General features: G+C 41.9%; 3 protein-coding genes across 4 annotated transcripts; all 3 read left to right on the forward strand.

Moving 5' to 3' along the window:
• Positions 1–1050: 1050 nt before the first annotated feature.
• On the forward strand, positions 1051–39832 carry LOC310938582 (histone deacetylase 4-like; the record flags this gene model as incomplete). The annotated part of the gene is made up of 25 exons (XM_083903105.1): positions 1051–1165; positions 10804–11123; positions 14708–14858; positions 17511–17634; positions 19221–19339; positions 25848–25976; positions 26097–26206; positions 27080–27214; positions 27347–27539; positions 29734–29957; positions 32487–32699; positions 33366–33561; positions 34095–34228; positions 34313–34415; positions 34804–34850; positions 34936–35043; positions 35754–35809; positions 36027–36114; positions 36210–36329; positions 36585–36682; positions 37367–37485; positions 38272–38405; positions 38560–38644; positions 38736–38880; positions 39742–39832. The coding sequence occupies 25 exons, from the start codon at positions 1051–1053 to the stop codon at positions 39779–39781; spliced, it is 3306 nt and encodes a 1101-aa protein (XP_083759231.1). The 3' UTR covers positions 39782–39832.
• Positions 39833–44133: 4301 nt separating this feature from the next.
• On the forward strand, positions 44134–50408 carry LOC310938644 (ribose-phosphate pyrophosphokinase 2). 2 transcript variants are annotated; one of them, XM_083903189.1, is made up of 7 exons: positions 44134–44412; positions 46702–46891; positions 47708–47806; positions 48090–48214; positions 48825–48998; positions 49092–49251; positions 49348–50408. In XM_083903189.1, the coding sequence occupies exons 1-7, from the start codon at positions 44291–44293 to the stop codon at positions 49438–49440; spliced, it is 963 nt and encodes a 320-aa protein (XP_083759315.1). In that variant the 5' UTR covers positions 44134–44290; the 3' UTR covers positions 49441–50408. The 2 variants fall into 2 exon arrangements, with proteins under 2 accessions (XP_083759315.1, XP_083759316.1); XM_083903190.1 differs by having other exon boundaries at positions 46702–46885.
• Positions 50409–51297: 889 nt separating this feature from the next.
• On the forward strand, positions 51298–53430 carry LOC310938217 (thymosin beta-12). The gene is made up of 3 exons (XM_083902694.1): positions 51298–51361; positions 52362–52474; positions 52603–53430. Exons 2-3 carry the CDS (start codon positions 52375–52377, stop codon positions 52626–52628), a joined length of 126 nt encoding a protein of 41 aa, XP_083758820.1. The 5' UTR covers positions 51298–51361; positions 52362–52374; the 3' UTR covers positions 52629–53430.
• The last annotated feature ends 867 nt before the right edge of the window (positions 53431–54297 follow it).

Here is a 54297-nt window from a genome sequence, read left to right on the forward strand (position 1 = left end):
ATTTTCTGCCTCTTTGTTCTATGTAACAAAGAAATAATTTAAAAAACTGCATCCAAAATAAGATGTGTTTCCCACCAGTTTTCTGACATTTATGGACCAAATCATTCATAGATTAATAGAGAAAATAATGGCCAGATGGACAGATTATGTAAATAGTCGTCAGCCCTAGTGTATAGTCACAGATTGGCGTGTCATTTTTTTCCCTCCCTTCTCCATTTTTGCACAGTTTCGTTGTTTTCCCCCTCCATCTTTTCATTGCCTCCTCCCCTTCTTACCTCTGCCCCCCACCCCCCAGTACACCCTCCTCCTCCTCCCACTCCTCCACCACCCTTTTCTGTCACTCTGCTTTTTATAGCCATGTCTTCCCAGGGCTCTGCAGCTACAAAAGCCTTTTCATGTTGCCACTATAATTACAGCCTACACACTTGTGCGCATGCACTTGCAAAAACACAGAGAAGTGCATCCACGCGCGCACACACACGGGGAGCGCAGCGGCAGCAGCAGCAGCAGCTGTGCGTCTGTGTTCTCTGCATGCGTGTGCGTGCTCCGCATGTGCCGCTATATACAAAAGGGTGAGCTATTTTTACCTCGCTCCCTCCCTCTCCCTCCTCCTCCTCCTCTCTACTACCCCATCCCACACCACCACCCGCCCACCTCCTCATCCCTCTCTGCCGCTGCTGCCAGCCACATTTGCTATGCTGAGCACAGGCGGTATCAGTCGAGCCCCAGCGTCCCTCCTTCTCTCCGCACACCGAACTCGCAGGAGCCGATGAAGGCTGCGCCTTTGGTCCCCCCCTCCTCTTCCTCCTCCTCCTCCGATTCCAGCCTTGCTCTCAGATCACCTCTGCAGCCAGAGCATCTCTGCAGACTCGCTAAGGCTCGCTTGCGCTCTGGTCATGGACCGGGCAGTCGCTCAGGTGGTAGTAGCAGCAGCGGTGGCGGCGTGGCATGTGCTCGCGGCTGTGTAGATGACCCTAAAGCCCGCTGCTCTCTCTGGACTGTGGTGTTAGCCGCCCGATCAGCTGGCTTTGTCGCTGGAAGCTTGTCTCAATGTTGCGGACCATATTTGAAGCGGAGTGTTCTCTCTCTCCCACAGAGGGGATCCTGGGGAAGGAGCAGTCGCTGGAGGTTCTGAAGACATCAGTGCTCAACCACATCCCAACAGGTTGGTCTCTCCCTCCCGCTCTCTCTCTCTCTCTCTCTCTCTCTCTCTCTCTCTCTCTGTATGTTTTTTTCTACAAAGCAAAGCCCGTGTTTGTGCCTCTACGTGATTTCACTGTCAACTGCATCACCATGTGACTTGTGCATGCGCTGGTGTCCTGCTCGGTGTGATTGTTTTCATATTTGAGGTGACCTCGCGTTTGCAGCAGTGGCAACTCTACACCTCAAAGATATGGCTCATGTGTTTTGACTGTTCCATGCTTACTCCTGTACTCACTGTGCCATTTTGTTGAATGGGAATCCAGCTCCCTGAATGCAGCAATGTTTGTGAAGTAGTAAGTTTGCTGGACACAGCATTACATCATTGGATATCGATATATATATCACAATATAAATCAAAAGGCTGGGCGATATCTCGATATCATTTTTAGGCTATATCCCGATATATGAGATATACAGTGTGGGTAAATAAAGCCGTGCATAAGTTGTTTCTCTGGCCTCATAAAAAAGTTTTCTTTTTGAGATGTTGAGATGCGCTCTCAAGACACTCTAAAATAAAAAAATATCTACTGTTTATGATCTGTATTACTTATTTATTTGGCTTTTTAATCTCAACTTCGGCTATAATAGCACAAATAATTATTGACTTAAAATTAAACGAGTGTTATTGACTCTTTTGAAGATAATTTTTGTATGTAATAAATAATATAGTATTTAGTGTATTGTACAGTGCAGCGGGAGAAAGATGGAGATGAGGTAATCTGAAAGAGAAGAGTGTGGAAAAGAATAATATATATGCATAATGCATAATCTATAATGGGATATTTAAACAGTTCTGTGCAATTTATTTTCCAGCTCAGAGAACAATTTGGCCCCCCCGCCCAAAAAAAATTATTAAAATAGTAAAAAAAAATGTGATTCATAATTTACTCCCCGTGCAGCGTCTTACATATGAATGATTTCACAGAGCAGCAGGAGAGGAGGAAGGTGCTCCGAGCAGCCTGTTGCTGTAGAGCTACTCTGACTGTTTATCTGCACAACTAGGCTTTATCTTGACTTTCTCTCTTGACTCTTTACACGTTCTCTCCTGTTGTTGTTGTTGTTGTTGTTGTTGTTGTGTTATTGTCGTCGCTGGGGTTATTTTTTTTCCCGGCGTTCCTCCGGCTACAGCTGATAAAATATTGAAATCCGCCGAAGCAAACTTCATCAGATATTCTCGAAGTCTGTCGTCTTGGACACGGACCGAGCCGCTTTGGTTCTGCAGAATTCAACAGAGAGAGGCACGTCCCCTCCCTCTACTGCAGCCTCTGAATATTTAGCGAAATGACCCATGTCTGACCCGTGTTGGTCGCATTCAAAGCAGCAAAGCAGTGGTCACACTGCACCTGCAGGTCCCAGAGTTTGTATGCCTTGAACTTTTTTTTGTTGTGTGTCATTTTGCCCTTATGACAAGTTTACAAAAGCTAAAACAAAAACAGACACATAATCGATCAGCCTTTTGTTCTGTTTATCGACAAGTAATTCACTCTGATTACAGCGAATGACCTGTGTTTCCCTTGTCTTATATAACTGGATATTATGTCAAGTCAGACACATCAAACAACGTTTTAACCCTTTATTATCTAAGCCTCAAAATGTCCATCTCTCCAGAATAAATTTCAATATCTGGCATTTATTTACAATTTACCGAATGTCAAAATAGTGTATTAACAATTTAAAATAAGAAAAACCACTGTAGTTATACATAAACAATAGATTTTGTGTGTAAAATATGAACAGTATGAAACATTTCAAATAACACTATGTACAGGCATTTTCACTACTCTCTCCTCTCTGGTGACAAAGCCGCTGATTCACTGGCTTCCTGAAACAGTGCTAGTGAAATTACCGTAATAACCACACGTTGGCTTTGACGTGTTACTCAGCTTTCAGAAACCGTTGAATCGTCATGTTATTACGGTGGTGTGAATTAACTGTTCTTCGCTGAGCCTATCAAGAACAGTTAGTTGCAACCTTAAAGCAGAACTTTGTCAGTCTGTTGTTTTTTTTTGCCTTTTTTTTTTTTTTTTACAAAGGAGCTCCCCCTACAGTTTTGTTTTACATCCATCCATTCTACCGCTTTATCCTTTCCTGGCCATGTGCATTTGTTTGTAACGGAGCAGGTGAACAAAGCAGCTTTGTTTATTTTTTATTTATCTATACTTTTGTATTAAGTAGTCTGTTTTTAAGCCAGAAATAAAAGAAAAACTGAGTTTTGTTGCTGAACCGACATTTATTTGCAAGTATTTGGTTGAACGTACAAGAGTAAAGGCAACTTAGAAGATTAGCTTTGTTCCAAATAACAAAGTGAAACTCTTGTTTAGTTGAAATGCTGATCATTCATGACATTTAATTGAAATTTCACCACTCATTTTTTCATATTCAAATTAATTAAATAACAAGGACATGTTTTTACAGTACATTTTCAGTGAGTTTTCATCTGTAAATGTTTTTCATTTCTGCCTCTAGGGGTCTCTCTCTCTCTCTCTCTCTCTCTCTCAATCAAAACACAACACCATGTTTATAGTTGGTGGAGAAATGTAGGCTGTAGAATGAGTTCTGCTCAGCTTCTGATTATGTGACAACTTTTTTTTTTTTTTTTTTAAGTTTCATATGCCTCACAATGACCAACAAATGGGACACGCCTCGTACCAGTTTCAGAGTAATAGCATTCATAACATTAGCGCTCCCTGAATCCATTCGTCTTTTCAATTAAGGCTTTTCTTTTGAAACTCTTGCAGGACGAGCTGTGTCCGTGGATTTCCACTTGATCCCCATTCCACTGAAAACCTACTCCAGTCTTTCCTTGTAACCCTACCACTTAAATTCAACCAAATAATAAAAAAGGATTTTACTATTGTCATACTATGTCTAGTATAATGCACAGAGCGCCATCTGCTGGTACTTTCTTCTGATCAACAACCATAAAATATATATATATATATATATATCTTTAATTAAATTTCAGGGCCATTATCTGCATTATTCTCCTCAAAGCATTCAGCCCTAATTTAACCATTAGTGCTCAGTTGCACCCATGGTAAATTGCTGTGGGTCCTTATATGGAGGCTGGGGCTGTGTGTTTATAGGTCACATATTCAGGCTTTAAAAAGTTTTTTTCCCATCTTCTCATGTGTTGTTGAGTCAGTTAGGATTCATTTTATATGGCATTTATAGTAGTGATATAAAGTAGCAATAATTGTGCAGAAGTCTTTTGCTCAGGTGTCTTTATATAGTTGGTGAAAATGTAAATATATATATATATATATATATATATATATATATATATATGTATATGTATATGTATATGTATATATATATATAAGTATTTAAGATACTCTATATTGCACATATTTCTAAAGCTGCTGTATATACTGTACATTTTAATACAGTTAAGGACTAAATTAGCCAAAATGCTCTGTGTTCTAAGGGTTAAACTCATTTTTATTAATGCATTTTAACAGTTCCATAGATGGACGTGATGTCTCTCTGACCTGCATTCACACACACACCGCTTGCGTGACGTCACTGAAACGGCGACATGTCCCGGCTCGCTTTTTTCTCTCTTTTCTTCTTTCGTTTTGTCCCTCTCCTTATCCAGTCGGCATTCCGGCTCTTACGACAGGTCACGGTGCCATTTTGTTATCGAGATTCTAACGAAGGAAAGATCATTAGTGAGGGCTCTGATCTCTCAAGGGAGGCAAGAGGTCCACTTCAGAGTAAGAGAAAGTAAGGTCGGGGCTTGGTGCTCATCCATCAACAGATGGTGCTACTTGTTGTCTCTCATCTTGCCTGCTTTGTCATCTTTGTGTGTGTGTTTTTTTTTGGTTTGTTTTTGAAACGCACATCTCACACAGGCTGCGCTAAACGACTCAACAGCGCAACATTTCTTAAGCCTAACGAGTGTGAAGCTCAGGCAGTCAGACCGTGGGATATACTCTCAGCAAAGCCAGTCTCAAATCAGAGACGCCAGCCCTCTGCATTGTCTGGTATAAATAGATCTGCAATTGGATCCAGAAGAGTTGTGGAGTGTGCCCGAGGGGTTGTAAACAGATTGTGATTTGTTGCGGGGAGATGGGAAAGGTGGGAGGGAATGAGGATGGACACACAGAAAGGCCGGAGGATGGAGGGTAGAGAGTGAGAGAGGAGAAGGCTGCTGCTGGAAGAAATTGAAAAATTGTTCTTAAGACAACTGTTAATTGTTGTAACTGTTAAAATCATGAACTAAAGAAACAAGGAAGAGGCCTCTTCCAGTTTTGATTTTAAACTTGCGAGTCCCCGACGTGCCTTCTCCTCTGAGGTCTTTGTTTTGGCTTTCTCCAACTGTCTACATATTGTCCTCTATCTATGCCGCATCAGTAAACTGTGGGAGGTGTTTGACGTCACCGCTTGTACACAGAGATGTGTTGATATCAAAGTTTATCTTAGTCGAGCAGCAGCCAAGTCAGTCTGAGTGGAAGTGTGTAAGCTTCTTACATGCAGCGACATGGTCAGCGACGTCTTGACCTGTTGCACCACAGTGATTATTCACATTATAATAAAGTGCAAATCTTAATTATTTTACTCTATCTTAAATACATTTAAGTTAAAATTCTGTTAAACACAGCTTTTGCTGTTGCTAAAATTATTATTTAGACATTTAGTTCAGCTGAGTTATTCTTTAATATATATTAAAGAATACTTTATTCTCTTGAAATTCTGCCTTCTCATAATATTACGACTTTATGACAACTTTATTCTTGTAAATTTACGCCTTTATTCTCATAACATAAAGAATTTATTCTCATAATGTAACTACTTTATTATTGTAAAATTGCGACTTTATTTTCATAAAATTATGACTTTATTCTTGTAAAATTACGACTTTATTCTCATAAAAAAGAATTAATTATCGTAAAATTGCGAGTTTATTCTTGTAAAATTACAAATTTTTTCTTGTAAAATTGTGACTTTATTCTCTTAAAATTATGACTTTATTCTCATATTATTGCAACTTTATTCTCATAATATTCTGACTTTATTCTCGTAAAATCCCGACTTTATTCTTGTAAAATTACGACTTTATTCTCATAATAGTACAACTCTATTCTTGTAAAATGTCTACTTTATTCTTGTAATATTATGACTTGTGTGGTTAATATTTAGTTTATCCACAGATGTGATTGAAAGTACAAAATAAAAGACCATTAGTGTTCAATAACTGGTGACACATTTTTATTTTGAATTTGCTAAATACATGGGCATCAATTATCTGTCATTGGCCTTGTTTTGAAAAAATCTGCATCTGCCATAGTAAAAAAAAAAAAAAAAAGGGTTTATGTGAAGTCGTGGTGGTGGGGGGGGGAGATGCTGGCAGATTCCAGCCCAGGAGCTGGTATTAAACCGCATGAGAAAGGGAAACAGAGGGAAAGAGAGAGAGAGAGAGAGAGAGAAGAAGAGAGAGATGGTTATTGTACTGTAGGTGGAAGTGGGCGGGAGGGGAGGAGGAGGAGACATTTGAAACACTACAAACTAGCATGCGGGGTTTTCCCTGGCCTTAGACGCAAGGGAAGCAGGTCGAGCGAGGGAAAAGGAGCAGTAGAGAGAGCGAGAGAGTGTGTGAGAGACGGAGAGAGAGAGAGAGAGAGAGAGTTGGTTCCTGGAAAAGCAGAGGGCTGCAGAATAAACAGACTGCATGCCTGAGACGGCCCTGTGATGTCACCACTGGGCAAACCGGGGACGAGGGGAGGAGAGAGAGAGGAGTAAAGAGAGAGGGAGAGAGACGCCCATCAGGTTAAAACAGCAGAGGGGATGAGGAGATGAGCTGAAAGTCACAGAGGTGGAGGAGAAGTCGGATGAGGAGGCAAGGGAGCGTATACTGTTGTCCACTGTAACAGACTGAAGGAAGGAAGGAGGGAGGAGGAGGTGCAGTGATAAGGAGGAGAGGAGGCTACTGTAAAGGACACTGATGGGTAACAACAGCACCATTTCCCTACTCTGTCTTTTTCTCTGTCCCTCTTTTGTGTGCTGAGCAATTAATGTGACAGAAATGCTGTGTGTGTGTGTGTGTGTGTGTGTGTGTGTGTGTGTGTGTGTGTGTGTGTGTGTGTGTGTGTGAGGTGTGTTTGTATTATCTTTGTTTTTGCTTGCATTCATGTGCATCACTATCATCACTTCGTCAACATCCACAGAGGAACATTGTGTACAAGAGAGAGAGCGTGCATGCACACGTTGCCGCGTACGGGGGTTTATGGATCTGCTATTAGCCAAGAACGTAGCTGCAATGCTTTGAGAAGTGTGTTTTTTATTTTCCACTCATCACATGATGATGTCCATGTCTCTGCCATGTCCCGTCTGGCTTGCTCTGGTGCTGAAAATATGACGTTTTCTTGCGCCGTGTTTACGTTTTTGTTTTTTTTGTCTGACCTTGAGGACTTAATATGCGGCCCCTGTTGCGTTCAGCCCCGCAATAAACGGGCTGATATTGTCTCAGGGTCTTAAAACTGGGAAGGGGGTCGTTACAGGGAGAGAGAAAAATCTGGTAAAATCACGACACAACGACCTAAAATGTCGCTTTATTAACGTTATTTTTTATTATAATTTTCCCGCCACATAAAATCAATCCACGAATCCAACTTTATTTACGTAGCTCTGTCTCTCAGACAAAGCAATGCACTCATTGTGCTTCACAGTATGAAAACATCATCGAGGGGAAAAACAAACCAGCGCTAAAGAAAGAAAGGGACGTGAGGAAAACGCCATCATGGAACACGCAAACTGATACTGAAATCGGTGAAAATCGTGTTGTCGTTTAAAAGAGATTAAAAAGGTGGAAAGCATGAATTTGTGTTGCATCCTAAAATGAAATAAAATGGACCAGATGAATAATAATAAAGGTCAAGTAAAAGCCATGTTTCATGTACTGTAGGTCTTTGGACATTCTAGGCTGCACTACAGGTTTTCATGAAGACCATAATTTTTTTAGTTCTCACTTGAACTTGAACCTGAAACGCAAATTAAAATAACTTTAAAGTTGATTGTAAAAGGAACAGAAAATTATTTAAAAAATAAAAAAGTAGATTCTCACAAGTTGATTCTGCTTCCTTGAGTTAAGATTCGATTAAAAATTATAATTTTTTTTATTCAAAATTGACTCACTACATAGAGCTGCTGTCCAATCCAGTCCAATATTACATGTAAAGCACCTCAAAACAACCACAATGGACCAAAAGTGCTGTCCAGAATTATAAAGAAAAGACATTAATGCTCACACAAGGCAATAACATCTTAAATATATAAAATAAAACTAGAAAAGCACTCGGAGAGCGCAGACCTCCACCAAGGCAGCTCAGTGCCTACAAATTACACCCTGCCGGCGCGCAGCATGTTTGCAAATTTCATCTAAATCCATCCGTGACTTTTTGAGTTATGTTGCTAACAGACAGACAGACAAACAAACAAACTCCGGCAAAAACATATACCTCCTGGCGGAGGTCAGAGTCGGTAGAAAAAAGGTGAAAGAAAAAGCGCCTTGTAGCGGTGGGGGAAATGTCAACCCTCACAAACTGCAGGTCAGAAAACGACATTGTTATTTTTTCACTTTTGCTTACAACCGTGTTGACTCCAGTCCTGACTCATTCTGTTGTTGTCAGCTCGCACACATGTCAGCCCGTCCCCGAGGACCTGTTGCAAATTGTTGTGCTTTTCTCCAATGGCAGAGGGGATGAGAATAGCCCGCGGGGGTGTGTCTCACCTGCTGCAAGGGGGGGGGGGGGGGAGACTAACAAACGAGGAAGTGTAGACTCTAATGAGAGCGTATGGCTTTCCTACTCTGCTGCTGCTGCTGCTGCTGCTGCTGCTGCTGCTGTGATTGACACAAAGGAGAAGAAAGATGCTTACGTCTGGTGTCGGTTTTAAAACGGGGGTCTCAAACTCAAATGACCTGGCGGCCACTGAGCATCTAGGCTGGTCAGGTGGGGAAAAAAGGCCAACTATGGGGAAAAAGCTCCTGAGAACACATGACTATGTCAAAACATACAGTTTATACAGAGGCTATCAGAATAATGCGAGTGTAGACGTAGTGGAGCTGGGACTTGAACCCACAACCTTCCATTTGAATGGAACTGACCTCACTGTCATTCCCAATATGAGCTTAAAACTATATATCACGATTTTTCCCATCAAGCATACAGCAATGTCAATTTTCTGACAATGATATGTCACAGAATTTCAAAATAAAAGCATTTGTTGATGTTGATGCATAGTTTATTATTATAACAATAACAATAACAATAATACTGCTATACACCTCTGGTTTAAAAGGCTCGTGTATGGATGTTGAGTGGCTTTATGAAAGCGATGCATCGCAGATGAGATATGAAGAGAGACAGATGCAGGACACTCTGTCTTCATCAGAAACATCCGAGAGGAAGTGAAAACAAAAGCAACAGACTAACTAATAATGATGCTTCGAGGAGGAGAGATACGTCTTTTGCTCCTCAAATCAATTTGTCACCGGGGGCTGGAGTGGCCGTTTGTCAAGTCAAGTGTATTTATGAGTGTGTGTGTGTGTTTTAAAGGTGTTTTCACACCTCCAGTTTATGTGAAGTTGTTCAACTGTGACAGAATAATCAGGAGAAATCTCTCGGGGATTTTAGGCAAATCATGATGGAAGCAGGTTTATGGCTCTGCAGCTCCTGCTATCGAGTGCACCGGTGATTACGTGCCTCTTTATTTTATTAACTGCGAGTGCGAGGCAAGCATCGCTGTAAACATGCAGGTAAATAATCAGCCAATCAGCTCCTGTTTATTCAGATTTAACGGGGAGGAAGCGGCGTGATTGGAAGGCTTCCTGTCCAGTGATTTGTGGGTGGCTTGCACCTTCGCCGAGGAGACTCAATGCAATCTTTGTCCGCTGTCGCTGACCTTCATGTGCACAGTGCAGCATCAGCTGCATTTAGCATGAAAACACTGCACCAATGTCATCAGAGTCATCTTCATGTTTTTCACATTGGGGCTGGACCATATAGAATCACAATATACCTTTTTGTATCATTCATTTTCACTGTATTTAACGATGTAAGTCTGTAAGACAAGGGTTGCAACAGTCCTGGGAATTTTCAAGGTTGGAAACTTTCCATAGCAATTTATTACATTTTTGAAATTAAAGGTTGTTCAATAATTTATTGTAGCTGGGGCTGCAAAGGGGCAGAACATTTCTACTAAATGTCCAGAAATTTTCCATGGGAACGTTAGTTTGAGAATTGTGGATTATTCCCAAATGGAAACTTTCCATGGGGAATTTATGAGAATTAAACATCAGAAGCTGTCTGGAAGTGGAGATGGTGACATTACATCTAAGAAACAATTCAATATTTATAACTATGCATCCATCCATGTATCTAAAAAAACAACAACAAAATTTCCACTCCATTTCAAACAATATACACAGTCATTAATAAACGCAATATACAATCAGAAACTATGGTGAATAATATTGATAGGTCATAATAACTTTTTGTAAAGTATCCTCTTTTCTGAATTACTTGCTCTTATGTGAAGAGGATCATGTCCTTAACATGAAAAGGACAGAAGCCCATTCCTCTCGTCTCTCCCTCTCTGCAGTGGACATCAACTCGGCGCTTCCCCTGCGTCTCCCACCGGCTGCTATCCCCATGGACCTGCGTGTGGACCATCAACAGCAGCAGCAGCAGCAGGTGACCCAGCTGTCCCCGCCCGGTCAGCAGGCGCCCGGCTCCCTCGGAGGCACGGGTCAGGGCGGCGGCAGTGGCGCAGCCACGGTGCGTGAGCAGCAGCTACAGCAGGAGCTGCTGAGCCTGAAGCAGAAGCAGCAGATCCAGCGGCAGCTCCTCATCGCCGAGTTCCAGCGGCAGCACGAGCAGCTGTCCCGCCAGCATGAGGTCCAGCTCCAGGAACACATTAAGGTATGTGTCGCATATGGTTGTGAAAATGTTGGGTTGTTATTTTAAAGCTGAACTTTGCAAGTTTTATTCTCTCTATGGAGCTCCCCTCACAGAGTTCATCCATGCATCTGTCCATTGTTTACTGCTAATTCTCGCTGTCGTAAGTTTACACTCCCTCCCTTCATCTCTCCTGGCCATGTGCGTTTGTTTTCAACAAGCTGTGGAGCCTTGGCCAAGCTGGTCGGGATCGTTTTCGCAAGTTTATTGCGTTTTCTCTGCTTCTTTTTTTGCTGGTTCTGCCATGATGAACGTCTAAAATAACGCAAACGTTGATGTTATAGCTAGTACCTGGCTAGGGTGTTTGTGTGTGTGTAGTGCTGTGAAGCAATTTCTGCTGGTTTTCCGCTAACAGTAGGGGGAGTGGAGGCGGCCCCCAATCTCCACGCATCAAGCCACTTTGAAGCTGTTAAATCCTACATAGTTTCAATTTTAGTAACCTAAAACGACCGATTCCGCTAAACTAGAAGGGTGCGAACAACAATTCTACTAAAAAAAGACCGAAATGAAGGTGAATGGCTTAAAAAATAAGTTGTAGACTTTTATTTTCTACAACAAAATTATTCAATAGTACCAATTAAAGGTCCACTGTGTAAACATTAGTGACAGCTAATGGCAAGAAGCTGAAAAAACAGAACATTTATTGCAGCCCTTGGTTTAAGTTAAATATTGAACCAAAGTGAGTTAAAATGGACAAGTATTTGGCCTCACATGTCACTTTTGAATTCAGGTGTTTTAATCTGGCTTTGGGCTCAGCCCCTTATCTCCAATGGCAATTTCAGCATGCCAAGACATTTTGGACAATGCTATGCTTCCAACATTTGATGAAGTTCCCTTTCCAACATGACTGTGCACAAAGCAAGCAAGGCCTGTAAAAAAACAGTTTGATGATGTTGGTGTGGAAGAACTTGACAGAGCCCTGACCTCAACCCCGTCGAGCACCTTCGGGATGAACTGGAACATGAGATTATGAGCCCCATATTTCTGATTTTTATTTACATTTTTACAAGATTTTTGGATTGGGATTGGTGAGCTTCACCCCTACTGGACCAATACCGAAAATCCCTACTTTCCTATACATGGACTAATTTCCCAAACCCATTTTAAACTTCACTAAACAAAGCGGAGGCGGCCCTTCATTTAGTCTGTTTACAGGATTCTTCATTAACAGACAACACTCTGCAGCAGAGAGCAGCTTCCTTAGTCACTTAGTAGATGCAGAAGGAGCCGAGAACAGCACTTCGGCTTCATTTACACCAAGAATGGATAAAGGATGTGTAGATTCTTTAATTTTAAGCCTGTAATTATTGTGATGTAGCAGAAGTTGACCATATAGGCAATTTCATTGTTTTTAAAACCGTATAATATAAAATGTAATTTAAGCATGTAATACAGATCATAAAGAGTAGCTATTATTGTCACAGACCCCAGAGAAACAACCCTGTGTGCAGCTTTATATCCCACTATCTATTGTATATTTATGTTGTGATATATTATATTGATATCAATATATCATCCAGGCCTAAAAAGGATGCATTGACTCAGAAAAACATTTGAAAAGAAGGACTTCTGCATCGGTGCTGTGAACCTGAACAGGCCTCGCTCACATGACCATCATGAAATGACCTAGAGATACAGAGTGGATCTAGATAAGCACGCCCACATGCTGAGGCTGTGATACACAGGAGAAATTCCACAGTTTTGTTCATGTGAAGTGTCAAACATGCACATACAACTGAGGCAGGTTCTATTTCAAGGATCTTCTCCTCAACTCACCTCATCTTTTCGTCTTGGAAATCTCAACATTTAACAGAGTAGTCTAGTTTATTTAGTCTGGCGAGCCCCCATCACAACCTCTGCCGCTGTATGCAGGAAGTTCTGAACGATTCTGGGAACAAGTAATGGATTAGTAATGTAAAACGAACCAAAACCGTTCCATGTCGTGTCATGCCGGGACGGTATCGTGGAAAAGCTCCAAAAAAGAACAATTTTCACTCTCTCTGTTTATCTATGGACCACGTTACTCTACCTGTAAAAATAACAGATGCACACCGTGGTCAGATTTATATCAGGAACAGCAAAATTAGCCATTTAGGTCAGCAGGAAAAAGACCCTGACCACATCCTCTGACCCTCTGATTCACATTTTCTGTTCTGACAACTCATATCATATTTTAATATATATATATACAGTATATTTGTATGATTTTCAAAACTCCCAGCCCAGCGCTGTGGGATGATGAGCGATGGTGTCTGACCGGCTGGTCTGGCCTGTGGTGGGGCTGCAGGACCACTCAGGTGGAGGCCAGTGACGCACAGGCTGAGCAGGGAGGCCCATCCTCAATCGGCCCCATTCACAGCCCCTGTGTACACACACACACACGCGCAAACACACACATTTCTTTCATAAAGCAAGAGATATCCTGAAGCCCTTGAGAGTATTAGTCAAAAGGGAAAGTTTGTGTGCAGATTGCTGGTCTGATGAGCCACAGAGGTTTCTGGTGTGTTTGTATGTATGTGTGTGTCTGTGGATGTGGGTGGAGAGGTTACTTTGAGCCTTCCCGCCCACTCAATCCCTGATCCTCAACCTTGATTGAAAGACAAAAAAAAGAAAAAGAGAGAGAGATGGAGGCTTGGAGCTTGGACACGGGCCAATGCTTTCCTCGCCCTCACCTTCATCTCACCTACAGCGACCGCTTAATGTATTCGCAGACTCGTCTTGAGCATTTGATTTGCCATCACGGTAAACACACAACTACTGAGCGTCTATTTATGGTGTTTAAAAAAAAAAAAGCAATCAGAAGCTGATTACTTGCAGTTACGGTAAGTGATCAAATATTGCCATTGGGCGTGCGATCATGAGGGGGAGAAGAGGGTCGATTCGTTGGTGCGTCAGAGAGAGCGACAGAGTGTGGGTCATTATGTTGCTGGCACAGACAGCTCGCCTATTTATTGTATATTATGGGAGACATCAAAGAGTAATTGGGACTCTTGATTCGGTGGCCCGGCTTGTCAAAAAGCATTAAGAGCTCCAGAGGAGCGGGTTTAATTGACGATCTTATCCGCCGTGACTCACCCACGAGCGAGTCCGCCGGCTCCTAGCTCAAGGGCGCTTCACCGGGGCCCAAAAAGGTGTTTATTTCTGACCTTTTAAGGTTACAGGACAAACTGCGAAAGCCACGGCAGAGTGTGTGTTCTTCATTGGAAAGGCCTGAAGGAAGAGCAGGTTTTTAACATTTAAAGTATTTAACAGATGCTCTCCTCTCTCGCTCTCTGTCCTGGAGTGATGAGGAATAGGCAGATTGGATTATGTGTCTCACTAAGGCCCCCATCCCCACTTGAATTGTTTATATGTATTTAAACGCTTCAGCTTGAGCCCGGAGGTTTTTTAATAATACTGCAAAACTTGTGGCACCTGTCGGACTTAATTATTCCTGAAAGTGACTCAAGGAGTGGAATGTTAATGCAGAAAAGGAAATAACCCAGGACATGCACACGGACAGAGCAAAAAGCGGTATTCTGAGTTTGTTGTTTTCTCATCCTCCGTAGCAACAACAGGAGCTGCTGGCGATGAAGCACCAGCAGGAGCTGCTGGAGCATCAGAGGAAAATGGAGAACCATCGTCTGGAGCAGGAGCTGGAGAAGCAGCAGCGGGAGCAGAAGCTGCAGCTGCTGAAGAACAAGGAGCGGGGACAAGAGAGTGAGTTTATCTGTTGCCGTCGTTTGTAACAACAGTCACTCCCTCTCATAAGACCATTCTCCACTGCTCATAAAACCCACTACCATCTGTTTACACGGAGCCGTTGGATCCTGCTCCGATTAGCAGTGATTGAATTACATGCGGTAATTCCTCGTACTACTTTTTTTTGGCAGTCTAGTTCCTGATACTCCACCTAGGGCTGGGCAATATATGGATATTATATCTTTAGTGTGACAAAAAAGCCTAAATATTTGTGTTATAGCAGACTTTGACCATATTTAAATGAGACCTGTCCATTTAAAAAAACCAAGAAATAAAGCAGGTATTATCTGAAATGAAAAGTAATAACTGTTTTGTGAGTATATAATACACAACATCAACAGTAGATGGGTGTATTTACAGTTTATTGTCACAAACATCTCCTCCAGAAATTTGATTTCATTATTTAATTTATATCGAATTATATATAAACTTTCCATTGGAATTGATGAGAAATAACTGAAAACATTGGATAATTGAATGCTTTAACACCAAGCGTATCGCAGATGACACGTTGGCAATTTACACTACCGTAATTACGTAACGGTTTGTGCTATCAGAAAAAATAACAGTGGTTTCCTAAATCTGAGAAGCTGCACGTCAAATAACGTTTGGTTATTACGGTAACGTCACTCACGCTGTTGCAGGAAGCCGGAGAATCAACATCGTTGACGCCAGACAGGAGAGAGTGGGAAGTACACCTGTACATAAGTTTCCATTTTTTGGCCTGTTTTTGCACTCAAAAGACTCAAAATTTTATAATAAATACATAAATGTATTCATTTACAACTAAAGTGTTTTTCCTAAATAAACCCTTTTTGTTTGAAATTGTTAAAACAGCATTTTAACATGCAGTAAATTGTAAATAACTGCCAGAAATTGGAGGTTATTCTGGAAAAATGGACAAATGCACTTAACTCGAGTCCGCAGAAGGTTTTTACGACGTTACAGTGGCGTAGTAAAAAATATGTACTCCGAAACTGCTCCGCATTACAGAAAAGCGCGAAAAGGTGACCAGATTTTAGTACAAATCTGAACTCGAATGTGAAAACCTGGTGGGAACTGGGTTGTCGACAAAGCAACAGCTTAGTCCTAACGGTCTGTTTTAGAAAGAAATTCATACGTTTTCCTTCAAAACACAGTTGAGATCAGTATTCACAGAGTGTGTTTCTGTGCGTGCAAGTGTGTGTGTGTGTGTGTGTGTGTGTGTGTGTGTATGTGTGTGTGTGTGTGTGTTTCCATTTTACTTGGAGAACCTGTGTATTTACTGCGGTAAAGGAGCTGTATTAGCCGGTGGCCTTGGCGGCGGCTGAGGCCAGTTATTACTGCTGCCTGCTGGACGTCTCTCAACAGTCCATTGAAAGAGAGTGGACAGGAGTCCTTGAGAGCAGTTTACACACTGTATGGAAAGTGGTTACAGGCCGAGGCTGCGCCCGTGTGAGTCCAGTGTGTGTGTGTGTGCGGTGGTGGCGCGGTGTGTTTGCCCTCACGTGTACCTGCGTGAGTGTGGTTTGTGGTTTCAGCGGCTTCAATTTTCTCAGCAATTTGCATAGTTTATGTTTCTTTTTCCCCGCGTTCTTCTTTCCCGAGCCCTTTTAGAAGCTTCATTATGGGATGCGGGGTTGCAATGCAGCTCGTGATTACTCTCAGTATCGATTATTTTAATTGCCAATTATAATAAAAGTTTGATTTGATTTGAATTAATTAAAATCTATAGAGCCTCTGGTACCATTAAAGCATCTTGTTTTCTTTCCTAAACAACTGTCCAATATCCATATATATTTGATTTACAATTAACTAAAACAAAGGGGTGAAATATTTATTGATTGAGAGATTAAAGTCAACAAAACTACTTTAAATGGACTGTAATTCTTATTACCGAGTCATCCCAAACTGCACATTAAACCGCTTGTGTTTCCTCTTCTCTCTAGTAATAAAGTAATAAAGACAACAATGCCCTGAAATTGACCCAGGTTTCTCCGCAGTTATTAAAAACTCATGAAACAGAGTGAACCTCCAGAAGCTCAGTCGTTACAAATACAAACAGACAAACCTTTCTTTTGCGCCACATGTTTACTAAAATCCCTAATATGCGATTCTCCAGGCAACTGAACTTGTTGGAACTGAACTTATTTTAACCATAAAAGGACAGAAAATGTCCTGTGAGTAAGTGCTTTTGCCCATTTTTCCAGTCAATATCTGGCAGTTATTTCCAATTTACTGCACGTTAAAATGGTGTATTAACAATTTTAAATGAAGAAAAACAATGTAGAACAACATATTTGCAACTTCTCAGCTTTCAGAACCCGCTGGAATTTTTCCGATGGCACAAACCGTCGCGTAATTGTGCCGTCTGTGATACGCTCATCGTCAACGGTGCTAATTCTAGGGCTAATTCTAAGGCCACGAAAACAAAATAATTCTTTTTTTAAAGCAATTTTATGTACTTGAACTTGCATACATAAGGGTACTATGTTCAATGTCTGCAAATGAATAAATAAATGAATAGTGTACGTGTTGCATACTGTAGCTTTAAACTATGTTTTCTCTCTCTCTCTCTCTCTCTCTCTCTCTCTCTCTCTCTCTCTCTCTCTCTCTCTCTCTCTCTCTCAGGTGCTGTGGCCAGCACTGAAGTGAAGATGCGTCTCCAGGAGTTTGTCCTGAACAAGAAGAAAGCTCTGGCTCAGCGGAGCCTCAACCAAGGAGGCCTCCCCAACGACGCCCCCTACTGGTACCGGTGAGGAACAGCTAAAAGTAGAAGATAATCGTGCACAGTTGGTTTTCTTCGTCAGAGTATGAGGGCCATACTGAAGTATAAAGTCGTAATATTACGAGAAGAAAATTGAGGAGACATTTTATGCACCAACCGTTTCATTGATTATGGAAATAATCATCAGTTGCTGTCAAAATAGTTGACAATTGATTTCGTAATAGATTGATAATCAATTAATCATTGCAGCATAAGTCACATCATGTGGATGGAGGCATACACCACTAAAAAACTCTTACTGGCGTCGTTTTCCATTGATAATCCAATTTTTGCTCTGAATTACACAACTATGGCGTGCTGTGACATCAGACGCTGTCAGGGTTAGCGGCGTCCTCTGATGACTGTGAGCAGTAGAACACAACAGAAGCTTCCTGCAGATGATTATTATAAGTTCTGAGGGTAATTGACTCTCTGACAGCAGATGAATAATGTATGTGGACTGTGCCTTAATCTGTCAGGAAGCTGCTTCCTCTTCCTCACCTGCCGCTCTGTGTGAGTCTGGCTGAGAGATGCACGGAGCAGGGTTATGAAACAAAGATGGCACAACACGCACACACACACACACACACACACACACACACGATAGCAGGATAATTGGAAGCCGATGATGGGGCACTTAAAACGAACGCTCAGCCTTGAGTGTTTATTGTAGCATCTCCGGAGCCTCTTTTTTTTTTTCAGGTGTGTACACTCGCCGCTTCCTAACCACGTGCATTCCTCATCTGTGAGACGTGGCCATGCAAACCAAATAATTCATTATTCAAATTAAAGTCATATTCACGTAAAAAAAAAACAGAAAAGGTGTACCACGCACTAAAAACCAAAGTTCTGTTTTCAAAATATTACATATTACATATACATACATATTTCTTTTTTTGTCAAAAGAAGTTGTAATATTACTAGGCAAAGTGGCTTTTTTCCACTTTTTTGATGATATGACAAGAGCTGCAAGGATTAATTGATTATAAATTGATGACTAAATTCATCGGCAGCTATTTTGATGATAGGTTTATCGTTTTGGTTGGAAAAAAAAGTTGGAATATTCCGATTTATTTCACTTTTTTTTAATGGCATATGCCTCCATTCACGTGTTGTGACAAGATCTGCAATGCTTACTTGATTAAAATAAAGAATTATGAAGAGAATTCATGAAAACTGAATCATTTTGGGGACCAAACAACTAATCGATTAATTGAGGAACATAATAATGTCTGAAAAGAGCACGGGGAAAATTGTTTTTCTCTGGAGTAACATGTTGACTTCCTCCTATATCCCGTCTCCCTCCTTTTCTGTGGGAGGAACATGCATGATGGTCTGCAGCCAGCTGAGCTCGGCTTAACTTTGCCCACAAACTCCACCTTACTTTTGTAGGCAGTGAGCAGATGGCAGCGAACCCTTTGCCAGGGGGATTCGCCGTGATGTCTTAATCATACAGATCTGTGACAGCCATGCAGTTATTACTCGTTCAGTCACATGCTCACAGTTATCAGTGTTTGCTATCATTTTGGGATAATTGTGGATTATTTCATTCTTATTTGTGTTTGTTTTGACAGTAAAACCCAGCACAGCTCTCTGGACCAGAGCTCGCCTCCACAGACTGGGCTGTCCGCCTATAACCACCCCGTGCTGGGGGTCTACAACCCCCGGGATGACTTCCCTCTGCGGAAAACTGGTACGTCACACACACTAACCCTAACCCCCCCAACCTTAACCTAAGCACAATTCAAATTGTTAAGGTTCTGCCTCATTAGGACCAGGTTTTGGTCTCTGTGAGAACTGCTGGTTCTGTCAGTGTTTATGCTCGATAAGGTCCTAAAGAGGTGACAGACATGAGTACACACACACACACATAGGAAGAGCGAGGCAAACTTTTGAGTACACACCCACATATTTTGGAACTGTAATGTCCAGTGGCTAATATGCAGATTCACGTCTAGCATCCGAGTGCTGCACCATTAATCACAACCACTTTACAGCTATCAGGGTGAAGGTGTCAGGCTATGTCTCCACAAAAAAAAAGGAGAAAAAAAAAAAAAAAGGAAATCTGCACTAGAATCACTTGCCGTACACACTTTGCCAAAGAAGTTTTGAAAATGTTACTGGCTCTCTTTTCATTTGAAAACTCCTCAGTATTTACTCTACCGTTCAAAAGTTTGGGGTCACCAATTATTTAGTTTTTTCCATTAAAACTCGCACTTTTATTCATCAAAAGAGTTGCAAAATGAATAGAAAATATCATCAAGACATTGACAAGATTAGAAATAATGATTTTTATTCCAAATAATAATTTTGTCTAATCATCAAATAGACTTCTAACACAATGTACCATTAGAACACTGGAAATGGGCCTTACACCTATGTACATATTCCATTAAAAACCACACGTTTGCAGCTAGAATAGTCGCATACATACATTTTACATACTCTATACATTTTTACCACATTAATAATGTATAGAGTGTATGTCTGATTCATTTAATGTTATATTCATTCATTCAAAGTGCTTTTCCTTCAAAAATAAGGACATTTCTAAGTGACCCCAAACTTTTGAACGGTCGTGTAGGTCTGGACCAAGTGGCCAATGGTCACCGCGGCACCCACGAGAACCTGAACTCACATTTTGAAGCCTCAGAATCTCAAAGTATAGCCATGACCACATCTCACCGTCATCCTCGCCTTTAGCCCACCAGGGGGGAAAAACACAACAAAAACAGTTTGTGATTGGTTTCCCTTTTTTTAGAGTCTGTAGTTGGCCAAAACGGCGCATCCTTGCCAGACTCTGCTGGGTTCACCCAGGCTAACGCAATGATCTTAGCCAAGTTTTAAAGATGGCGTGATATCCGCACCCAACACTTTCTGCGGCGTGTTTGAGATAATCAGTTATATTTAGTTGAACAGAAACAACCATCAGGTTTTTTTCTTGCTGCCTTCACTTCCTGTTGTTGGATAATTGCAACATTACACCTAAGTGGTTCTGACAGATCTCACTTGAGGGCTCCTGTCGGTTGGGGACGTCTCCTCATGTAGCGGAGCAATTACTTTCGGGGATCCCGAGAGCTCTTTTCTTAGCCCTTTATTGTTTTCAATTTACACTCCATCCCTTGGTCAGGAAATCCACGGCTGCAATATTCTTTCATCTTATTGATGATGAGATGCACACGGCAAAAACATCAGCTCTCTCCTCTGTGTACTAACTCATAATCTTCCACACATCAAGATAGTAGTTAGCTGGTGTTTAATGCTGATAGGAAGCTAATTGACCTCTTTTTTTTCGTGAAAGGATTAAAACCATCTTTTAAATTTAAGCACGTTTTTTGTCCACCCTGCACTTATTACCTGTGTCCTTGGGAGTTGGTTTTTAAATTGTCTTTTAATTAATTTGACTTTAACTTGTGTTAGATTTTATTATACCAGGTTTATTATACATAATACATGGACTCTTCTTGTGGCTGTAATCTTAGTTTTTGGCCATTTCACATAAGAGGTGATTAATGGACTGCACTTGAACTCGGAGTTGCTGCTGCTGTGCGGCCACGCGGAGTAGATCTGACGGGGTTGTGGAGTCGGCTTTAATTATGATTGGTGTCAAAAGTCGGCCTGAAAACCTTTCCAAAGTAAAAGTCATTAGAACTCTGCAGAAAGTACTGTTGGAATAATAAAAATAAAAGTTTTCTTGACGATGATAATCTGAAGTTTTCAGGCTTCGCTGCTCAGAAGCGCAGAGCAGAGTAAAACCAGCTGTTTGTACTGTAGTGTAGTGTGTGTGTAAAGAGTGAGCGGTGTGTGTGCGCGGCGGTGAAGCCATGAAGCAGCGGTCGTGTTACAGTGCAATTATTCACTTAGCGCGGCGGCAGGCGGCTACAGCCACTGCTGCTCCGAGCTGTTGACTCTGAGCCTTCTGGATTATACGATAGCATATTCCACCTTCAGGAGAGGTGAGGATGAAGAAGAGGAGGTTAGGAAGAATGCCTTTTAGTGGCACACTCTTTTTCCTCCTATAAAACATATGTGAGGTCTGTTTTTTTAAAAGCAGACAAATGCAAGATGAGAGAAAAGAAAAAATATAGACTAACCATTTCAAGTTAATCCAGCAAGTGGCATGACGACACGCAGAACAAGAATTAAAGGAGGCGAGCGAATAGATCGTCCCTGGAGTTTTTCTTGATTTCCATAAAGCTGTGGATTGTGCAGATAGAGAGAGAGAGGAGAGGACCTGTGCCACCCTGGTATTTGTCCACAGCAGTGACGTGCTTTGCGGGGTTTACTTATGGTAATGCCAGCTCGGTGGAGGTTAGAGGCTCTTTTATATCACCGCCTGGCCATAAAGTAGAGGACTGGCACCCAGGGCTCCCAGCAACGGTCAAAGGAAGCAACAGCAGTCTTTTATGCATCTGCCACATCTTTTTTTTTTTTTACATTCACCTTAAACCTTTAGCGCACATGATTCGCTCACATCCCGTAGCACACAATGGAACACTAAAATAATTGTTTGTTTTTTTGCCTGATAACTCTTTAAAAAACAAGATTTTTAGTCCTGGTTGATTTGGAGACATCTGTGGTTACTGTGGTAACCGTACGTCTAAGAGTCTGCTACCATGTCATATGATACGGCATCGGTGATGTATTTTCCGGATTTTCTAGGCTGTTGCAATGAGACCAATTCTGAGATCATGATACTTATTAATTTATTAAAACGACATATGGAAGGAATGAAGATAAATTCTATAATAAAATGATACTGTATAAGGTAAATCTTTCAATTCTAAGCCTGATTATTTGTGTTACAGCAGGATTTGACCACGTTTATACTTATACAAAAAATGATCATTGTCCTGTTTTGTCAGTTGATTTTTTTTATCATTATTAATTTGTCATGATTATGTAATTTAATTTAATTTAATTTAATTTGATAACATTTTTATAAAATAATTAATTTTGCTGAGTAGGCATTTTGAAACATTGAACTACATTCAATCAATCATCAGTCTTTTAAGAATGCATCTGTTAAATAAACCCAGGAATAGTCACATTAACTCATCAATGTTTTATAATCAAACACATAATTGAGTAATTAAATATTCATGCCCATCCCTATGAGTGCAGACACAAAATGGCGATTGGAGACGTTAATTTGATACTTGGGTTAGTTGTTTGACTCGTTTGTTATTTTTAAACCGTTTGGCTTCTCCCTTTAGGGGTCGCCACAGAGGATCTTCTGCCTCCAGTATTGTTTTTAGCAATCCGAATATTTTATCCAGGCTTGGGACCGGCACTAGTTGCACTAATTTCCAACCTTAACCCACTCAGAAACACCCATATGATGACCTTATGTGAGCCTTTGAATGTCATGAACTCTTCAAGTTTCAGGGTGAGAGCGCTTCACATGACGTTAGATGACGCCGCATGTTCTCACATACATGTGAATGCCTCGGAGACATGTAGAGAGGGTGGGAAAATCTCAGGCTCACCATGCTTTTTGATAGGCAGAGGAAGGATACTGTTCCCTGTCTTTTGATGACTGATGAGCAAATGTGTCTTTCTGTGACCTAACTGGGGCAGTCCGTCCGTCACATGGACACAATGGCTCACAGGCAGGCCGTTACTGTACGGTGCATGGCATTTGGTTGGTAACCAGATTGCGCTGTTCGTGTGTGAATACAGGATTTCATTCACTGACGACACAGCCTTTCACCTCAACTCTGAGTGAGGCCCATTTTAACAGGACAACAATGCACCCATTTGTGCGTTGATATCATGTGTGACTGTATGTGATCCTGTTTCTCTGTAGCGTATACTTTCTACTTTGTTTACTTTTAATATAAAGAATGATGCTAAGTCACGATTCTAAGATTTACAACTTGAGCGAAAGACGCAACATGACACAAACTGTCGACGCTAAAGGTCTGTCCATTGGCTTTGATGAATTGGTTTGCTGTTGTTTGGAGCCAGCCCCAGCTTCTGATTGGCTAGATGATTATTCAGAGGATTTTAAAGGCACCATATGTAAGAATGTGGCCAAAAACGGTTACTACATTCAAATTCAAAATACAGAGGTCTTTTAGGTTTCATTTTCTGACATAACTGGCAACCCGTGGTTGCTCGGCAGCTGAGACTCTACTGACTGCAATGATTGGTAGACGGCGATAGGTGGCGCCACATGCCAAAACATGATTTCAAAACATAAACATGATTTGCAGTCTGCAAAATATTTTTTTAAAGCAAATATTTTGGATGTACTGTTGCTGTTGGTGAGTTCAGTTTGTTATATATGAACATTATTCTTGAGTCTCTGTGACATATTAGGAGGATTTTATGGCCAGTTAATTAAGATTTATTACATAATGCACCTTTAAGTTTTCTATAAGAGAAAATGCTTTAACATCTCTGAAAGTGTTTCTCATTCATACGGAGCCCCTGAAGTTTAGCCAGTTGTGTAGTTGTAACAGAGTTTTTATGGGAGGAAAGTGCTGTTTTGAAGCCGTTCTTTTGGAGAATACTTGAGTTTTAGTTGTTGAGTGTCAGAAACCCTAACTAGAAATAAATTGGCTCCGCAAAACGTGAACTAGTTTGCCTCCATCTGGACCGAGCTCTCCCTCCCACTATGTGACACTGTACCTTCACACCTCATGGTTCACACTTCACTCGTTTCCACACATTTATTTTTACCTGACACTTGATGGGAATAAGTATGTTTCTTTTCTTTTTTTTGATGAATGTTTCTGAAAAATTAATTATTCCTCAGGTACGTTTGGCCTGGGGTGGAGTGGGGTGTCTTTTCATTTTCGTAATTTCACCTTTCACATAAAAGATAATCTGATTGGGTCATAATCATGGCGATTTGTGGATTCAGCTCCCCTTTTTGATGATTAACTATTGGATAATGAGTAGTGAAATCACCTCAGGCTGTTGATTGGCAGGGCGGAGTACACAGAGCATTAGCCTTCGTTGGTGGAGCCAAGGTGACATGCCGTTCCATTCTCCCTGTCTCCATTCACAAGTCTGTGACAGCAAACACAAAAGACCAAAAGGCCATTTGGCAATCAGACGTGGCACCCAAAATTGGAGCTAATTGCTTTGTAGCCGCAAAGTTTTTGGGAAAATGGATCAGAATTTGTCTTGTTCAAAAGGGGCATCTAAATAGAGAGACAGTAAATGAATAGCAGCTTGGAGCAGTTTGTCTCCAAAAACCGGTTTTGTAACAGATCGATGTGCACGCACACACACAGCTGAGAGGCCTGTGAGACTGGTGCTAACGTAACTCTCCCACCCTTTGGATTGATTTGCCCAAAGCTACACAGCTGTCGCTTCCATTGCACCCGTAACGGAAGAGTCAGCCTTTCAGAAAGAGTAGAAACATGGGAGATAGATGTGGATGTTGAGCTTTAATGAGCGTAAGCACGGCAGTTCAACAGCTGGAACAAGAACCACTTCATTAGAAATACAACTGATAACCAGACAGAAGGTGATGGATCGGGAGTTAAAGCTGCAGTGCTGAACTTTGATGAACATTATTTGTATGCTACTGTTATTGAAAGTTTGGGTCAATTTGCTGTTTTTTAATGGAATTTGGTATGGGAAGAGCGAGTGGTTTACAAATAATATATTTGGTGACATCATCCTTTTTTCAAATTGGAAGTGTGGCAAACATTTTGGCTTCCTCGAGACAGGTGGTGTAAATGGTGAAAAAGGAGTGCAGACACTTCAAGATGATACCGATCTAGACAAATAGCGCGACGTAGCCTGACACCACAGTGAGAAGCCTTCGAGTTTTATTTTGAAAGAGACGTGTTTTACAATTTGACTCAGACATCTTTCGATTTTCGCTGAGGAAAACACAATGTGGGTGTTTTAATTTTTCATAGTCTTTCGGAGAAAGAGATGAGCAGAGAAGTGCCATCTAAATGCATAACAAAATACATTAAAAAAAAAATTATAATCCAGTAATGTAGGCACTACCAAGAAGTTCACAAAGTAACTTTATGGTCACTCAAACACCAGATGGTGCATGTATGTGGAAAAAATAACCCATGAACGGTGCCATGAACGGCACACTGGGTGGGAAACGAGGAAATGCCAGGACCCACCAGGCTTCTAAAAGTGTAACTGAGATTAATTTTGTACACTAAGACGCTCATTTTAGTCTTCTCAACTTTGTTTTTGTATTTGTTTGCTCCTTTCAGCCTCGGAGCCCAACCTGAAGCTGCGCTCGCGGCTGAAGCAGAAGGTGAGCGAGCGGAGGAGCAGTCCGCTGCTGCGACGTCGAGACAGCCCCATCACCACGGCCAAGAAACGCTCCCTCGACATGGCAGGTAAGAGAACACACAAACACGTGGCGGCGATTCATACAGCATAATTTTTATTTCAGTCGTAGGCCATCTAGGCTGTGTGTGTGTGTTTAATTTTTTTGTGTGTGTGTTTGTGCGTTTCAGACACTGCGTGTAACAGTGCCCCAGGATCAGGACCTAGCTCCCCAAATAACAGCTCCAACAACATCCCCAATGAAAACGGCATCACCATGTCGATGTCGAACAACACGGAGGTAACGCACACACATATGAACACACACAACCTTTGGGTGTTTAAGAACAGGTCTACTGCTGCTGTTTTGGAAAGTTTGTGTCAATTAGATTAATCTGAGGAAAGGATTTCAACCACCGAAGTTGCAAAATAACACATTTGAACTTAGTGATGGAGGCACAGGTGTATCAACAACTTCTGTGGGCCATGATGTAAAACTGCTGGTTTTCTTTATGGGATTTGGTATGGGAGAGTGAATGGTTTACAAATTACAGTTTTTGGTTCGAAAACAGTGTTAAGCATATTCTTAAGATAAAAAAAGAAAGAAAGAAACATTTTAGTATCAAGTGATGCTGATTTATTTGTTCTGCAGAACATGAAATTACCTCGAAAAACTCTATATTATTTAATTATTAGCAGCAGATAATATTCACAGTGCATAAAGGTTATGAATGGCTCTAATAGACACACCATTATCACTGTGCAAGTGTACATTCCACAGAACAGCATAACTTAAACCATAAATAAATGATGTATCCGTTTGCTGCCAGAGTAGCTTTGCTCTTTAATGTGTATGCGTGACGACTGGGGGCTTCCTGGTAGCTTTTAAACCTTAGCAACCTGAACATTAAGGGCTCTGAGTGAGGGATGTTCTGGTGATGGGTCTGTCGAGGAGGAAAAGAGCCGAGGAGCTGGCAAGATGCTATTTGTGGCGGCCATTATGGGCACTCAGGCAATGTGGAGGAGGTCTGTGGCTGTCAGGACTGTAACCGCCAGCAGGGTGCAAACACAGCTCTCTTCCTCCCCCCCCATGTGTGGATGTATAGCGTGTTGTTTGCCTGTAGAGATTTTTCATGATGCAAACTTGGATAAATCATTTAAATGCTCTTCCCAGGCATCTCTGGCCCAAAGGCTGAGCAGCGGCGCTGAGCGGAGCTCCGTTAACCAGCTGTCCCTCTACACTTCACCATCCTTACCCAACATCACCCTGGGGCTGCCCGCCACTGCCACAGCCACGGCTGCTTCCAACGTAACTGCCAAGCTGCTCACAGATTGACTATGCATCTATTTAATTGTGATTTTTGTATTTTTTTTTTATTGGGGTGGGTATTACAACTGAGAGTTTATTTCTGATCAGCCTGTTAACCCCTCCCTCCTGTAGGTGACCTCGGCCCAGCAGGATGGAGGTCTGCAGCCGGCCCTCTCCCTCAGCCCTACCTTCCTCTCCGGTGGTCAGTTGACTCCCTACCTGGCTGAAGCGGTAGCGGGAACAGGTGGACACAGTGCTCACAGTCCGCTACTCCAACACATGGTGCTCATGGAGCAGAGCCCGGCACAGAGCCCCCTGGTGACAGGTGAGAGGAGTGACGTTCATCGTTTGGGGTCACCTATACAATCTTCTGGTGTTTTCCATTTAAACTCACACTTTTATTCATCAAAAGAGTTGCAAAATGAATAGAAAATATAGTCAAGACTGGCAAAACAATTTGCAGCTGTGCTAACATAATTGCGCCAGGGTTTTCAAGGGTTTTCTCATCATCCAATAGCCTTCTATTGCGATTAGCGAACACAATGTACCATTAGAGCACTGGAAATGGGCCTCTATACAGCTATGTACATATGCCATTAAAACCAGACGTTTTCAGCTAGAATAGTCATTTACCACATTAACAATGTAAAGAGTGTATTTCTGATTAATTTAATTTAATGTTATATTAATTGAAGAAAATAAATAATAAAAAATAAGGACATTTCTAAGTGACCCCAAACTTTCGAATGGTAGAGTAAGTTAATAATTGGAAAAACAGCAGCTCAAATATTAATATCATATCATTAGCACATTGTAAAATATATGTAAACAATAGAATAATTAGGGAACAAGGTCAGTGGTGGAGTCTTGTAACTGGAAGTTTGTGGGTTAGTCTATATGCTGATGTGTCCTTGGGCAAGACACTTAATGTCACGTTACTCTTGATGGCTGTGAATGGGCATGAAGCGTATGGACGTGCTGTATGAAAATGTGAGTGAATGGCAAAACTGTAGTGTAAAGCAGCTTTGAGTGGATATCAAGATATATAAATACAGAACATTTACCATTACTTTCCCATGTGAGATTACATGATGTTACATTTCTTTACAGTGTGGTAGTAGTATACATAAATTAAGCTGTACTATCACTATAATATAGCTTTTATTTGGGGATACACATGAAAAGAAAACCTTCACCATATATCTGTGGCCCCCTCACACTGAGAGACGTCCATTCATTAGCTCAAACTAATGAGCTCCTTTCATAATGTCAGTGTGTGCGAAGTGTGGGTGTGACATGGCTGCATTGTGTGCCCTTTCCCATCAGCTCCTTCCGTTTGACTGTGACATTGCTGCTGTTGTCGTCAGCGGGGCACAGGCAGTGACGCACACATGGACACATCTATGTGCGTGTACACACACGCGCGCACACACAGAACTCTCACAGACGAGGACATGTGCATTGCACGCCCACGCACAGGACATCAGCACAGAGCAGAGTGAAATTAAATCTAAGCTCAGACAAAGCAAAATCATGTTTTTTAGCCTTAAAAAAAATCCTCTTTATATCAACAAACTTTGCCGTTTCATATCATCCCTGAGTTCCTTTTGAGTCTCTTTAGCTTCACTTCATCGTGTGGTTTGCATCAATAGGCTTTTCCGAAGTGTCTCAGGTAATCATTTTCTCTGATGTTTGCACAGTAAAGCCTCTCAAGTCATTTCCTGCTTTCCTCATCTCGATGGTTTGTTGTGGCCCTTTTCCTCCCGCCTTATATCATCGCAACAGAAGAATCGCTGTTTGTCAGCGCCAATGTTTGATGTCATTTGGTTCACAAATAACTATCTGCTAAATAATGTTAGGTCTGACACAACACAGCACCACCATGTGTGGATTTGCTGACTGCACGTCGACACAATCTCTTCAGACTCTGTCACCCCACAGAAAAAACGTGTGTCTAACCACCTTGTCAGGGACATTATACGATTTAGTGGGGACCAATGTCCGCAACCATTGTTGTTTTTTTATATTATATATAAAATATATACACCGTTATGGAATATAGAATATTAATGTAAACGCACCTGTATCAAACTTTATCTTCATCAAGTGACGTCCACCTGCTTTGGTCCCGACTAAAGTGTGTGTGTTTGTATGTGCTTGACCACCTGAGAGCCTATTTCCTCTCCTCCATATGCACTGTGTTTTATATGATTTTCTACTTTTATAATTATATATATTGATTAACTTCTGGCACAAATGTATTCAAATATCTTGGATTTAAAGCTAAGCATGGAAGACCCTGAAAGAACACACAGTGTTATTACTGTGAAGTATAGAAGGGAGTGTGACAATACAGCTGGGAAATACATCTGAACAAACAACATGAATCACATGGACCGTGTCAGGACTGCAGTGATGCTTCAGTGTGTTTCGTCTTCTCCAGACACTTTAACAACCAGACTTAGAGCCTCTGTTGTCTTGCGTTGTGTCAAAGACTTCCTTGTGTTCTCCTCTCGCAGGTGTTAGCGGCCTGTCCATGTCGTCGGCCGCTTCCATGGCGAAGCTGCAGCGGCAGCACCGGCCCCTGGGGAGGACTCAGTCGGCGCCGCTGCCCCAGGGTAGCGCTGCGCAGGCTCACGCCCAGGCGCTGGCTCTGCAGCAGCTGGTCGTCCAGCAGCAGCACCAGCAGTTCCTGGAGAAGCACAAGCAGCAGTTCCAGCAGCAGCAGCTCCACCTCAACAAGGTGAGAGGGATGGTGTCGTAATGTCTTTCTAGGAGTTTTAGATGTTGTTATGATCATAACCAGAAGGAAGGGCAAAGTCACTTGAATCAATAAAACAAATCAGCCCCAAAGGTTCCATCTCTTTGGCACCCTTCCCTTGGGGTGCCAGAGTAAATTGGTACGGCAGTTAGCTAATTGGGCGACAGTTGTGTTGTTGTCTGCTACGTCCAGTCCAATGTTGTCATTGGTTGTCGTTACACCGGTAGTGGACCAGGATCTGAGGACACATTAGGGACTGATTTTGAAGTGTTCAGACCAGAAACTGGATCACTCAACCAGGTGTGAACCAGGTCATATTCTCCTCCATAAACTATAAAATGAATAATTCACTGGAACTCATTCTCATTGTTTTGTAACATGTTATTAGCCGTTAGAATGGAAGAGGCCACAGATCTGAAGTTTCATTCAAATGAACTGATAATTAAATAGTGCCTGTAAGAGCCACAGTGGGTCGACACAGGAGCTGTAGTGTAGTTGTTTGTGTAGGCGGCAGCCACTCACACAGCCAGTAATGTGTTGTTGCTGTAGTTGTAGAGTGTGTGTGTGTGTGTGTCTTTTTATTTTATCCAGTCATTTTCTTCCCCTCTCTTCTTCTCCCTCTGTAGTATTTTTGTTTGTGAGTAGGCGGAGGCAGGTATGGGTTAACATTCGTGCATGCGCGCGTGTGTTTCCATCCATTTCTCTATGGCTGAGACAGTCGCCACGGGCTGTAAGGTAACTGTGATGCTGCCATGGCAACAAAGCGGAAGCCTTTTCCTTTTATGGTCAGGGAGGAAGCCAGGAGCCGCTGCTCTCGATGGCTTTACCTTTTCGAGGCAGAGTACTCGCTGGAGGAGAGGTGGGTGGTTGAAACAAGGGATTTCCTCTCTTCCTCCTCCACCTCCTCCTCCTCCTCCACCCCGCCTCCTCTGCTCTACTCTCTATCACACTCCTGCCATATGTTTTTGAGCACTCAAGTGGCAGCTTTTCACACAAACATCTCTATAAAAGCCTGTGGCACATCAAGGACAGATTCTGCAGGAAATCTGTCAGGATCAAAATTAAAATCTCGGCTTTTTCTGCAGTGTTTTACAGCCGTTTGGCACCCGTAATGAATGTTTCATAAGTGCCGCCTCCTTTTCTTTGCCTTGCACACCTAGTATTGACCGATATTGGTTTTTCAGGGCTGGTATCGACTAGGGATGGCATGATATCACTCAGTCCATTTTAGTCATTTTACACCAGTTTGACACCTCTTTCTAAACGATGAAGCTGTTAACAACACATTAGTGCTCGCCATTTCAAGCTTTTGCAAAGACAGCCCACAACATTACTAAACATTACTAATGATTTTTTTTTTAACATTCATATACATTCTGTGCATATATATATATAGGTTTTTATCAGATTTGACACAGACACAGACACTTTTCCACTAGCGCCACTCGCCTCTTCAAAGCACGGCACGGTTATTTTGCTTTTATCAATACCTATTAATCAATTGTTAATGAGGCCGATAACTGAATATGTCTAACCAACATGCACTTACAGTACAATTTTAAATCGGTGTCTTAATTTTCAATTTTACAAACCCTAACACAATTTCTCTTGTCATTTATATGAATATATGGTAGGGATTTTACCTTTTAATTTTATCAATGACCCATTGGTTAAGCTAATAACATCTTTTTTCTGTGACAACTGAACACACACACACACCCGCTGCTTTTGTGATGGATAAGGAAGTGAAAGAGGAGGATTGTGGGAAAGTAGAGCAGAGAAGGGGCGGCGGGGTCGAGAGAAGAGGTACAAAAAAAAGCTCAGTGGGGGAGAAGTTTGTTTGGATGTATAGTGGAGGGAGGGAGGGAGGAGGGGGTTGAGCAAGAGCTTTGACGTCAGTGTTGTCTCCTGGCATAGAGCCAGCAGACTCAGAGGCTTACAGCTCTGGGAAACACACACACTCATCTACACACTCCTACACACACCTGTGAGATGGAGCCGACTCCCGAGACTCGTCTTTGTTGCTGTTCTCTTCCCGTTTTGCCATCACAATCGCTGCTGGCACACAAGGACGTGTCAGTCTGCGCGCCGCTAACGGCACTTTGAATTGTTCGCGTCAGTGACAGTGAATGAATAGACAATTGAATCACTGCTCTGGTTTAACAGCAGGCCCCCAGAATGAGTCGATGAAAAGTGGCACGACGGGGCGTTGGGAATGTCTCTCTCTTCAACGAGACACATTTTGCCCCGGAGTACAGTCGGCAGAGCGGCCACTCACATTCAATTAAAGCGGATAGGTTTTGAAACGAGCAAGACACCAGTCTGACTCAGTCATCTAAATTAAGCTTGTTAAAAGAAGAATGCTCCAGAGAGAAGAGTGACTTGCCAGCGTAGTTTGATTCAGAGAAGAGCCTTGTTTGTCTGACACAGTGGAAAAGGGATTTGTCACATCCTGCTGTTTTGATTATGAAATAAATCATTCTCTCGCTCTCTCCGCCGTCTCTCCCGCAGATGATGGCCAAGCCCAGCGACTCACCCGTGGGTCGTCAGCACCAGAGCCACCCCGAGGAAACAGAGGAGGAGCTGAGGGAGCACCAAGACGTGGGGGCTCTGCCGCTGGGGGTCACCATCAAGCAGGAGCCACTCGACCCACAGGAGCTGCAGGAAGAGGCGATGCAGCAGCACAGGGAGAGGCAGGCGGAGCAGGAGTTGCTCTTCAGACAGGTAGAGGACAGGCGGCGGAATCAAAAGAGAAATATTAAAGAGTGAGACATCTGCCCTGAGTTTACAGCCGTGCAGCAACATAGGTGGAGAGAATCAATATGAAGTCTCAGAGAATTGATTTTAACTGTGTTTGGCACTAATGTGTTGTAGATGTTCCTGGGGAAGACCCGGGGATGTGAAAACTCAAAACAAAAACAGACACATAAATGTAATTTGGGCTGTAAAAATGTTGCTCAGCGCCTCCAGGGCCTCGCCGTGATTGAATGCCGGGAAAACCTGAAACGGCATCGTTTGTCTTGGCTGCCATCTTTTGGCCATATGGTGCAGTAGCAATATAAAACATGTCAAATTAATTTTTCTCCGCTTTAGTCCTCTAATGCATCAACTCTTCTTTTTTTTTTTTGACGCACCACAAAACAACTTCTCCTGACAGCCGGAGGATTCATCTTGTTTATTTATGTTTTTACTTCTTTTTATTTATTCTGTGTCTGTGTGTGTGTGTGTGTGTGTGTGTGTGTGTGTGTGTGTGTGTGTGTGTGTGTGTGTGTGTGTGTGTGTGTGTGTGTGTGTGTGTGTGTGTGTGTGTGTGTGTGTGTGTGTGTGTGTGTGTGTGTGTGTGTGTGTGTGTGTGTGTGTGCGCGTGTGCGCGTGTGCGTGCAAGAGTAGCAGGCTTTTTTGCTGGAGCAGCAGCGGATTCACCAGCTGAGGAACTATCAGGCCTCCATGGAGGCTGCTGGCTTGTCGATATCCTTCCCAGGACACCGTCCCCTGTCGCGGGCTCAGTCCTCTCCGGCCTCGGCTTCCTCTTTTCCAATCAGCGTGCCAGCTCCTGAACCTCCCGTCAAACCTCGATTCACCACAGGTTGGCGTCCACTGTCTTTTGTACATAGTTTTTGCCCTTTTCTAGCTTTTATTCATTTCCAGTCTTGATAGAATTTTCAGTTTTGACATTAAACAAGAGGGATTATAAATAAGTAGGAATTTCTGTCTGTGTCCCTTCCAAGTGCTCATCAATATTTACTGATGTTAATTCCTGGAAAAACCTGGGAATTAACAATGATTTATTTGTGATATTATTTGTATTGTGTCAAGACAACAACAAGGAAAAACAGGCCAATTATTGAGAAAGCTGTACTTATAACAAGCAACAAAATTCTCTCATGTAAGACATGTTAAATTAAAAAAGAGTCTTCCTTTACTTGAGCTGACTTTGAGAATTCATACCTCAGAAAGATTTTTGTAGTGCAAAACTTGCTTGACAATATTATTTATTTTACTTTTTTTGCAGTGTAAGATCTCCTGCTTTTGCTTTTCAAAGTAAAATGAAGTACCGCTGCTTCATTGAGACGGATGTCACAAATAAACGTCTGTATTTTGTGTGTGTGTGTGTCTCAGGTTTAGTGTACGACTCGTTGATGCAGAAGCATCAGTGCATGTGTGGAAACACCAACAGTCACCCGGAGCACGCCGGCAGGATTCAGAGCATTTGGTCGCGGCTGCAGGAGACTGGACTCAGAGCGCAGTGTGAGGTACGACGCCTCCACGCCCAAACATACACTAAGTGAAATGTATAATATGACAGATACAAAACCTATATGTGTGTGTGTGTGCAGTGTATCCGTGGGAGGAAGGCCACTCTGGAAGAGCTGCAGACGGTTCACTCTGAAGCTCACGTCCTACTATACGGAACCAACCCTCTCCGACAGAAACTTGATTGTAAGCTCACGAAAATGAAATTCTTTCACAAGAACTCACTTCCAAACTTTTCAGGATGCCATCAAACTGAAAATTCTACATTGTTGTTGCATTGTTTACATACACCATCATATGAACAAAAGAAAACACATTTTTCCAAACTCCTAACCCTAAAGCCAGGTCTTACAACTCACATAAAGCCCTTTAAAGACTTCCTGGAGACATTCTCTACCTTAATCCTAACTACTACTGGCCAAACCTTATCCTAACCATACAACAATGTCTTCACCTTAAACAAATATAAGATTTAGGTCCTCACAACATAAGTAATAGGTGAAACACACACAGCTATGCTCACATTTATATTCTCTATGTGTTTCTAATTCTATATGCATTTCCCGATCACCAGGTTCAATCACTCCCATGTTTGTACGGCTACCATGTGGTGGTGTGGGGGTAAGTATACATTCAGTGAAAATGAAAAATAAACATTTTTGTTGCAATGCAGAAATATGTGACAAAAACTGTGTGTGTTTCTCAGGTGGACAGCGACACCATATGGAACGAGGTCCACTCCTCCAGCGCGGCTCGCCTCGCCGTCGGCTCTGTGGTGGAGCTCGTTTTCAAAGTGGCCACTGGAGAGCTGAAGGTAAGCCTTCACCCACACACATCCACACTCTTCCTCTGGTGTCATCCATAATCTCTGAAGGTGATTTATGCAAGATAAGATATGTGTAGTGGGACATTGCAGTGGAGAATGATCACATTAACAGGCTGTAAAAGCATCACATATGAATATAAATATCATATTTGTATTTGAGTTATTGTTATTATTATACATCTACAGAAGTGGAAGCTGCCTTATTGGTTGGGTGGGTGATGGGTGGAGCAGCAGACCAAAACATAAACAGCGTTTAATAATGTTTCCTCATTTTAAGGACATATCATTAAATATAATTTTTTCCCTTTCATGTAGCCCCTTTAGAATGTTCTGAGGTAAATAAGCTAAATGCTTTATTTTCCACATCCTCAGTAAACGAAACAACAACAACAACACAGATTTATACTGTTTTCATTATCTGTTAACCAGTCAATAACATTGTGAGTTCCAGCGTATTGATTCATTAACTATATTATGGCACACATTTGAACAAATTCCACTTCGTTTTGTTATTTGAGGTTCAATCTTTTAGCGCCTGCTCACTGGCATTCAGATTCAGTCTCCCCCACTTTGTCTTCAGTTCAACAACAACGTCTCAAGCAGTGGTTTCGCCGATATTCGCTAATAAACGTGGGGGTGGGGGTGGGGGTGGGGGGGAAACAACTGAAGAATGATCAGTGTCCTGTCTTTCTTTCTAGAATGGTTTCGCTGTGGTCCGCCCTCCTGGACATCACGCAGAGGAGAGCACTCCCATGTAGGTCCACACAGACGTTTACCACGCTCACTTAGCGACGCTGAATCCATACATAGGAATATACCACTGTCTGGTTACACAGAGTTTAGTTGCACATAAAATGCTAAGTGCCTTTATTTATTTTTTAACATATCTTTACTGCAGCGTCTTTAAAGTGCATGATAAAAATGAGAAAATGCAATTTCATGACAAACTGTTTTGTTTGCTGCTGCTTCAGGGGTTTCTGCTACTTCAACTCGGTCGCCATTGCAGCCAAACTGCTGCAGCAGAGGCTCAACATCAGCAAGATCCTCATCGTCGACTGGGTCAGTCTCTGGAGTGTCCACGTTAGATTTTCACTTAGATTTCCTCTCATTTTGTGTCGTGATTATATCGTGTGTGTGTAAAAATCGACCCCCAGGACGTTCACCATGGCAACGGCACCCAGCAAGCGTTCTACGACGACCCTAATGTCCTCTACCTGTCTATTCATCGCTATGACGACGGTAACTTCTTTCCTGGAAGCGGGGCGCCTGATGAGGTGTGTGTTTGTTGTTACAGTAACTTAAGCTTGATTTAAACGTCACTAAATACCCATTTAGTTTGATGACTAAAGTGCCTTTGTTTTGTGTAATGATTTACAATATGGATTAAAACGTCTGGGAAATAATAAGCGAGTTAACGTGGTGGAGCTGTTGCTGCGAAACAAACCAATCCTACGTGTCGCTCAAGGCAATCCTGACAACCAGCAGTCGTGATGTGAACATGAGTCACACGTGTGTGTGTCTGTGTGCAGGTGGGCAGCGGTCCAGGAGTCGGGTTCAACGTCAACGTTGCCTTCACTGGAGGCCTCGACCCGCCCATGGGAGACGCCGAGTACCTGGCTGCCTTCAGGTGTCACACACACGCTCTCTCTTTCACACACGCAGCCTAGTTTCTTTTTTATATATCCCTTTTCTTTTTAATACCAACAGCAGAGACTGTGGAAAACACCCTGCGTAAATTGAATCTTCCTGCTTTATCGGCCGTTTCAAATTGACAGCTGGAGTCGAAGATTGGTGACAAGGAAAAACCTTTTAACTCCATAACTGCGCGTTTTATTTAACGACTTTGTAACAACACATCTTTTAATCCAGGGGGGAGTTTTTTAAAACATGTTGTTGTTGTTTTTTCAGCCCATAAAACAAACACTTAACCTAAAATATTCAAAACCACTAAATGTGGAGATGGATTGTTTCATAAAAAACACTGACTGCTCTTATGTTTGATTCTTTTCTCAGTAGATTAGAGTTTTATTAGGGGAACACCCTGTTATTCCCCGGTATTTGATTGAATATTTGGTGCAATAAAAATGTCCGTCACGGTGTCTTGTTTTGTCTGACAAAACTATTTGATTTAGACAAATGAAGCTGGAAAGCGCTCATAGTAGTCAATAAAACTGCATTTAAATTATGCACACACACACACATCCTCGATGAATCTCACTGCTCTGAGTCATAAAAACAGACAATAATCTTCAACATTGTAATCTATACACCATATTAACTTTACACCAATGTCTTTACCTCTTGTTCTCAGGTCAGTGGTGATGCCTATAGCCAACGAGTTTGCTCCCAACATCGTGCTGGTCTCCTCAGGCTTTGACGCTGTTGAGGGACACCCTCCACCACTAGGGGGCTACACTCTGACGTCCAAATGTGAGTATCAACAGAGATTGAATACACTATTTGTTTTACGCTTTTATTAGTTTATTATCACTGGTAGATTAAGAATTATTGTCTTTTTGCGATCAATAGCACAGGATGGATATATCAAATAATGGTTCTAGGTCAGGATTTTTGTCACCTAGCGGCCACCATAGTCTCTGTGATTAGAGGTTTTTTGATTGCTGAATAATACTAAGGACTTAATCATGTAACACTGAGCAAATGTTATCAATCTAACTATTTAATATCTATTCATTAAAGTCATCATTTGGTTTTCAGACCTCAAAACAAAGCAAAATGTGGCCTTTGTTGCATGAAACAAAGAAACCGGAAAATATTCACATTTAAGAAGCCAAAAGACCAGAGAACTTGAATTAATTATTAAAAGTAGCAAACATTAAAACCGATTTATCTATCATAAAATCAGTCGCCGATTGATGTCGTAATCGTTAAATGATTGATTAATCGCCACAGCCCTGGTGTATTCCAACACATAAGTCATAAATATTAATTCCATATCAGTTTGTTCAGATGCTAATAAACATTTAACCTGTGTCAGATAAACAGTTTTACTCTTTTCCCATAAGTGTTGGGGACATACGGTGGCCCTCTGTGGCCCCGTTTTTAAAAAGGGGTTACTCTAAGTCTACACGAATCATTATTTTTATTTCAAAGGGTCACATATTCAATTTCTGCCAATAAACCCCTCCTACGTGACACATGCTGGATCTCTAACTACACAAAATACAACGGCCCTTTCTTATCACCCGTCCCCAGGTTTTGGCTATCTGACTCGGCAGCTGATGACACTCACGGGCGGCCGCGTGGTCCTAGCTCTGGAGGGGGGTCACGACCTCACTGCTATCTGCGACGCTTCTGAGGCGTGCGTGGCTGCCCTGCTCGGCCAAGAGGTACGGAGCGGAGGTTGACTGATGTGTGATTGGATATTTTGGAAGTCGACAGTGTGTGGTTCAAGGTCGACACCTAGTGGAGAGTATTTGAAACGCAGCCTTTACCACGTCTGTGTTTATGTATGATATATATGTGTGTTTTTGTCTTGTGTAGCTGGACCCACTGCCGAAGGCCATCCTGGAGCAGAGGCCCAACCCCAACGCTGTCCGCTCCCTGGAGAAGGTTTTAGAGACTCACAGTGAGTTCACACACACTCAGATTTTATTAGAATTTCATTAAAAGTAAATCATTTAATTTTTTCCATCTTCCACCTTCCTTCCTCTTCTCAGGTAAGTACTGGCGCTCGGTGCAACGCTACTCACCGCGGCTGGGTCTCTCCCTGCTGGAAGCCAAACAAGGCGACTCGGAGGAGGCGGAGGCCGTCACCGCCATGGCCTCGCTGTCTGTGGCCAACACCAACGCCATGGATCAGAGGTAAAGTGTTGTCCTCAGAGTTCAGTGCAGGTGAAGCTGATTTGCTTAATGGGAGTTAAAGTAGTTTGTGCCCCAAAAACACCCCCCCACCCTGAAAGGTGAAGATGTCAGGTATTGAACGTACGCTTACAGAGCAAACTGTGACTGATATAGTTTGAGTCTGAAGTCCATGAGTGTCAGGAGGTCACGCATGTAGAGCAAAGGTCATCCTGTATATTTGTATAGTACATGTATACAGGACATTTATGTAAACGACAGTTAATACTGTATACATGTAAGCTACAGGTCATGTATATGTATGTATTTACTGTATATTTATATAGACATATACACATATATGTCTATATACATATGTATATATGCATGCATATATATATATGTATGTATGTACATATATATGTATGTATATGTATATATACAAAACAAACAACAATAGGAGTCAAGCTCAACCTGTGTTAAATGCTTTGGAGTAATAGTAGGTTTTTAAAGGTGATTCATTTAAAATGTTCAATATGTAATTAAAAAATAATAATAAGATAAGGATCAATTATAGCGCAAACATGTAGAAAATAGTTTTCAACTTGTAAAGATGTGTGTTTTCAGGTGGTTTGGAGGACATTTGACGGGCAGAATGTCGTCTTATGTGTGTGTAAAAAGGGGTTTCTCTAAGTCTACAAGGACCGTGTTATTTTTTATTTTAAAGCACTTGTGGGTCACATATTGAATTTCTGCCAATAAACCCCTCCTAAATGACACATGCTGGATCTTTAACGCCCCCTTTCTTATCACCCGTCTCCAGGTTTTGGCTATCTATTTACGGGCAGAATGTCGTCTTATGTGTGCGTTTATTCTCTCTTTTAGGCCGGAGGAGGAGCCAATGGAAGAGGAGGAGCCACTGTAATGGCCGAGGGGAAAACCTGAGGGTGTCACACTGTTACCTTTGACCTCTTCTGAGCCTCTTTGAGCTGCGACGAGTCTCGACTGAATCCTTCATTTAGTCCCTACAGCCCCACTCACCATGTCAGTCACCTTGACTGACAGCCCGAGAAGGGGGTGGGCTCAGCCTCAGAGAGGGGAGCCAATCAGGAGACAGAGGACTGAATTAGGAAGAGAAAAAAAACAAAAAACCTAACAAACATAACGGCGTTGCTTTGGCGGCACACGCTCAGAGACACTTTTTTTTCTGTCAGTCTTCACGCCCAAACCCCCCGACGTTAGCCCACAGCGGCTAACCGCGTGACCGAGGCGGCGTGCGAGAGAGGGATCTCGTCTTTTAGAAAAGGTGTGATCACACTTTCTGTGCAGAAACATACGGTGCTTTACACAGCTGCCCTCACATCGCACACGTGTGTGTGCATGGACACCTGGGACAGCAGACGTCCCCAGCTGGTAAACCCAGCTCGGGTATGGGGGGGAGGGAGGGATGAGGATTCTTGCCACTTCTCTCAACTGTATTTTCCCCCCCACCTTCAAAATAAGGGCATTGCAGCATCTGAGGTCATATTTTATGAGACGTGTTTACTGGCTGACATATTTTTTGGAGGCGTTTACAAAGATGTGACAAAGGTGAGACTGTTGCCGCCGTGCTGTGCTGCGCGGTGAAGAAGAAGAAGAAGCGTGAGAGGAGTGCCTTGGGGGAGGGTCTGCTGGATTTTCAGGATTGTTCAGGAAAAGATTGCCTTAAGTCAAACGATGTTTTTTCTCTCTCTCTCTCTGTGAGAAATCAGTGCACAGAGGAGGGAGACGGGGGGAGGGAGGGAGGGGGTTGTTTTCGGCGATGAAAAATAAAAGCGAACAATCTCTCAGCATGTTTACTCTGGACGGCGACGAAGACGGCGAGACACTTTACTTTGGGACGGATATATTTTTTAAAAAGGAAAAAACAACAACAACGCTTCGTGAAGGTAGTTGCCAGCTTCAGCAGCAAAAAAAAAGAAGAAGTTCAAACACAGACTGATCAGATTGAAAACTTTAAAAGAAAAAAAAAAAAAGGTGGTCGAGCCTTTTATGTAGCTTCCCTTTAACCGAAGTCATGAAGCATGCATTTGAGCAGAGAGGCCATGTTTGAATGTTCACCTTAAAAAGGAACGCCAAGTCAGAAAAGCCAAAGCATGAGTTTGCATATACAGTAGTACTTTTACTTCACTGGAAAGTGGAAACATTTCTTGTACTGGTCCTTTCTGATAAAAGGGTTTCCCCAGTACCCAGTTCAATGTTTACTATTTAAATCAATTTAAAGCATTTTTTTTATTATTATTATTATTATTTGTTTTTTTTGTTTTGTTTTTTACGACCTCCCACACTTTGCCAGTTGGCAACTACCTTGGTTACCAGTGTGAGCTGAAACACTACTCGTGTATATTGAAGTGAATATATTTTGAGAGGCAGTCATGGAGCATTGCCTGTTTGTATCGACACATATATATATATATGGTTTCCACATCCTAAAAAAAAGAAAAACAACCTGTTTGTTCAGCGTCTTTTATTTTGGAATCATACAAGATTATTTTTCTAATCTTTTTCGCCCACCCCCCCATCCATCCAGCCATCCATCAACTTTTGTTCTGTGTTTTTATCCGTTTTCTGGATAGATATAGGGCTGCCGTTCTCTCACACACACACACGTCGTGCTGCTGTCACTTTCTTTCTTTCTTGTATTTATCAGAAACAAGCAGCGACACTTTCTTTCTTTCTTTCTTTCTTTCTACGGCTCTCTTAAGCCTTTTCATCAGCCGTGTATTTATAACGTGTAACTGTTTCTACAGATTTGTATATGGGACAAATTTATTAATGTACTCCAACTAATGACAGCTATGATATTGTGAGCAAAAAAAAACAAACACTATGGGTGTACGATATTACTCCGAGCAGCAGCATATTTAACTCGACCCGCGCTGTTCTTCACGCTGCGGTTTGACTTTTTAACAAACATTTTGATCACTTTGTTGCCTAATGGATACGTCTCGTGCATGGGTGAAATGCACTTAACCTTTCAACTGTGACAAAACACATCAAGTAAAACAAAACAAGAAGAAGAAGAAGAGGTTTTTGAGGCTGTTTTATGTAGCTATGTGTGTTTTCCTGGCCGGGAAAGGAAAAAGAAAAGACGGACGGACATGGATTTAAAAAGAGCGTGGGATTTTTTCCGAAGCAGTTGACGATGGGGAATTTTTTTAACGGAAATATTTCACTCTTAAGCATGTCTTGTACTATCACGTGTATGTGTCTTCCTCTTCACTTTCTCCTGCCTGAATCCATCAGAATCTGATATTACGACTCCAGTCAAAACTACTCCCCGCATCATCATGTGTCGGCTAAACCAGATTAAAGATTAATACGACGATTATGTTTATTTTTAGTTGATATCATTTTGTAGAATTTGTCGTCATGTCTGAGAAAACATTCCACTTGTTACGTGTTAAATCTGGCTTTTTTGTTTGTTTTTTACTTGAGGTTTTTTTTTTGTAGAAAACTTTTAATACTGCTTTTTTTTTCCCCCAGGGGGGCCGTCTTTAACTCTTTGCATGGTTTGTTAGTCAGCATGCCTGCTTGTCTATGTAATAAAAAAAAAAATATTTGCACAAAAGAAGAACACTGGTGGACAAAAAAAAAGACAAAAAAATAACATCCCTTCTTTCTTCCTCTGGTGTTTTCAACAAAAAGACTCCACTGTAAAAAAAAAGAAATTGATATTGTTCTTATTGGATATCAATAAGTGATTTTAGCAAGCACTTAAACATGTACGGACTGTGTCGATGAAGAGTAACGTGCTCTGCCAAAACCTCAGCTACACAAGACTCTCCCAAAGAATCTTCCTCTTTCAAAGATTTTTAAACAGGCACTATTTACGCTGGAGGAGCGACAGTTTTCAAAAAAAAAATTCAAGAAAAAAGGGATGGGGGATCGTTGTTTGATTGTCACACCCACCTCGGTCATATATAAATATATACATATAATATATATACATATATATATATTATTATTATTATAAAAACCACTGTGGCGCAAGAGCAATTCTTGGTTTACATGTAAATGGATTTAAAAACAAAAAAAAAGAAGTTATTTTTTGTTTGTTGTTTGTCTCTATTGATGAAAAAAAAAATCTTTCTTTGGGACCTACGCTTTGGACATTTCATCTCTGACATCGTCTATAAAAATATATTTCTGAAAAACACAAATGCATCTGTGGTTGTGTGTTGTTTTCTGCCTGAAATGTTCAAAGTGCTTCTTTTTTAGACTTTGAACTTGACTTTTAAGATGATCACGCTGATGACAAAAATCCATAATAATGGGCCTTGTATCACCTCGGTGACGTGATCATTCAAAGTCCGCGTTTTGTGGAATCGCAGAGAATGAAAATTCTTGCGATTTATTGGATGTTTCCTTTAAACTTTGCTGCTGTGGAATTGGAAGCAGCAGAGCCGTCACGAGAGGAAGAAGATGGTGTTCGTTTGAGGAGAAATACAAGGAGCGTGACTTCTCTCTGAGTGGATAATCAAATCATGAAACTCAATATCACATATTTAGTCAAAGTCCAGGGCAGTGCAGGCTATCAGGTGACCTGTGTTGGTTTTCCTTCTCCCTCTGAGGAATTCTCATTATCCATGTTTTTAAAACAACTCTGAGACTGTGATACATTCCATAAAATACCTTTTAAATCATTACAAATCATGTGAAATTATGTTTTTTTTAAATATTGTAAATTATTTATTGTAATTGTAAAATGATCTAACTTTGTCTTAATAAGATTAAAGTTTTAGCTTTTATTACCAGTAACGTGCAAATATAGGAAATTCTAAGGTATACATTCTTAATTCCAGCTAAACAAAGACCAAATACTAATTTTAAGTAAACATTTCTTACATGACAGCATTTCTTTACTTGTGAAATATACACATTTCTTACATTTTTACCCATTTTTACTAATTTTTGGCCTGTTTTGTCTCATTTTGGAGCACATTACAATCTTTTACCTGGCATATCCTTATGTTGTAAGAAGATTTGACTAATTTCTAGGGGCCTGTTTTTTACAGTGAAGGAAATGAAGGAAGTTCTCCAAATGCATAAATAATGACTAATCACATGATAAACTCGTTTCATTTTGGTAAAGATGATTTGAAAAGGGTTAATAGAGTTTGTTGTTGAGTGAGGTTCGTGTCAGTGTCAGTTTTTCTGTCCAATGAGGGCAGGTCTGTTCCCTTTAATCATGCAAATACTCAGCTCAGATTTCCTCTCTGCTCGCGGTCGCCGCTGCTGCTGCTGCGCCACTACGATGCTCACACTGCAACATTAGCAAACACATCCCCCAGTGTCCTAACCCTTAAGTGGGGATTCCTGTCGTTTTCTTTCTTTGTTTATTTTTTACTTTTCGTTTTTTTCCCCCTTGGTTTAACAAACCGCCGCCGTCGACATGCCTAACATCGTGCTTTTTAGCGGGAGCTCCCACCACGACCTGTCCCAGAAAGTGGCCGACAGGCTGGGGCTGGAGCTGGGCAAAGTGATCACCAAGAAGTTCAGCAACCAGGAGACATGGTGAGCACAATTCTTCTCTTTCGCACGACGCGTCTTTTTTTGGTTTGCGAGGCACATGTTGCTCTTCTGTGCTTCCATGCGGATATGTTAGCTCGAAGCTAACAATAGTTTACTACACGTGACCAGCTAGCCACATGTAAACACACAAGGCTAGCACACTTGTGTCTAACGTCAGCGCCGTGCCGTGCTAGCGCCCGTTGGGGTCAGTTTAGTTCGTTTTTCGGTTGCCGTGCTTGCGCACTGTTTGTAGCAGCTACATTTAAGCAGACTGCCCGAAGCGGTGAAGATGTCAAATTACGCAACTTTACATTAGGCTCGTTACGTACGTGTCATGCTAACTACTAGCGTACCGCTACGTCTGTTTCCCGTGTCACGGGTGAACGTGGACGAGGCCAAGTTTTTGTACGTGTGGTGCAAAAGTCCCCGAGCTATTGTCATGGTCTAAACGCGTAAACAAAAGCTATAACGGGGCAGCTGTTCGATTCAATATTCCACGTCAAATGTGCAGGAAACGTGCTAATTTTAAACTGTACAACATGTACGCAACACCTGAACGTATCCACTTAGCTGAGCGGCTATTGGCTAGCTACGTGATTGAAATCACACCGACAACATGCACAAACGATACAGTTGATTACAAGGAAGTTTATGCGTCAGATGCAGATGATCAGGTTATGCGGGAAGATTCCACATGTTGTTCGAGAAAGGGTGCCAGCTAGCCTCCTGAGTCCTGTCAGTGTGGCTACAGTCAGTCCTGCTACAGCTACAAGACTGTGGTTAGACTGTGCTATATATGTGTCTATAAGTATAGTTACTTGGGTTACAAAGTGTAAAATATCATGTAAAGGCAAACAAGTTGATTTAAGTTAACTTTTTTAAATGGGGAATCAATGTTGGCCCTTATTGGTGCCTGTTTTTAAGCTCTGTACTGTGTCCACTTCTTAAATCACATGCACCTAATTTGCACATTAACAATGTGCATGCTTGCAGCTTTTAGCCTCGTTTATCATTAGCCTTGCAAGTGACTTTTATTACTTTGACTGTACCCTGTTGTGGCTTGGCCTTGAGCACCGTTAGTTAAGGTCATGCCGCTTGTTTAAAGCCTCTTACAGGATGACCTTTTGTCTGCCATGTTTGCTGAACAGAACTGCAGGAGCGTTTGCAGCTTCAGGATGAGGATATGTGGCTGATCACTGTGCTTTATCTCAACTATTTTGTTCTTTTAATGGAGGCTTGAGCTGCAACAGCCTAGTGAACACAGCATTAACATCATATCAGACCGGTTCAGTGTATTGTAACACTCTGGTTAAAAGTAACCTGCATTGTTGTCTTCTAATCCGTCCATAACTTACCGGCGTTTGGCTCTGTACAACACATGATACTCGAAGAGATAGAATTATTACATATAAATGCATTACGTAAATGCACTGAAATAATAGAATACGGGTACACACATGCATCCCTACCACCAGTTAAGAATCTTTTGGTGTGTGACTAATAATAATAATAATAATAATAATAATAGGACAACTGGAAAATGTCTAATACTTGCATCAATTCCCCACTTTATTTGTATACCGGGATACGGACAGTGGTCCAATTCTACAGCCAACATGAGCTACAACTGTACTGTGTTGCTGACCTTTTGGCCAGGTCACCCTTGTAAAAGATATCTTGACTTTACCCGGTTAAATAAAAATAAAAAATAAATCCAGGGAAAACTGATTATCTGTGTGGAATGTTTCTCTCCTGGGAAAGCAGCTGTTTGGGCGACACGGTGCAAAACAAAAAAGATTTTCTCACACCAACGGGAGGTGAGAACAGGATGTTGATAGCAGCTCTTCTCACAGCTCGAGGGCAGACAGCGGGGGGGGGGAGAGTAGATTCTTGGGAATGAAATCTGCAGAAGACTGCAGTTGACTGTTTTATTTGCCCCCTTTTCCTGCTTGGTGGCTTCATTTTCATTGACCACAGCGGTTTTATGTGAGCTGATAAAGAATTCAAAGATGGCAGGAAACGGAAGACATGAATTATGCCAATATATGTTCATGTATTCAGGTCCGCCTCCACCACAGGGCACATTTCCTGTTTGTCACAGATGAAGAAAAACTGAAGTTAAAGTGAAAGCATCATATTGCTTGTTATACATATTAGTATTAGCATATAAAATGCTCAACAGTCACACAGTATATAGAACGTCCTGTACTGCAAACACAATGACACTATATCCATATTCACGTCCTATTTCTCAATTTAACCCCCGGAGCGCCTGCCTCTGTGTTTCACCAGCGTGGAAATCGGGGAGAGCGTGCGAGGCGAGGACGTGTACATTGTGCAGAGCGGCTGCGGCGAAATCAACGACAACCTGATGGAGCTGTTGATCATGATCAACGCCTGCAAGATCGCGTCCTCGTCCCGTGTCACCGCCGTCATCCCGTGCTTCCCCTACGCCCGGCAGGACAAGAAGGACAAGGTACAGGTACACGCGCACACACATCCCCAAAATGTTCGAAATCTGACAACTTTACAACTCATTTTACACCCGTGTGTTAATGAGAAACATCAACCTGGTGTTACTGCAGCGTGCTGGCGTCTAATTAGAGCAATCTCTGACAACCTGGGCTGGACAAATATGACACACGACACGACCGGGTCAGGTGAAAAAAACGGAACATGCAGCTGGCTTATCTAAATGTGTAGTTTTTAATCAGTTCACACCTAAAGGGAAATGTTCTACTTTGATTCATTCTGCCAGCACATTCAGTTATTCAGCACATTCCACAGGAATGTCTTATTTTCTTCACATGAGCGTGTAACATGCGAGGGTCAAAGCTCACCCTCACCCTTTCCTTGCTTCCTGTGACAAATGCATCATTAAAATTAGATTTTGTGGACAAAAGGAGGCCTTTTGAGAACCTCATCACCAGGATTTTGTAAGCCCTGATCAACATTGCGGTTAATTGACAGTTTTCTCCTTAGTTTATACCTGAATCTCTGCCCTTCTACCAGCACTTGGAATCCATTTCCATGTAATGTTTTGTCAACAAGCACTCAAGCCTGGTACCATGCACGTACATCTACACACCCTTATTTTTCTCGAGTGAAAACAAAGACGTCAGGTTTGCCAAAATTGTTCTTGAATAATAAACTACCGACCACAGCTCAGATTTTCATGACTCCGACTTCAATCAATCATCTAATTGCATTTAAATCAACTTTAATCAAGAGCAGCATGTTTTTTATTTGTTTTGTTTTTTTACTCACCTCAAGCGACCCATGTCCTGTTTCTCCTCAGAGTCGAGCTCCCATATCAGCCAAGCTGGTGGCCAACATGTTGTCTGTGGCCGGAGCCGACCACATCATCACCATGGACCTGCACGCCTCACAGATCCAGGTCAGTCTCCAAATCACCGCTCTTTTTTGCTATGGAGCAAAGTTTTTATCTTTATTTTGTCTTATGCGTACGGACATGTTTGTTTAAAAATTGAGAAGAAATGATGAATGGGACTCAATTTGTCGAATTTTAATGTACCAGGTGCATTTTGTGTTGTTATCATAAGAGAAGCACAGGTGCATTATTTTTCCTTTTTGTTCTTTTGACTGTTTCTAAAGTTTTTCTAAAGTTTAACTTGCACCAGTTGATGGTTTAACTCTGCGTTTTGTTTTGTTTTTGGTAGGGTTTTTTCGATATTGCTGTGGACAACCTGTACGCAGAGCCTGCTGTTCTGCAGTGGATCAGAGAAAACATCCCGGAGTGGAAGAACTGTATCATTGTGTCTCCAGATGCCGGTGGAGCAAAGCGGTGAGCGACAATCACACATTTAGTTTCTGAACTTGTTCCCAATATTAATGGTCTTACCCACAGGTCAATGTTTCTACACTGTAGTTCAGTTATGACTCTGTGAATGAATGCAAAAGTTTAAAGAAATCCGTGTCAATTGATATAATCTGTAAGCAACAACAATTTACTTTTAACTCTATGTGATTTTTCAACAATATTGACTAATTATTGTCCAAATCCCACCAAAATATTGATATTTCTTTCCCACAGTTTGAATACAGCATTTGAATGTTGTTGTGTAAAGCATCATCTCAAGGTTGGCGTAGCATAGAGGATAATCCTTGTGTTTTTGCCTGCCAAGTCCATGTAAAATGACAAAAATATCTCTTCAGACTTTGTCACCCAGCAGGAAAATGTGTTACTAACCACCAGAGGTGTAAATAATGATTGATTCATGGTTTGAGCTTTGGTTGACAAGCGTGGTTTCAATTCAAATGACCTGCACGTTCCAGCGTAGTACTTTAGTTGTGCTCCAAATCAAAAGATTTGACAACCTTCTCTGCTCTGACACACATGGGAAACTTTTGTCTTAAATACCCTTCCTGTCCTCCCTTCTGTCCCTTGCGTGCAGCGTGACGTCCATCGCGGACCGCCTTAACGTGGAATTCGCCCTCATCCACAAAGAGAGGAAGAAGGCCAACGAAGTGGACCGCATGGTGCTGGTGGGCGACGTCAAAGACCGCGTGGCCATTCTGGTGGACGACATGGCCGACACCTGCGGCACCATCTGCCACGCTGCCGAAAAGTCAGTGGTCGTAGTTTGTCACCTGTCGCGTGCGTGTGTTCTGTGAAGCCTCTCAAAGGCTTTGTTTTAATGCTTTTTTAAAAACCTTTTTAGGTTGATTGACGCAGGAGCAATAAAAGTCTACGCCATCCTCACACATGGCATTTTCTCTGGACCGGCCATCTCTCGCATCAACAACGCTCCGTTCGAGGCCGTGGTGGTGACCAACACCATCCCACAGGAGGAGAAAATGAAGGCGTGTCCAAAAATACAGGTACTGTAGCTGTCGATATGAACCTTCATATAATAGCCAGTGTTTAAATACTTTTTCCAAGATATCTTTCACTTTATTATTTTCTGTTTCTTTCAGGTCATCGACATCTCTATGATCCTGGCCGAGGCGATCAGAAGAACCCACAACGGCGAGTCAGTCTCCTACCTCTTCAGCCACGTACCCTTGTAACGAGTGTGTGGACGGCCCTCGGCCCACTCTCCCTCTCCTCTCTCCTCCCTTTCTCTGTCTCTCTGGTTCGACCACTCGGCTGCCACGTTTGGTCACATCCTCCTAACGAAACACTCACTTTTTTGGCCACCCGTGTGTCGCCTTCCACGTTTCTCTCTCTCTCTCCCTCAAGAGACGGAGCCAAATCTCACTTCCTCCTCCTCTGATGACCAAGTTTGTATTTATAAGCATCTCTCTTTTTCTGTTCTCCTTTTTTTTTTTCCTGTCGTGCCGACCTCAAACAGCAGAGGCATCGCCTTCATTTAAACCAAAGGCTCCATCATCCTTACTTAAATACAAAAGTAGCATTCCACTGTCATGTGGTACAAACATTTTGGCTGTTCCTGCTTTTTCAAAGTGATAAAATTAGTGAGACTGCACCTTTTTGTTGTTGAAAGTATTAAAACGATAAAGTCTTAACCGCTGAAGTTGCGCTAAAGCTCTATGGACTTTGATTGTAACGTTAGTTTAAACCACAAGGTAAATTACGTTGACGGGACCACATATTTAAAAAAGAAAACTTGATTTAATCTAGTTCTGAGCCTCCATGTATGCTGTTGCTTCTTATCTCGATATGCTGCTGCTACCTAGTGGTGGTTTATCAGTACAACACCCTTCTGTGTTAAATGATTTTCTTTCTAACTCCCTGACAGGTTTCGTTGTTGATTAAAGTATCGAATGTGAGGTGTTTTTTTTTTTTGGGGTTGTTTTTTTTACCCATTTTCCAAAAGGTCATTAAAGTAATTGAGCCCACAGCTTGATTATAGTGTTAAGATTTCAACAATGATTTGTCACTAAATAAATAAATAAAAGTGGAATTGTCTATAGCTGTCACGGCTCACAGGTGTCCTTGTAAAAGAAGTGAAGAAATCACTGGTGGGAGAAAAAAGAAAGAAAGCATGATTTAATGTTTTATATGTGTGTAACACTTCAGGCTGTTAACTTGACAATAAAGCTTTGACAATGAGATGCTGTTCTGCTCGTCTGTGCTGCGCAATATCCACCTTTTTATACCAGGTGTGGGTTAAAGGGACATTGCAGCAGTTTTGTATGGATGGAGGTGCGAAGGTGGGTGCAGTTCATGGTGTAGTTACAGTTTTTCAAAATATAGATATCAAATTATGGCAGTTTTTCCATATATAAATGTTAAAATTTTGGCAGTTTTTCAAAAATATTAACATTAAGTCATCAAAAAATAAATGTCAAATCTGGGTAGTTTCAAAATACATCAAATAATTGCAGTTTAAATATGTAAACATCAAATCATGGCAGCTTTTAATTTTTTTCATCTCTTTTTTTAATCTATGTAAAACAAAATCCATAATACATACATGGAATATTGCGATTTAATGATAATAATAATAATACATTACATTGTGATATATATTATTGAAGTTTTGCCTGGCCCTATCAGTATAACATTGCAAACAATAATGTATTAGTCATATCTGCCTCAGCTGTTGTAGCGAAACTTGGAATCGCCACCAGAGGGAGCTCTCTCTACATAAACGAGCAGCCACACAAGAAACCAAACTGAAAAGACACTATTTTCTGCAGTTTTCAGTTATTTTCAGACCAAAAACGTTGTAAAATGTACATTAAATTTCTGATTCATATAGTGATATTATTATTATTATTATCATGGTGAAAAAAAAAAGAATATAATCCATGCATGTTCCAGACAGTGTTGATGGGAGGAGGAGGAGGAGGAGGGGGCGTGTATGTGAGTGTGGATCAGAGCTGGTGACGTCACCGTCATTAGCATATTTCTGACTATATGTAATGCTTGCGCGAGCACGCGCCGTTAAGTGCTGCAGCTGCGCCGAGCAGAGGAACTCCAGATTTCAGTCAGATATTCTCTCTCTCGCACACACACACTCCGGTAAGTCTGACTACACTTCTTTGCGTCCACTGTTGTTGTTGTTATTGTTGTTGTAAACGTGGAAATGGAAGATACCAAAATGTTTTGGTTTTTTAACGTCAAAACGCGAGTTTTTGTTTAAAATTGAAAGCGTTCGATGTGAAATTAGGTTGAATGGAAAGCACCCGTGTGTGTGATAGAGTGTGTCTGTGTGTGTGTGTCTTTGTCTTAGAACCTCTCACGTTCACGTTCCCTTTGTGCTCGTGCTGCACGCGCCTGGTCCCGTTATTAAAACGATGCTGTGGTGCGTTCACGGCGCTTCTGTTTTTGTCTGTGAGCGTTACCTTCAATGACTTTTTAAAAAAATTTTTTTTATTATTATCATTTATTTAATTTTTTTGAATTTGTGGAGTTGAACTTGGATTTCATGAAGGATGAGTGAGCAGAAAGCCAAACTGGGCGGTGGTTCCTGTTGATGGCGCCCCAAGGGGACAAGTACGTGACCAGCGAATGCGGATGTAAAGAGCGGACACCAGTGAATCAACATTTACCTCCAGAAAATGAGAAATTATCTTTTTTTTTTTCTTTCTTTTCTTCACTCAAAACCGCATCCCTTTTTCACCCTTCTTCTTCTGCTCGCTGTCACAGCCTATTGTTATGTAAATGTTGGGATTTGAGTCGCCTCAGCTCAGCCTTGGCTGCATTGTATGGAGCAGCGTGTCCTCTGTGTGCAGCTTTCCCCGGGGCTGCTGCGCTGGATAACGGGCACATGTCTCGGCTCAGAGCCGCAGACTGACGCTCATTAGGGGAGAAGTCGACTGCGGCTGCGCAGGGATCAAACCTCCTTTTTTTTTTTTTTTTCTTCTGACCACTGAGATTGAGACAACGCCCACAGACTGAGAAGCTTTTTTTTTTTTTTTTTTTTTAAACACAAATTGACATTATCTATACAGTATATGGAGCGATTTATTATCTCTCTGTATATATGTTTTTTAAAGAATACTTTTTTCTAATTTTACAGACCATCCACAACAATGTCTGACAAGCCAGACATCTCTGAGGTGACCAAATTCGACAAGACCAAGTTGAAGAAGACGGAGACACAGGAGAAGAATCCACTACCTACACAAGAGAGTAAGTGTGTGTGTGTGTGTGTGTGTGTGTGTGTGTGTGTGTGTGTGTGTGTGGTGGAAGTTGTTTTTCGTCTTCTTCTTTGAAACCGTTTGTGAGCTCACTCATCTTCTCTCTTCTCCCTCCTGCAGCCATCAATCAGGAAAAGCAGTCGTGAAGCCCCTCCCTCTCACCATGTACTGTACACGCCCCCTCCTCCTCCTCCCGCATTGCCTTGTTTTCAGTCACATCTCTTTAGCTGTATAACTTTGTATAACCAGAAATCATGAAAATGACAAACCAAGCTGCACCACCTGTTGGATGGATGATGCTTTCGGGGGGGCTCCATCCAACCATCCACCCACCCATCCTGTCTACCCCCCCCCTCAGCGGTGGAAACGGCACTGTCAACATCTAGGGTGATGAAGATTTGTCCATGATGTGGGGGAGGAGGAAGAGGACGCACGTCTCCTAACACCTTTACGACCAACGCTGGCGTCACAGGGCGTGGCCTGCTCAGTCTTCGTCCCAAGAAGCTCGTCATCATTGTGCCCCCCCCCCCCCACACACGCGCGCGCACACACCCAACTTTCTGTGTGGCTGCTTTTGCACCAAAGCTGAGGTGTCAAGCTTTTTGTCTTCTAATTTTTTTTGGAAATGCACATCTTTGATTGTACACTGGCCAAAATGTAAATGCCCCAAAAATCACTTCTTTTTTTTGTCTTTTGTACGTACACAAGGTTGAAGGGTTTCATCTAGTTGTGGGAGATGCGCAAACTGACCTTATCTACGGTTAAATTTGCACCACGTATGTCGGGGAGTTAATCATGAATATCGTCTCTGTTCACCACCAGTGATTGATTCAGTGTTTGCTTTCAGCCGTAATTTAAATTTTCTTTTTGTAAATTCCCAGTCATGTTACTCTGCCACAAATGGGGTTAAAAAAAACATGAAATGTTGTAATAAAAAATAATTTGTTACTAAAACATCTGCAGTATGGTCGTTTTCTCACAGAAATACACATTTGTAGCATATATCTCACTTTAAAGGTGCGCTTAACCTAATTTCCAGTGTTTTAACCCACATTTCAACTGTTCCACACTCTTAAATATCTCAGTGAGCCTGGTTGTGGATTAATGAAAGCCGTCATACACCAAAGCTCACTGATTAATGCTCTAAACTCCAACCACACAGCAACAATTCCCTGTAGTCCAGGAAGTAGACACAGCCATTTTGGTGACACTGATCATTTCAGGCCCTGGAAAGCAAAAAAAAACGACTCCACGTTGCACATAAAACCTCTTCTACAAAGGCCTCGGGCAAATGTGCATCAGCTGCTTTCATGCATTTGTCAGCAGTGGCTTATGGGATGGCGTGCTGTGACCCAAGAGATTTGCTCGTCCCTTAAATTAGCAGCTACCCACCTCCAAAAGCCTTAATGTCATTAGTGTGACATCACCGTTACTCAGAGAATCCATACGCTGCTGTGTGTGTGTGTGACTGCTGCAGCAGCTTTGTACTATAATTGAAACGTGAGCAGGGCTTGAGCGGATGGAGGGAATCCCGAGTCAGCGCAGATGTAGTGATGATTTAGCCTTTGAAGAGTGACATGAGTCGACATATTTGTTGCAGTATTGAACCACGCAGATGTTTCCTGTCGCTAATGTATCACAGAGTGTGTGTGTGTGTGTGTGTGGATCTCAGGCCTTGTTCTGCGCATCCTAGATCTTGCTCTAAGTGGATTGCTGTTAAGTCACTTTCTCTTAATGAGGTATTAATCTGCATTGAGGAGGAGGAGGAGGAGGCTGCTGCAAGTCCCCGCCCCTCAGCTGGGATTAACCCCTTCC

The sequence above is a fragment of the Microchirus variegatus genome (assembly GCF_963457635.1).
Source record: "Microchirus variegatus genome assembly, chromosome: 16".
In the NCBI taxonomy this organism is placed as follows: domain Eukaryota; kingdom Metazoa; phylum Chordata; class Actinopteri; order Pleuronectiformes; family Soleidae; genus Microchirus; species Microchirus variegatus.

What these genes read in the sequence shown, in the direction of transcription:
- LOC310938644 (XM_083903189.1), top strand. Translation starts at nt 44,291, where the DNA reads ATGCCTAACATCGTGCTTTTTAGCGGGAGCTCCCACCACGACCTGTCC. An exon ending in ACAAGAAGGACAAGGTACAG is followed by an intron (nt 46,892 to 47,707) that starts GTACACGCGCAC and finishes GTTTCTCCTCAG; the next exon opens with AGTCGAGCTCCCATATCAGC. An exon ending in ATCTGCCACGCTGCCGAAAA is followed by an intron (nt 48,999 to 49,091) that starts GTCAGTGGTCGT and finishes AAACCTTTTTAG; the next exon opens with GTTGATTGACGCAGGAGCAA.
- LOC310938217 (XM_083902694.1), top strand. Translation starts at nt 52,375, where the DNA reads ATGTCTGACAAGCCAGACATCTCTGAGGTGACCAAATTCGACAAGACC. An exon ending in TCCACTACCTACACAAGAGA is followed by an intron (nt 52,475 to 52,602) that starts GTAAGTGTGTGT and finishes TCCCTCCTGCAG; the next exon opens with CCATCAATCAGGAAAAGCAG.